This window comes from Gymnogyps californianus, chromosome 22 (assembly GCF_018139145.2).
Source record: "Gymnogyps californianus isolate 813 chromosome 22, ASM1813914v2, whole genome shotgun sequence".
Lineage (NCBI taxonomy): Eukaryota > Metazoa > Chordata > Aves > Accipitriformes > Cathartidae > Gymnogyps > Gymnogyps californianus.
In genome coordinates this window covers 4,704,932-4,765,879 of record NC_059492.1, presented here as the reverse complement: position 1 = coordinate 4,765,879, position 60,948 = coordinate 4,704,932, and the positions used below count along the sequence as shown (strand labels likewise).

General features: G+C 44.2%; 3 protein-coding genes across 7 annotated transcripts; all 3 read left to right on the top strand.

Moving 5' to 3' along the window:
- The first annotated feature begins 203 nt into the window (after positions 1-203).
- Positions 204-16,404, top strand: NIPAL3 (NIPA like domain containing 3). Of its 2 annotated transcripts, none has more exons than XM_050909685.1 (13): positions 204-250; positions 2,084-2,492; positions 4,320-4,388; positions 4,487-4,658; positions 4,771-4,830; positions 5,534-5,679; positions 6,472-6,568; positions 7,837-7,972; positions 8,665-8,753; positions 10,252-10,315; positions 11,292-11,386; positions 12,061-12,256; positions 16,355-16,404. In XM_050909685.1, exons 2-13 carry the CDS (start codon positions 2,394-2,396, stop codon positions 16,356-16,358), a joined length of 1,227 nt encoding a protein of 408 aa, XP_050765642.1. In that variant the 5' UTR covers positions 204-250; positions 2,084-2,393; the 3' UTR covers positions 16,359-16,404. The 2 variants fall into 2 exon arrangements, with proteins under 2 accessions (XP_050765642.1, XP_050765641.1); XM_050909684.1 differs by having other exon boundaries at positions 15,132-16,397.
- Positions 16,405-24,684: 8,280 nt separating this feature from the next.
- RCAN3 (RCAN family member 3) lies at positions 24,685-32,824 on the top strand. 4 transcript variants are annotated; one of them, XM_050909688.1, is made up of 4 exons: positions 24,685-24,879; positions 28,890-29,063; positions 29,684-29,825; positions 30,626-32,824. In XM_050909688.1, the coding sequence occupies exons 1-4, from the start codon at positions 24,685-24,687 to the stop codon at positions 30,832-30,834; spliced, it is 720 nt and encodes a 239-aa protein (XP_050765645.1). In that variant the 3' UTR covers positions 30,835-32,824. The 4 variants fall into 4 exon arrangements, with proteins under 4 accessions (XP_050765645.1, XP_050765644.1, XP_050765643.1 ...); XM_050909687.1 differs by having other exon boundaries at positions 29,660-29,825; XM_050909686.1 differs by having other exon boundaries at positions 29,654-29,825.
- A 10,040-nt stretch (positions 32,825-42,864) lies between these two features.
- Positions 42,865-58,264, top strand: NCMAP (non-compact myelin associated protein). Its single transcript, XM_050910000.1, has 4 exons — positions 42,865-42,912; positions 56,089-56,183; positions 56,309-56,393; positions 57,488-58,264. Exons 2-4 carry the CDS (start codon positions 56,099-56,101, stop codon positions 57,630-57,632), a joined length of 315 nt encoding a protein of 104 aa, XP_050765957.1. The 5' UTR covers positions 42,865-42,912; positions 56,089-56,098; the 3' UTR covers positions 57,633-58,264.
- The last annotated feature ends 2,684 nt before the right edge of the window (positions 58,265-60,948 follow it).

Genomic DNA, 60,948 nt, shown 5'->3' with positions numbered 1-60,948 from the left:
CACGCTGGGAATGGCGGGCACTTGACCGGGTGAGGCAGCGCAGTGCGCGCCGGTGTAGCTCCCGCCCCCCGGGTGAGGTGGTGCGGTGCGGCCGGGCGCGGCCTGTACCTGCCGGTACCTGCCCGTGCGTCTCGGGACGTTCCGGCCCTCGGCGGTACCGGCGGCTGAGGGAACGCGTACACCTGGTTGCCGAGACAACAGCCTACCCAGCTCTCCTCCAATCACTGCGCCTGTTACTTTGGGCACTCCGGTAGGCACCCAATCACAGGCAAACTCTCAGGGCCACCGTGCGCGCGGTTGGGCATGCGCGGCTGGTTAAGGTGGCTCGGAGCAGCCTCGTTGCGCATGCGCCTTAAGGTGGCTCTGGCGGCTGGGGGGCGCCAGCCGGAGCCGGAGCCGCCACCACCCCCAGGGCGGGCAGCAGCGGCGCACACGGGGCAGGCGGCGGGGGAGGCCACGCCGTGCCGGGGCGGGCAGGGAGGGATGGACCCCGGCGGGTGAAGGGGAGGTGCTGCGCTTGTCCCTGGAGCCCTGGGCCGGGGAGCGCCCCCTCAGGACCGGGGCTCCAGAGGGGCCTGCGGGGCCTGGCCCGCAGCAGGGCACCGTCGCAGCCATAGCCCCCTCCGCCCTCCCGGAAACGAGCGGCGGAACCCGGCTCCTTCCTCCCGCCCGCCTCCTCAGAGCCCTGCGCCTCAGGCGAGCTCGGCCCATAGGCTGGGCCAGGCCCGACCCCCCGCCCGGCAGCCAGTCCCCGCCGGCAGCCGGGGCCCGGCCCCAGACTGACAGGGCTGGCGGCAAATCGGAGGGGCCGGGCAGGGACGGAACGCGCCGCTCGGACGGGAACCGAAGTTGGGGGCCGAAGGCCCGGGCCATGGGGGCAGAGCGGCGGGGGCGGAGGGCGCGGGCCGCTCCCTGAGGGAGTAGGTGAGTGCGCGGGGCCTCCGCCGGCGGAGGCCGCCTCTGTCCCCTCGGTGCTGCGGGTTTTCCGGAGGGTTTTGGTCGGGAAGAAACAGCCGCTGGGGTCCGGCTGCGGGTCTCGGCTGGGCAGGGTGGCCTGACCGGGGAAGGGTGTCCTGGGGGGCACCCCCTGCCCTCAGCCAGGCTCTGCCCTGCCCGGGCAGGGTTTCCTCACGATGGGAGGTGGCTTTGCCCCCCACCTCCCCTCACAACGGGGTGTTTTTGCCCTTTCATGGCTAGGCTGTCATGCTACCCCTGTCCCCCCACACACTGGAGGCACTGGGACAACCCATGACTTAAAGTAATCCCTCGTAGGCCAAGGTTGGCCAAGAGAGCTTGCAGTTCGTGGCCTGAGCATGGGGTGGGTCCTGCTACCTCAGGATGTGACTGCAGGCCAGTTGTCGAGGGTCTGAGTCTAAGGGGTGCTCAGCCTGCACCATTTCAGGTAGTCTTTGAGTGGATTGAGAAGGATGTGTCCCTTGTGAGGATCACACCCCTGCAATGTCTATACACCAGCGTCCCTCTCTATACAAAGCGGGGGATGATGCCGATGCTCCTTGAGGTCTTTGGTGAAAGGAGCCATCACAGCGTGCAGGGACCTCAGACAGGCTTGCTGCGTGTGGTGCTTTCCAGACTCCAATGACTGTGGCTCTAAGGAATTTAGCCTCCAAACTCTGCTCACAGCAATTACACTGAAATGACCTCTGTTTGCCTGAAGAGCAGCACTGTCATCCCCAGCACGTGGGGATGGCGTGACTAATGTAATGCTGAACAAACAACAGAGGTACGCAGGCAGTAGAGAAATGAAAAGCAGGGCTTGGAGGACTTCAGAGACTTTTTGATAAGAGCTTTCCAAATGGCAAGGCCTGATGTTAAATGCCAGCTGAATATGTCACCCTTGGGGCTAAGCCAGTTTGCAGGCTCTTGTAAAGCAAGGTCTGTGTGAGTTGCTGTTTGAGACTTTGTAAGAAGGCATTTAAAATCGACTCTCTCTGCTGATATGTGCAGCTGTTAGTTTGATTCCAGGGAGTTTTCTGTGGCCTATCCTTCAGCAGGATTTCATTGTGGGTTTTGGACCATTGAGTTCATTTGACCTTTTTTTTTCTTTTTTTTTTTTTCTCCTGAGTATCACCTTGGAGGAATATAACCTTGCTGCCCCACTGACTGGCTGGAAATATTGGCTCATCTACACTTCTGCCTACGGTGCCTACCCTATCTCAGTGTAGCCTGGCAGGGGAAGAAAAGCAGCAGACAGGCTACAGAGAATTTTTTCGTGCTTCATTGAACTAATTGTTGCTTGTCCAAGAAAACAGGATGGATGAGAAGAAGTGGTACCAAGTTACAGATAAGGCGGTTCCAGCAGGGTCCAGGTCTCTTCTTTAAAGAGAAGTTCCAGCATCAAAGAGGCTGAAAAGCAAACACTTCAATCAACCAAAATGGAAGGAGGCAACAGTCCAAATCTGCAACTTCAGCAACTCCCGTTGGCCACAGCAGCGGTTTCCGTGCAGCCACACACTGACTCCTTTTCTTACAAGGTCAGGTTTCTACCCCAGTCTATCCCTAGAAGACCCTAACTATTCAAGTAAGCTGATAATGCCACTGTATTTTGGTTATTTTTTTGCAGAAAGTGCACTGGCTTTGTATTTAGCCATGCCTGGAGGCCCCAGTGTATTATATGCTGTGTATATAAGCAGTGAGAGAAAGAAAGAGAAATTCTGTGTCTTGAAGAGCTAGACAAAGTGAAGAAGGGACTGGCAGTTAAAAGATGTGGATGTCTAAAGGTGGTTAGGTACAATAAATTCTGCTAGGTGCCTTTTCAGACTAACCCATACATCAGTAATTGAGATCAGATGTTCTGGTCTGCTGTATATTCAAGTGCTTGAATTTCAGGTGGGTCAGCCCACAGTCATGCAGAGAGCCTGCAGCTGAGATGGGATGTGTTGCTGTAGTTCCTCCTTGTTCTCCAACTGGGAACGGAGCTGTTCCCAAATCAATTTCCTCTGAATCCCTGATTCTGAAGGTGCTCAGAAAATCGCAGCAAGAAGGGCTTTTTTTCACTGGAAAAAGTACTTTGCTGAGAACACGGTCTTAGGTGCGTTGTAAAAGTTGACCAGACTGATGTTGGCTTGCAGGCTTTCCTGTCCAGAAGCCAATCCCAAACCTGCGCTGCACTTAGGGGCTTTTCAGCTGAGGCACCGTCTCCTCCATGTCTTCTAAACTGAAGTCCAGTTGCTGAACCAGTAAACTGTGCTGAGCTTCTCTGGCTACATCTGTGATCACACAGTGACGTTTTTCTGCCAACTTTACTGTCTGTTGTGGGAAGATCTCTCAGGTGTTTTTGAATGAAGCTGCTTGGGTGAATCTTATTTTCGTACATCCTGATAAAGAGATTTTTGTTCCACTGATAAGACCTTGAAATCTTAAAGTCCTTGTCTTACTGTGTATGAGAAAATCAAGAATAGTATATTTACTGTTAAGGGAGGAATACGAATGTGAGCTCGTTTTTCCCAAATCAATCAAAGTAAGTACTAGACTGTATCTTGGAGACCAGCACTGAAATAAAAAGTGCTAATGACATCTAATGAGATTTAGACAGTTGTTGGAAGAACACAAATGCTAAATGGCCTGGCTTAGCCTCAGGCTCTTCTGTTCACTCCTAATGTACGTTTCCTTTGTGACTCAGCCTGCTTTACATCCTTTTTTATTTCAAATTCTGTCTTTAGACCGTGAGAATTATTGCTGAGCTGGGAGTGCTAATGTAGAAGGGGTTGGGAGCTTGCTAGGAGCTGCTACCAGTTGCCTATTACTTTGGAATAACTAGTTCGTATAAAAAGCAGCATAAAATCTGTGATAATTGGGCTGCCTCGTCAAATGGGTTAAATTACCTACTGAACCAGCAGATGTTATAAGCGGAGAAGAGCAGAATGTGACCCGCAGAATGCAGAGGTTCCTGGTCCATACTCTGCTGGATTCCAGGGCAACAAACATCCTCATAAAAAGGGTTTTTCAATGGGAAGAATGAATGAATGGGTCGTTGTGTTTAGCTTTATCTTCTTCTCCTCTGAGAAACTGCAAAGAATGCAAATATATGCACACTAGTTTAAGTCTCTTGTAGAAAGTGTCTGTTAAGGAAGGGTTATCTTTCACCTGAGTTTCACAGATTTGGAACATAGCCACAGGGAACTTACCTGAATTGCCCTAGATCTGTAGGAAGGGAGGAAGATAAACAGAGATTTTATTGACAGGTGATCTAGGAACTGTTTTAAAAGTCTGCTCTCATTCCAGATTGTGCAAAAAGCTCCAACTTCCTTCGGGGTCCAGTGGCTAAATTTAATATCTGTGTGTTTACTTTGTTTTTACAGGAGAACTTGATTGGTGCATTACTAGCTATTTTTGGGCATCTTGTTATCAGTATTGCACTCAACCTCCAGGTGAGTATCATGAAGCAAATATTCATCCTGCCTCAAGCATCCTGCATTAAAAAACATCAAGCATGCCAAAGCTTCTTTGCCTTTATTTTCTTTTCTAGAAATACAGCCACATCCGGCTGGCAGGTTCCAAAGACACCCGAGCCTACTTCAAAACCAAGACATGGTGGTGTGGACTGTTTCTGCTGGTGCTGGGAGAACTGGGAGTGTTTTCCTCTTACGCCTTTGCTCCTCTTTCACTGATTGTGCCACTCAGTGCAGTGTCTGTTATAGGTAAGGGGGAAAGAGACAACGGCCATACAAGTCTGAGTGTGTTCCAGTGTGAGATTGCTGATCGCTGGACTGATACATAACTCACTGTTTCTCTCTCCTTTTTTTTTTATAGCTAGTGCAATCATAGGAATGATATTTATTAAAGAAAAATGGAAGCCCAAGGATTTTTTGAGTAAGTTCCACAGTTCCTTTTCATTTTTCCTCTCTGTTTACAAGCCATTCAACACATAGTGTGGCCTCTCAAGAATCATAATTAGAGGGATGGCAAGCTCTGCATTAGCTATAGTACCTCTTCGAAGAAATGCATCATCTCATCCACTGTTTGTTAAAAATGGATTTTTTTTTTTTTTCTTCCTGATTTGTTCCAAATCATCTGAATCTCACAGGTTTTAGAAAGACATGGAAATGGTGGTTGTTTGCAGGATTTGAGAATCATGGTTCTCTGGGCTGAAGCTGCAGCCTAGGGCCTTGACTCTGCAATAGCATAGGCACAACTGAATCAGCTGAATTTCATCCATGTGCAAGTGTTTGCAGAACTGGGGTGTTCATTCTTCCATTTCCTAGAAAATGGGCTGTGGGCAGTGCCAGGCAGGATAAGCCCCGGATATAGATCTCGTAGCTCCTATTTGTTTAGCAGATGCTACCTGCTATGAGCTTTTTTTCTCAACTCACAGCACACACATTGCCTAGGGTTTTTTTGGTTCTAATATTTTGAAAGTGGGGCATAAAGGGCAGAGGAATGAGTCATCCAGAGGAATATGCATGATGTCATTAATGGTCACTGTGCATGTGCGCTATCAATTCAGTGCATCCACACTAACCCACTAACTTTGTCCTCTCTTTTTTTTTTTTTTTTCGTCCTTTGGTTGCCAAAGGGCGCTATGTTTTGTCCTTTGTAGGCTGTGGTTTGGCAATTGTTGGAACTTATCTGCTGATAACATTTGGACCTAATAGTCATGAGAAGATGACAGGAGAAAATATCACTAGGCATTTAGTGAGCTGGCCATTTCTGTTGTATATGGTAAGATGGCCCATAAAATGTGGGACAGTCTTCTGCTATATGCCTGATTAGGAGTTTCATTTCAAGCATTATTTTTCCTTACGGTTACTAGCAATATTCCTTGTACTTGCTAATGAACCTATGCCAGCTTTTCCCGGTGTCAGTTCCACATTGCCTGTGGACACCTGCATGCATAATCTGGAACCCTCCCATTCTTTCTCTGAATTATTCTGTTAGGACTTAAATACCTTTAACTGAAAAGTCTTAAAATAGCTTGCTCTCTCCCTGACCTGTCAGCTTCAGCCTGTGGCGGTAGTACTGATGGCAGCTGAGAGCAACTGTTCCAGAGGTGTCCAAATACTGTGCTTGCATCTGGGCTTTTTCTAGACTGACTTTCTCTGGAGCCATCAATCTCTCATTGAAAATCTTATGAAATCTATCAGTTTTTTAATGGAGATAAGTTTGGCCATTAAGAAAGATGTGTGCTCCAGGGATCACTTAAAGAACCTCATTACAGAAAGTAGGCTGAGGTCTCTGATGTGAATATTCAATCAGGATTATTTGATCTGCTGCTTTACCATGAATATAACGTCAAAAGTGTCCCATGTTTCCTGTTCTGCAAGAAGCTATTGAATATGTCATCTAATTAGAATCTAAGATCATGCTAGATTTGATCTGTAATTGTGTGGGATCCTCATTTTCCTTTGATTTGCCTTATTGTGTAATTCTAATGTTTGACTGGCTCAGAATCCCATTTACTGCCAAACCCATATATTCTGCATTTTTTAATATTCTCGTTTCTGTCTTTTGTAGCTTGTGGAGATCGTCATATTCTGCCTGCTACTATATTTTTACAAGGAGAAAAATGCAAACTACATTGTAGTTATTCTTCTGCTGGTAGCTTTGCTGGGTAAGTTGATACGGGCTTGTAAGATCTTCTGACTCTGGCTTATAGCAGTAAACTACAGTAAACTGAAGCATCTATGGCATATAGGGAATTATACTGACCTAATTAATGGCATAAAATACACCAATCTACTCCAGCTAATATCTTGCAGTGATGTTTAGGGTCTTTGCAAATGACCTTTGAACAACTAAGACTTATTTCCCATGAGGACGAATAATCTGCCAAATACAGAAAGTACAAGTTATTTATTAGTGTTCTTAATTTTAATCTGTGCATGCGAAGCATGGTACGATATCTTATCTATTCAGTGGATAAGGAAGGCTGATTCAGTGGATGAAAGAGAGGATTTGACTTACAAGAATCTTCTTGGCTCTGGGAAGATTTGCTGTGTGGCTAAAGAAATGATAAATGCTCTGCCATGCCAGTATGTCCCTATTTAAATTGGGAGAGCCTCTGGGCATGGGGTCAAATGATGCCTTTGATATCCTCATAGCCTACAGTGGGATCCTACAGTGACTTTGGAAAGGCCAGGATTTCACTTGTACCTTTCTCCACATTAATCTGTTTTTTAAGAAACTGTGATCAATTAAACTTTAAAAAGGGCGAATAATAGCAAGGCAGTGACGCAGTCTGACATGCTGTTGAATCTATGTCACAGTCCTCAATTTTTGCTTTTTATGCAGCTTCAATTACTGCAGTGTCTTGTCTTTTTTTTCTTTTATTTTCTTTTTTTTGAACTGTTTGGGACTGGATTTCGGTAACTGATGCCTCAGAGGCTGCGCGAATTACAGACAAAGCAACTATACTATCCTAATTCTGAATGGCCCTGACTTGTGCTTTCAAGAAACGGAAAGGAAGTAGGCTCTTTCTGATTCTTGATTTAACTTCCTTAGCTTTATTAACCAAGCCAATATGGCATCAGAAATGAAAATTTGTGTCCTTCCGTCATGTGATTGCACAACACTGTTTAAACACTTAAAAAAAAAACCAGTAAATGCTCCCAGTCCTGTAGACAAGGGAACCGTGATACAGGAAGGTTAAGTGATTTATTGAAGGTCACTGTGGTGAAGTTGTTGGGATTAAAACTGGCAGAGTTGGCGATAAAACAGACAGTTTGCATCCCTTGTTTGGCCTGGCAAAAGGAGGGTTCAAGTTCTTGTAGATTTTGGTTTTGTTTGCAGCTGCCTGTCATGTATAGAGTGAATGTGCAGCATTCCTGTCCCGTTGAACATGTATCAGTGCTTCAGCTGAGTCTTGGTAAACGTTCACAGGTTCCATGACTGTTGTGACTGTGAAGGCTGTGGCAGGCATGATTGTTGTCTCGATACAAGGAAACTTACAGCTCGACTACCCTATATTTTATATCATGTTGGTGTGCATGATTGCTACAACGATTTTTCAAGCAACGTAAGACACTTATTCTCTTTTTGTCTATAATTGCGCTGGTTTCAGTGGATCAGTAATTAGTGGGCTCTTTGTTATCCATTCCAAGAATGCTGATTAAATTTTAGGAGAAGAATTACCCATTCTCTTCTGTGACCTGTCCTCAAATCCATGTCACAGGAGCCTGGGACAGTGGTGTTCTTTGCTTTTCCATGTAGTGACACTGCCAAGTAGTTTTAATCCCAAATTTATACATCATTCAAGTATTTGCAAAACAATGTTAGGAATGAAATGGTGGCAAATCGAATACAGTATCTGTGCACTGGCTAAAATCAAAGTGCAGAATCAGTGTTGTTGATAATGTGTCTGGTTGTTTTTTTTTTTCCTCTGTACTTGTAATAACATAAAAAGCTGGTAGCAGCAGGGATAAAAAGCTATTCAAAATGTGAGTAACATTCTGGTGGCCCTAAGGTCAGTGGCAGTAATTTCACTGCCTTTAGTCAGTACAGCCATAAGGCTTACTCTTCTATCATTTATATAAATTCCAAGGGATGCTGCTGCAGGCTTAGTGAGAAAGAGAATAGTTTCTTAACTTTATGCATCACTTTTGAAAGGTGTTTCCAAAAAGGAGGAGACCTATACTAGTCCATGATAACTGCTATACAATCTGAGTATCCTTCCCAAATCAAGCCCTGTTGTCTGTCATTGTATTGCAGATTTTTAGCTCAAGCCTCACAGCTGTATGACTCATCTCAGATTGCCAGCATCGGCTATATCCTGTCCACAACAGTAGCAATCACAGCAGGTAACAGTGCACAAAACAGTGTGTTGGCCCTTTCTAAAAGAAGGGCAAAAGATTTTGGAAAATAATCCTCACTTACAGATGAGGAAGGTGAATACTCAGCAAGACGATGACTTGTATTTTCTTGTCATCTCTCTTCTGCAGCTGGCTTTGTTTCTTGTTTCTTTCCAAAAATGTGAATTATCCCATTAGACTGTGTTAAAATTTTCTGTTAAGTTCTGTCATTTTGTTTAAAGTGCACGGTAACTTACGTTTGAGACTGTATTACTCATACCATGCTAGCATGTAGAAGAGGGTGATGTACGCTCTTAGATGTGCAACTTGACTACACAGCTAAAATTTCTCCTTGTGTGATTTTACCTAGATTTTGTTAAAATCTATGTGATACAGTGTATAAACGTATTTGCTTCCTCTGTACAAAGGTGTTACAATTCTCTTCCTGATAGTCTTGTTTGCATTGTATCTAGAATGCAGCTGCTCACAGCTTTATAGGCACGTTTCCTTCTGAACAGTTTACTCCAATTTCAGCCCTTGCCCACACAGGAAAAGCTTTTTCTGCGCGAACAAAGATGAGCATTTTAAACCCCTTAGGCTTCAAACCTGATGCGCAGCCTTTTTAAGGTTTTGTTCTCCTCGCTTAGACATATGAGCAAAACTGGGGAAAACAAACAAACAAACCAAAACCTCAACACTGGAGAAAGTGCATCTGCTTGACAGTGATGGATACTATCTGTGTAAATAGTAATGCTCTTCTAGGTATGTAAGGGCAATAGCTTCACCCGTAAATTACACATTGCCTTCTAATGCCCTTCTTCAATGTCATGAGAGAGTATGGCCTAGTCTTTGGCTCATGTTTATTTCCGGTCATGTTCCAAGCCATATGCTGCTCTCAGATTCATCAGCTTATTTACTTCAATTAGAAATGTAAAGAGTAGGAGCCAGAATGCGTGTCCTGTTGACATCCAGGGCACAAAGGACACTTGTCATCTTACAGGTTTGAGCTATATATACTTGTTTGGGGTCAAGAGTTTGTATCCTGTTGTAGTTAGAGAGATCCGATTTGGTTTGTCATTCAGACTTCAGAAATACAGTCTTTTGTTTATGTGGTGACCACTGCTGTATGGTGAGAATTTGGCTCAGGCTTTATTAGCACAGGGACATGCAATAGTTCCAGCAACGTTTCCTTTGCTACCCCCTACCCCAATATGGAAAGATTTGTATTAGTTGCTGTGCTGCTGTGCAGATTTACTTGCATCTATATTAGTTACACCAGTATAACTATTTTGGTAGTGAAATTCTAAAAGATTTGTCAATAAATTGTGTTAAAGTAGAAATCAGGCCACCTTTTTCTATTTTAAGATCATAAAAGAACCAAAGGTGCTGACTATAAAAATAGGAATCTTACATGATTCGGTTTCTGGAGGGACTAGCGCTGGAGATGTAGCACTAATTGCTCAGGTAAGCTGGGAAGAAAGATGTCATGAATTATTTCCTTTTAAAGGAGCGACTTTTTACTTGGACTTCACCGGTGAAGATGTTCTCCATATATGTATGTTTGCGCTTGGGTAAGTGTTTAAAGTTTCCTTGACAGAAAACTGGACAGTATTTCTTCATACGACTAAAATTTTTAAAATATCTATCTATATAGGAGGTACATACTGTCTTGGAGAGGAGGACAAACTGAAAGCACTTTCTCTGTTAGACAATGGCCCATAGAGCTCAGTATCTTGTCTGAGTGATGATGGATGCTCTAGAGGAATTGTATAACACTAGGTTATGCACAATTGTACAAATTAAACATTAAGTCCCTTACTGACTGTACTGGATGGAGATCAGCTTGGAGGTTGAAGCACGTGGGCTGTTTTTCAAGCTTAGGGAATCTATTTCAGGTTTTGCACCGAGCCTTCACTGAACTGTGACTGGACTTCTGGAGTCCTGTTTCTTAGGGCATGGGCACTCCCACAATGCAGATATGATCAGCAAAACATTGGCTGTGTAACTCAGTATTTAGTCTTAGTACAGTGTCTTAATGTGATTAGCTCTCCATAATCGGGGGACATTCTGAAATGTCTTTCAGATTAGTACAGAAAAAAACAATTGGGAGATTAATGTCATGAACTGCGCCTTTCTCTGTCAACATACTGTAAAAATCAAGATTGACAGTTGTTAGCATGTTTACCTATGGGAAACCTTTCAAAGGTCAGGCTGCTAAATCCTGGAATTTCATCAAAGAAAACTGAATTTTGATATGCTTCCTTTCCCCTTTAGTTAGCCAAGGTTAATTAATTAATTAACTAACGTGGAAACTTTTCCCTGCGTTTTGATAAAGAAAAGGTGAAGTTGTTCTGATTGCTAGGTGGATTTCCATACTGTTGAAGAGGGTTATTCAGCTGAGACAGTTCCCTGTAATTCTGACTTCACAGTTCTTTTGCTTCCAGTTCTGAATTCTTTATGGTGCTACATGATAGGCACTCAGAAGAAGCAATATTACCCCCTCTTCCTTTTCACAGTTATCTCAGTAGATCTTGTCTTCTCTCTCAGGTGCCTCATAGCATTTCTAGGTGTCTTCCTGATCACAAGAAATAGGAAGAAATCTGTACCATTCGAACCGTACATATCGATGGATGCTATGCCAGGTAACAGTAAAAATACAGTGGTTTATCAGTCTTTCTCTTTTAAGTATTGGGCTTCACAGTGCAAGCTCAAGCTTTAGGCTCTGTTAAGTATCCGGATATATCAGGCGGCTGTGTTGTTTTCTAGTTTTTCCTTCTCGTTTGTTTGCGCCTTGTGAGGGGTACGTGCATGTTTTGCATGGAGCAGAGAAGAGGTGATGTGCCACTTATGCTGGGTCCTCTGACGCCAGGGGGGATGTCATATTTTGCCAGAACAGCCTTGTCCAGTTGGCTGCTATCTGGGAAGATGAACTAGTTTTGAGCATGTGCTTGGGACTGGGCTTAGTCTTCATCCAGCAGGAAGAACTGATTATTGGGGAAGGCTGAGATATGTTGCAAGAGGTAGAGGCCAGGGGGAGCAGAAATTTCTTCTGAGAAGTACAGCTAAACACTCTTTCTGGTGAGCTGTATAAAAGATATGCAGCACTTGATAAATAACTGACTGCCATCCCTCATTCACTTGAAGCTTATTTCTCCATTAGTTGCTTTAGTGCTAAGCAGAAAAACATTATGTCTTTCATTTAACGCTCAAGGAACTGATGAGCCGCATATCACGAACACTGAGACTGATTTAACAGAGTGCAGGAAGAATGCACTTCTGTTCCTAAGCATTTAATCTCTGTCTTTGCTCTTTTCAGGCATGCAGAACATGCACGATAAAGGGATTGCAGTTCAGCCTGACCTCAAAGCTTCTTTTTCCTACGGTGCCCTAGAGAACAATGACAACATGCCGGAAATCTATACTCCAGCTACATTGCCGATTGTGCAGGAACAACACGGTTCCAAAGGAGTTTCTGCTCCACCCTACCGGGTGCTGGAGCACAGCAAAAAGGAGTGAGTGACCTTTAAGGAACTGATTTGAGTCGTCAGAAGTATGACCTTTATTTATTTACCTATTAAAATATAAGCAAGTGTAAAGCCAACCTTGATATAGTTTAAAGCTCGTCTCAAACTTAACTTTCAAGGCTGATTATTAAAATAAACAACTCTCTACAGTTGTGAAGTTGAAAGCATTTGTCTTAGCAAGAAGTAAATCACAGTTCTCCATTGAAGGCTGCTGTCTGGAAGTGTGAAATGTTGAGTGCAGTATCGTGGCAGTATGAAACCGATGAGATAGCAGATGCTGTGAAAACGCAGAGCTGTGGGAAGAGAAGTGACTGTGCAATTTTTAGTCCTGCTGGGAGTGAGTTTATCTCCAAATAGAAGTTTTCAGGAGTTGCTCACCGAGAGAGGAGGGCAGGATTTAATCTTTCATGTATAGAGACTGTGATGGATTTCCAGAAAAGTTGTAAATCCTCATGTCTCTAGCGTGACCACCAAACTACCTTAACATGGCAATAAAATGTAACTGTTTTCAAGCACGAATACTGAAACTTACTGTGTCTTTAGAGCAGCGTAATTGGTTAGAGTAAGCAAGCTACTTTATTCCTTCAAAACGTGAATCCTGGGGACTTCCTGTACAAGTGATTCTGTGACTAGTGTTGAACATAGGCACTGAGAATGTGAATTGTTTATAGCACCCCTGGATTATATGGCAGCTCAGAACAAAGATTATTTGCCAGTTTTCTGGTTTCATAGCAGGAGCTTCAAGTTGGATTAAAAGGTGCAGAGGGAACACTGTAAAGTATGAGAACAAGAAGAAATGAGAATAGTAACGTGACTGGTATCTGGTGGGAATTTTTTGTAGTTCTTGATGAGGTCCTAATTCTCTGTCACTTTTATTTTCTTTCTGGTTGAGGCAGGATTTCCAACTTTGTTTAGTGGTCTTAAAGGTATTGACATTCCTTAGTTAAAAAGCTCAGTCTAGGTGTTATAGGCTGGGGTCCCACCCCCTTTTTTTTTCTTTAAAAAAAAGGAAAAAAGATACTAGTCTAAAATTGTGAATGACCTAAGAAGAAAAAAGAAGTGTGCGCAGTCCAGCACTCAGTGAAGACTGTAAGAATAATGGAGCATTGTGTACTCATGATAGTTATCTTCCCAGCTTCCAAGAGATGGCTAGAAGCTGATACGAAGGGAGAATAGACACAAGGTGGGGGGAAACTTGTCAAGTGAAAAGGACAAAGCACAACATTTACTGGCATATGCAAGTTATACTGGCGCTGATATCATCATCTTCTCTAAAAGCCGTTGTTTTGCTGGGAAACAGAATTTTAAGTCTACTCGGTGTGTCTTGGACTGCATGCATAGTGGAGTGTCTCCAGAACCTTAGAAGACTTTATTTGAAATGAATAGTGCTTGTGTTCCGTGCATTTTTAAGTGGTTACTCTGATACCAAGGGGTTTGGGAGGATCTTGGACTTGCAACAGTGGCTTTCTGCATTTTTTTATTTTTGTTTAAATTAACTCATGGCCAGTTTCTGTTCCCACTACAAAAAATTCCCAAGAACTCCACTGACTTGTATATAGTTATTCCAGATTCTTGCTACTGTATATGACAACAGAACTGTTCTTTTGCATGTTTGCCTTGCCAGCTATGAATACTAATTCAATCTGGAAATACTTGAGATTGCTTTGGCATTTTTGTGCAGCTTCAAAAAATTGTAGCCTTCCCTCCCTGCAAAGAGTAGATGCCTAGTGGCTGTACGTGTACCTGTATGTGAAGTTTCTTCACCAGCTTGGCATGTCTGACAATTCAGGTCTTATCAGTGGCATCCCGTACACTACAGCTTATGAAACCTCAAGAAATAACAGCTTTTCTTTTACCCTCAATACTTTTTGTGTTTAAGTAAGATAACAATGTTAATGGGCTAATAGTGCCAGAACATTAATCTTGTTGGAGTTGCAGTGACACTGATTTACTACCTTTGGCTTTGTATCCTTGGTAATCAATTGTTTGTGAATTTATGTGCAGCTTTTGTTCATTAACAATACAAAACAAAGTAGTATGGGGAGGCTAAATGGGAAGGGTACAAGAATGCTGGCTTTTCTTATCTCTTCCCTTTTAATCAATGAGGCAGTAGCTGTTTTGACCTATTAGTTCTGAAAGCACAGAAACACACGGGTTTAAAACAAGCTGTGCTAAACCATGCATAGCTACAAACTCTACTTTTTACATGGCAATATTCTCTGTGTTTAATTACAGATGTTGCTGTGGTATAAAATAATTAATCAGAAGGGCCTAAATGTTTTGCTGTTGACTTCTATTATTAGGATGGCCCTATGTGTAACAGAATGTAGTTTTCCCAGTTTTTAGTTTCTCAGTAGTATTTAAAAACTGCAGTTGACTGGTGTGCAGACTTTGTAGCCAGCAAATGGCTGGTTAGGTTTTTCTCCTAATCAGGGGACCTGACATCACGAGAGACAGACACAGAGTGCTTTGTGAGGGGGAGAGTGCTGCTCTGATGTGGAGCCCCTGCTTGTACTTCTCTTTTGTGGGCTGCTCTCTGGCCTGATTCAGTGATTTTTTTGCAGTAAACTGCCCAGATTCTCCACAGCCCTGCGGCCTGAGCACTGACTGACTCCTGGCCTGACCTTCCTCTCTGCCAGAGAGCCCTCAGTTATCAGTACGTGGCTGTCTTCTGCTCTGAGTGAAATTTCCTCCAGCCATAACCTGAGCTTTTGTATTATTGTAGTGTTTTGGCCCTTTTCTTTCAAAGACTCTATAAAGGCAAGAGTCTTGCTCCAAAGCTTTCTATAACCATGTTTTATTTACACAGTCTGTGTGTGTTTAAATAATTCTACTTAATAATGACAGTTCCCTTTACCTGCAGCGAGACTTGCTTTTGGAAACTTCCTGACAAAGGACTCCAAGGGAGGCGATGTCTGTTTCTACAGCACATAAATCACAATATTTTTGATTACTCCATTGTGCCACATCAGTAGAGCCTGAGGTGTTCCTTGGGCTATAGGCCTCAACTCAATGCACTGATGTTGTAAGCGTTGCATTTTTGCCAGTCTGTGTTAGGCACTGTAAGTGCGGCAGTAGGACTGCCAGACTGCACCTCGCTCCTGCTTGCTGCCTATGTTCAATACTTGAATTTTAAAATGTTGGGGTTTTTTGTATTTTATGCACTTCCCCCTTTCTTGCTCTTTCTTCCAAGCTTCCAAAAGATTTTATTTTCTGCTCTTCAGCACAGTCTTACAGCTGCCGTCTCTGTTGCTGAGAAGGCTTGAACAGGGCCCCTAGAATCCAAACATCTGTTTAAACTTGACTGTAGAACTTCTGCGCTCTTTCTAACAGTGGGAGGGTATAGCTCAGGATTGAAATAAACTCCTTACCTCCCTTCTAGTTCAGAGCTTACAAGCTGAAAACAGGAAGCTATTTGTACCCTCAAGTCTGTACTTTTTACAAAATATTTGCTGGTCTGAGGTGACAATGGCCATGCCCGGGATTGCAGCAAACATTTACAGCTGAACAGCACGTGAAGATTTAAAGGAGGGGAGCCCCATGCCACATTCTAGCCCTTCTTGCAGCATGAAAAATAATCTGTTGCTGTACAGCACACTTTAACCTGTGTACATCAAAACTTGTTTATCCAGGGCTGATCCCGAGAGCGGCAGGGCACTACAAACAGCAGAGTATGCTTAGATTTCCAAATGTGCAGCATTTTTCAGAATCAAGAGCTGAAAAAAGTGTGCACAAAAATCAACTGACTGCTGTCTCCCTTACTAAACTGGTAGAATAGCTCCTTGACTCTCTATGTCCTAGCTTCTTCATCAAATGTGAACTGACATCTACTGCCTCCACACTGTGTGGCTTTTCAATGCACCAGAGCACTTGACACGTTCTCAGTGTGTATCTTACGTGTAACTTAATGCTGTGGAATACAGCTCCTATGTTGGCTGAATGTACAAAATGATCTGCCTACAATGTTCTCTTGTTCACATTAAAATGTGTAAATAAATCAAGCTTTACAGTATTGGACTATAAGGATAACTGCTTAATTTTTCATAAGCAATGTTGCATGTCTATTTAATTCTGTTTGTCTTTTAGGTGAGACCTTTGGAAATGAAACTTAATAAAAGATTGTGGTAAAACCTATAGAATTCTGGCCTGCTCCATACTCTTGGTATAGCTTTAATCGGCCATAAATGTCTTGAGAGAAGTTAAGACAGAATTTAGTTTACTACCGTAAGTACTATGTGCATTCAAAGAACTGTCGTTTTTAACAAGATACGTGTAAATGAAATGCAGATTGCTACATGTTTGGGGCTGCAGCATTACTAACGCTCGCCATTTTACACGAGTCTCCAAGTATTTGGTGTCAGCTTTAGGAATCATGGAATTTACTTTAAAATCTTAGTTTTGCAGGGCTTTAAAAAAAAATCTTAGCATTCATTATTTTAGAGAAGAGCTTGAAAATGTGATCCAAGTATAGCCTAAAGGAGTGTGGGGGGACACAAGATGAGCCAAATCACAAAACCAAAAGCATTATATTATTGGTGGCCTGACTCATGATTTTTGCAAGCCTGCCAACTCAATACTGAAATTGAGACAACAGCATGCTTCTCTGAGACAGCGAAGACCTCTAATACTAGTTGGGAACGCTACGCTGTAGGAGATGCCATCCTTCAGATACAGGATATCATGTCTTTGATTGTGGGAGTAGACAGCTTAAGGGCATTTCCTAACAATGCCATTAAGAGATACAGACGGTCATAAATTTAGAATACTGGCAATGTAGCTTAATCGAATGCTTGCCAACCTAATTAACACTCACCGTATGGGTTTTAGTCCAGGGGGATAAGCAGAAGATAACCCTCAGGATACTCTTAATTAAATGTATCTCTTGGGGTCCCAAACCACAAATGGAGAAAAAAACCCAAGAGCAGCCTTATTCACTTTGGTGTTAAAGCTGCACTTCATACAAGTCCCTGGACATGAGTATTAGAACACTGGCTAGCACTTTGTTGAATGCTTGCAGAAGCAGCATACCTAAGCCCCAGAGTTTCTGATAAATGTGGTAATACTTTGCTAACATACATCATTTAAGGGCTAGTGTGTTATATGAGACAACTGTGTTAAGCGCTAATATAAAGAGGTGGCAATCAAGCCAGATATCAGGAGCATTACAAAAACGCATGCTACAAAAGCGGTGTTATTACAGAAGACAGAGTATGTAAAATGCCCTTGAAATGGACACAAATGTTCGGAGTTTGTGGTATTAAAGCAGAATACATTGCTGGCCAGGGAGGAAGAACAGGGTATTGAATTAATAAAGCATGTGATTGCAGCAAGGAAAGGCTAAGGTAATTGAGACTAACCAATTACCACCTAAATTTGCACTGCATCTAAATTGCAGAATCCCTTATCTGGACAGGTAAGACTGATCTTACCTTTCTGAAAGTGAATTCTGCTATGCCCTGTTTTCGTACGAGGGAAAGGTCTGCACTGTGGACAAACAAATTACAAGCCCGGTAAAGAAGACCAGCTTAGCATTACTTTCCAGCTTTTTTGTGTACCTAAACTTTAGAAGAAAGCATTTCAACCACAGAAATTGCAGTATTTATGTCAAAAATCCTGTCTGCTGGCTTTCCAAGTGAGGACAAAGCTGCTGAACTAAATATTTGTGTCAGTTAAATTCAATAGTTCTGTGGAAAACCGAATACAAGCAAAAAAAGGATGTTGGTTTGTGCTTTCTTTAGATGTAAGTGTACACAAGCATTCATTTATCACACAGTTCAGATGACCACTGTCTCAAATCATCTCATCGCTGGATTAAGCCATGATTTACTCCGAGAAGACAAGGGACACAAACTGTCACCGTTCCCATCTGGCAACTGCCTTGAGCGTGTCCGCCAGCCGAGGCCAACTGCAAAGTAAAACCGATTAACTTCGGCCGCCATCTAGGAGCGTACGTGTGCCTTTCGCAGCAGAAATCTGCCAAGCACAAAGCACCCCGAGAGTCAGTCCCACGTCCTCTTCTCTGGCTTTAGCCTTCAAGGTCACCCAAGCATCCTGCCAGGACACCCCGAGGCACTCCTCTGTCAGGTCTCAAACAGCGTTTCAAGGCTGTTAATTAAAAACATGGAAGAGGCCTCCATCCTCGGCGCTGCCAGCAACTGAGCCACCGACCGCTTCTCCAGAGGCAGTTCCTAGAGCAATTTGCAGCTTTTGAATCAATTCTCATCTCTCTGAGCTCAGTCATTCCCACAGGGAACCCTGGAAAGCCTTTCCTCCAGGCCAAACAGACGGTGGAAACCCGTCGCCTCCTCGAGGATCGATACGTGTGAAACACCGTTTGTTTCCGCAAAGCGCTTCCTGCCCTTTGCTGTGGAGACCCCCCGGACGCCATGGGGGGCGGAATATCCCTGAAACCCACCGCGGAGCGGGGACGGGGCGGACGGCGGGGACGGGGCCCCCACGCAGCCCCTCACGGCGAGGCGGTTGAGGAGATGGCCGCCCGCCCCAACCGCCGCTACCCCTCCGTGAGGGGACGGGACTAGCGCATGCGCAGCAGTCGCCCCCCTCCATCCGGGTCACCGACCCCCCCCCCCCCGCCCTTGCCCGCAGCTCCCTGAGGCGATGCGGAGGCGTGGGGGCGCGCACGCAGCCGCGTTCCCGCCGCTCCCCTCCCGCAGCCGCTCACTCCGCACGGCGACCGGCGGGGAGCGCGCGCTCCCGCGGCCGCCCCGTGCGCGGCGCCCCTTCTCCGCCGCTACCGAGGGGATCCCCACCGAGGAAGACGGTGAGAGCCCCCCCCGCCCCAGCGCCCCGCTGCCGGCCATCTGTTGCTCCCCCACCCCGTCCCTTCAGCCGTCCCTTCGCTGGGAGTCCCGTCCTGAGGTGAGGCGGCGCGGCCCGGCCCGGCGGCGGCTGAGCAGCGCCGAGCACCGCCCGCCGCCTTCTCCCGGGCGGGTCGGTGAGGGCGCGGCGAGGCCTTGGCCGAGCCCGCCCGTCCCGCGGTGCCGCTGCTGCCTGCGCCCTCCGCGGCTGCCGGGCGGAGCGGCGGCGAAGTTGTTTTCTCCTTTACCAGTTGCTCGTTAGGGCAGATACAGAGGGTTTGGGGTTTTTGTGGTGGTGGGTTTTTCTTTTTTTTTTTTTAAAGAATAATGCCAGAGAGGTCTTCTGCCTCCACCCTCGTGTTTATCCCATGCCGTATTAACTCTGAACTTGGGTGTTGATCCCCCAGCCCGTTAACTTGGCCAGGGCTGCTCCCCTGGGTACACCAGTCCTCTGCGGGTTTGCAGGATTGAGCCCGAGTTTATAAACTCCTCGGAGCGAATTTGACTGTTTATGTAGAAATTGCCTTGCCGGTTTTAGTCCTTGTGAGTATTCACGGTTTTCGGGAAGGATGTGAGAATGTAAATGAGGTGCTTGTACTTCAGCAGTGCCTGAAGAGCGGCTCCAGAAGATGCAAAGGTAAAAACACCAGTCCTGTCTTTACCGATGCTCTGATGAAGAACCAAAGCTCTCAATGGCAGAAGCTGCATTTCCGGAGTTTGTTTAAATTTTGGAAGATCTTAAGCTTTGTATGAAGTTGAAGAGTTTGTTTTTAAGTGTTTCAGAGGTACCTGTCACCTGGTATTTAAATGATAAGCAGGTATTAATTCTCAGAAGAACAAAGGACTTAGTAAAAGGTCTTATCCGAGTGGCTTTAGTTCTTGGGATCCTTTTAGTCCTGCTGTGTAAGGCCATTTAATCTAAAATCTAAGAGGGAGCGAGTGATCAAATAGCTTGCTAACGAGTATTGTCAGTTGTCTGCACAATGAATTTGCTTATAATTTTGAATCATTTAGTGCAGTAAGAATTAGCTAATTGTAATAAATAACTAGCGTTTGTATATTTTCATTTATATCAGACTATCTTATAAATAAGTAGTACTTATCATTCCGAGGAGGTAAGTGAAGTAATCCCCTTTTTGCATAGGGGAAACTGAAGCAGAGCACTTTGGCTGTTGCACTGATAATCGCATCGGTGTACCTGCCAAGCTTGGAGTATTTCTTCTGATTTTGTTGCTTTCTGATAATTGCACAATAAAATAGTTCTACCTAGTCTGTTAAAATATCACTTCTCACAGTACCGTTTCCAACACTATTTCTTAATTAATGTTTGTACATCAGTCTTACCTGTCTCATCCTTATTTCAGGGAAGCTATTGGATATTCTTGCATTGCTCAGTAACCATGGTGTTTTGATACTGATTTGGGAGAAGTCAGGAAAAACAAGTAATCTCTGAAAAAACTGGAATTAACCATGTAGGTTTATGATTAAAAAAACTAGAACTGTGATGCATTCTTATTTTTCAAAAAAACCAAAACATAATTGAAGTAGCTTTTATAGTTCAGTGTTCTCTACAGAAGCTTTTCAGATTTTGTTTTTATACTGGCAAGAAATACAGTACTGTAAATTGTACAGAACTGTTGATCTTGTTGCTGAAATGTTTCCTTGACTTTGACTAAGATTGCTTTTATTAAATCCCTTTCCCTGCAGACTGTTTGCAGGAATTCAAGGGAATAACTGCATTGTCTTCTGCAGCTTAATAGTGTACGAGTTTCTACTCTTGTTCTCTAAAGGAGCAAGATGATTTCTGGTAATTCAATTTTTGTTACTAGTTGAGAAAAAAAAATGTGATCTTCTTTGTGGCGGTGGGGATGTTTAAACTGCCCCAGCTCTCCTGTATCGTTCACACACATCATTTGAGACCCGCTGCCTTTTTACAGAGCAGAAAATATCTTCCAGTACAACGTTTTGTTGCTGTATTTAAATATGATGAATTCATATGTAATGAAGCCAGTGAGGCTGTTTGCTGTGTGCAAAGCTGGATATAGTGTGCCTAGACAGGTTTGTGTGTTTTCCATCAGGATTCTTAAACTTCTTTACAAATCTGAAGAGCATCTCTTCTGTGCAGTAATGCATGCCTGTGCAGAATTTGATGTGTTTCATAATACCACAAATTGCTGTTGAGCAAAAAGCAGTTATTTTCCTCATATCAAGGGTATTTACGTTTAAAACGTTTACAGGGAAGATCTTTCATGGTGAACAGAAGACAGGCCTATAGTGCAGGATCACCAGGGCTGTCATCTCAGCTCTGTCTCTGAGCAATCCTGCCTTGGTAGTTTGTTTTAATCTGTGTGCATTTTGAAGGTGGGAATACACAGGTAGACAATGGTAGTTGTTGATTGCCTGTTTCACATAGAACTGGACGAAATGAATCGGTACACAGAAGACTAAAGATGTAGGGACTGCAAGTTTAATTTCTTTAATGTTAAGATGCTAACTAGACAGTTTTGCTTACGTCTGTTGACCAGTTCATGCATGGTGAAAATCATAGTGACCTTGCAGCCATCGCTTTATCTCTGTCTACTTCATAGGTTACTTGAATCGTTTAATGTTATGTAAATTCAGTTGTAAAAGAAGCTAGATCTTGTGGCTTTTTTGTTGGCTTTTTTTCCTTTCCTTTTTCTTCCCATCCTCTCTTACAGCGTGTGTGGTATTCTGTGATATCTGAGCTCCTGGCATTTGTTTGCAAACATTTCCGTTGTTTGCTATTGATCCCTCTCCAATTCCTACCTTGATTTGGCAAAGACCTTTCCTTAATTGTATTGTTTACCTGGCTATCATTCTTGCCTTTCACTGCTCAGTCTTTTGTATATTGTCACCTTTTCATTTATGAAATTGCCCTATTCTGTTACACCAAACAGACATGGAAATAACATAGATGTCTTTTTTTCAAAATACAAAATAACAGTTCCTCATGCTGGAACTTCGAACTTAATTTTAATTCTCTGAATTACTTTAACCAAATTTGGCAAAAGAAGGAAAAACTGGGATATTTTTTTTTCCCCCACAATGCATTCTTTATGTCTTTAAGCTGGTGTTTTAGAAAGTGTCTTATATTGCTCTTTTTAACAGTATCAGTTTTATTTTATTTTCAAGCAGATATTTGCATGCTTGTCTCATTGGTGTGTAAAAGATTGTTTTTATTCAAGGAGCCCATACAAAGTCTTATTGTACAGAATATTAGCCAGAATTACAGAGTTCAGGCGTCTTCTTTGTATAAATAAAAACCAAGATCTGCCTTCATTTTGTCCATCTCTTTGCTCATTTTTTTTTCCCCAAAGTGCTGTTCCTCTGTGCTAACATACCAAACGGAGGGACATCTCTGTGGTCACTGCAGTGTTTGGTGTTAGTAATCTGCAGATTGCAGCTCCTTAAATGACATAATAGACGATAACAACTTTAAAGAAGGAGTAATGGATTCAGTTGATAATCTATGGATTAAATTCTCTCTCGTTTTAATTGTGATGTCTGATTCCACAGTACTAACAGAATGAAGAGAGGAGTACTACTGCAGGCACAGTGTAAGTCACAGTAATTGTGCACTCTGTTAATCTTATTTTCTTGATGCTTTTGCCTGCCTCCAGTCTGCTGCTTTGACTTCATTTTGTAGTGTATGAGGCTCAGACAGCCTGAACTTTTTAAAGCTCTTCATAGCGTGGCCAACTTGACCAAATTTTATGTTGGTCTGTTTGTTACCTTACTTCTTGTCTTATTCACCGTTAATTTAAGTCTTTGAATTTACAAGCCAGCGTTTCCAAACTCTCCTTTTTGTGCTGGTTTTGCTCTCTTGCCTTGTTTGCAAGTCTCCTCGTTCTTTGATTTGTCAGAAAAACAGGTTTTTGGAGCAGTCGTGTGGGTTAGGTATTTCTTATTGTGATCTGTACTCCTCTCTGACGGGGTGCTTGGGGAGGTAGGACCAAAACCAAGATAAGGCTAGCATGTTGCTCTCAATTCTGTCTGCACGTAGCTTGGCTTCATTGTAGGTGTCTGTGTCCTGTTGCATGTTGGATTGATTAGCCCAGAACTCTCTTGGAGTCTGTGCTGCCAAGCCAGATGGTGGCTTTTGTTTTTACTGTGCTGGCGTATTTTCTTTTCCTTTTCTCTTTCCTTTTTGCATGAATCAGCAAGCACAAAAAATTAGGTTTCCACCAGCTACATGTTTTCTTGCATTTGCATCCTTCTTTCTGTGATACTGAGGAGCATTTCCTGTGAAAATTTTGGAACTTGCTGGGCTGGGAAAATTTAGCCAGGTCTATGAAGGACTTTGTAATGGTTTGACTAAAGGTGTGACAGTGAACTGGTGCAGTTATGTGTGCACGTGCACACATTGCTTCAGACAGCTTTTATGTGTCCACACCAAGGTTACATTGGTTTAACTCATTTAACTTCACGCCTTCTGTGTGTGTGTGTGTCTCTAAGCAGTTTTTAAATACTTAAAATAGGTATTAAATCTTTTTTCTCATTTTCACATGCTATTTCTCCTTAAGTACAGAGTGTTGAGAGTGTTTGGGTGTTGTTAATTAGAAAACTTGTCTTAAACCTTTTCCCATGAGTGAGCATGGATTTATTATGTATTTTTTAATGCATAGTGGTTTCAGTTGATGGCATTTCTCAGTGACTGCTTCCAAAGAATAAGCTAGTTAAGCAAATATTCAAATGAGATCATTGCCAATGAAACAGAATATGTTTACTTACCTTTTTTTTAGTGTTATGTCACAAATTAACACCCCCTCCAAATCTAGATATAGTAGTGACATGTTTTCTATTATACAGTAGTGTGATAACCTCCTCGCAATTTTTGCAGCAATAGGTGGCAAAAGGTATGCTCCATTAAAATCTTTTTTGTTGTGTAAAAAATAGTTTATCTAAAGTCTTTTATTTAGTCTCTTGCTTGTTTGCAAATTTTTTTTCCTTCCTTGATATGTTTACTTAAGGCTATAGATATTCTGTTGCCTATGGGAAAGGCATTCTCCAGTGCTTAGGAGAAGGAAATCTCCTTACATAGGAGATCTTAGGTTTTGTTCCCATATCTGCTGCTGGCTTGGAGAGACTTTGGACAGATGATTTAAGTTTGCTGTATACATGTGTTCCCATTGATGAAATAAAGATATTTCTTCAAATATCAGAAGACTACTCTGATTACTTAGGAAGTGCTTTTAAGTTATTAAATAAGAAATTGCTATTAACTGAAAAGTGTGTCATGGACCAAAGCTTCTAGAACAGTATTGTAGTTCTTGATTTATGTCAGAGTAAAGGGAGGAGAAATTTCATTTACTTGACTGACTGACTCCATCTTCCTTTTCATAGATTGAACAGCAGAGTCTTTACCCCATTTACAGAAATGGGATGCAGCGTTTCTGTTTTGTGGATGAGAGAACAAGTTTCATGTTGATTTCTGTTCTTTTTTGTAAAATTATTTGCCTAAAGAACAGTCAAAGCACGAAGATGTGGTATCTTCACATTCTGTTTTGGTTTTGTTTTTTGGAATGGCAGACCCCTGCTAGAAACTGGAACATAAAGAAGAGTTGCTTTGGGTGAACAATGCTCAGAGATACTATGAAGTCCTGGAGTGACAGCCAGTCAGACCTCTACAGCAGTGACCAAGAAGAGGAAGAACAGATGATTTTTGGAGAAAATGAAGATGATTTGGAAGAGATGATGGATTTAAGTGACTTGCCTACCTCACTCTTTGCTTGCAGTGTTCATGAAGCTGTGTTTGAGGTACAGGAAGAAAAGGTAAGGTAGAGGGGCATACTTGGAGTACAGTATTTAAGTGTAGATACAGCTATTGCACATTTTTGTCTGGATTTTCAGTGTATTACTGCATATAATAATTGGGGGGGGGGGAAACAACCCAGAGTATTTACCTGGTAAGCTCAGATCAGAATGAGTACAGTTACCAAAGAGCAGATAATACTACACTTTTCTGGCATTTGAAATTGTTAATAGATATACAGTGCTTCTCCCATGAAAAGCTCTTCTGATTTATTTTTTTTCTCTTTATCCAAGGTACCACAACCAAAGGCAAATTTACATAAAATTTAAATGATTTATTTCAAGGCAAGGATTCTGTTAAAAGAGCATTATAAATTTGCAGGATGTGTGTTCTGACTTGAACTCCCTGAAAGTGGCTTACAAAGACCTTACAATAAACTAAATCTTCTCTGGTTGCTAGCATTTGTATTCACTCAAGTCTGTACTTTCCCTTTGCTTCCAAGAGCATCAGGAATAATTATGTACGCTACGTGAGTGAGGGAGAAGAGGAGGGGCTGATATGAAAGCTTTGGTCTGTGGCTTCTTCAGTTTCAGTTTCCAAAAGTACTTACAAAGCCTACAGTTTTGCTGAAAAGTTTTCAACATCTGAGGGAAAGGTGTGGTGTCAGATAGGAAATGCTGCTCTGTGCCTCAGAGTTGCTAAATTGTGTACTTACATTTAAATCAATCTTTCAAATATTTGCTGTGAGCTGAATTCCTAAGCCAATGCTCCTAACAAGTGGACATAGTACGTTCAAAATAAAGGGAACAGTGATCAGTTGAGAATGTGCACATGGTGTCACATAAACAGTTTGTAAAGCAGCTTCCAGATCTCCTTTTGGGTAGGGAGGATGATATTACATAATGAGAGCTGTTGTTCTTATAGTTTGTTGTAATTGTATTCCTGTGGGTACGAAAGGTGCCAGAAAACGCTGTTGAGTCTTTAGTGGCTTATTTTCAGATGCAATGCTTTATTTTTTCTTTCCCATGTTTTATAGAAAGAATGAGATACAGTTCTGCTTTATTTTTTCTTTCCCATGTTTTATAGAAAGAATGAGATACAGTTCTTTAGCCATTATTTATATGCCTGGTGTTAAATGCTTCTCTTCAAAGAGCATGAGTTGTTCCTAGCCTGTGTACGTCAGTAGAAGAGTTAATTTCTAGCCTTGTATATTAATGCTGTTTTTACTGGGAAACAAAACGGGCAATGCATAAGAGCATGTAAATCACATGTCATCTAATTAAAAAAAAATGCAAGATGACATCTCCCTTTCTAGATAAATTTTTAACTCACTGATGACTAATTTAAATTGTTACTGTTTCTACTAGATCAGCTTCTAGTTCAAAAGACTTCTGTAAGCGGGGAGCACTCCGTTTGTTTTGGTGGTTACTGCCTTTGGAAGAAGGTAGTAAAGCATCAGTTAATCAATGGAACATTAAATAATGCACTGGACTAATTTAACTCTGATGCTACAGAAACAGCAGTGCCCCATAATTCATTGTGTGTCCGGTATAGAAAGTGTGCACTGGAAATGTTGCCTTGCTAAATTGTTTTGCACATGTCTACATGTGATTTGTCATTTTAATGCACATTTGCTTTTTTCCACGAAAGTATTCCCACAATATGTCCGTGCATACGAGGTGTATTGAGGGAGATGTGCTAGCTTTTTCTCTAATGGTACTGGGCTTATTAGTTGCCACATTAAACCACTTTTAAATTTAACCACAAATTTAAAATTTAAGATTTTTCATTTCAAATATAGTCTGTAAAGTGTACTGATTGTACTGTCAGCAAGCTCATCTAAGCTGATTGTCATAGCCAAGACCTTAGTTTAGAATAGGTCAGAATTATACATGATATCTATAAATTGAACGCTTACTATGCAGACTTCTTCCTAGCGCTCGGAAGAAGAAAGGTGCTTTGATATATTATATGGCTTTTATCTGTTTTATGAAATTCAGCTTAGTCAGCCCCTGGACACACGTTTCAATGGTTTGATTTACTTCTGCCTACATCTTCTTTTAAAGGCTGAATGCACAGCAAACAGCTCATGAAACAAATGAAAATTGTGCTGTCTGTGCACAAACAGAAAGCAATTTGAAAATTTGGGGGGGGGGGGGTGGGTGGGGTGTGTATTTTTTTTTGGTGGCACTTACGGTTTTGCTACCCGACGTTCTTTTAGTTCATTTGGTAACACCAGCAAAGCTAGCAGCACTTGCAAGCAGACTATCAAAATCAATCTTTGTCTTCCCTGATTTTGTAGTAGTCACAACTGTAAAAAATAGATTGCCTGGTTCTGTATGTAGGCACAGATATTTTATGCTCCGCGTTTTCATTTGTGAAACTTCACATAAGTAAGTGATGATTAATATTCTGGTGAGGAGAAAAGGCTAAGAAGACACTATTGATTTGAAATCTGTATATTTAATTCTTATGAAGCATTTTGCTCAGGTTCTGTTTCTGCCCTGATTCTTTCATCCATTTTTTTTTGACATTTTCTAGCTATATTTCTGTTTTTACTGTTGATTTGTTAAAGCAACACTTAAACATTTAACAGTTCATGTGGAATTGACTGTTAAGTTGTTGAATTTAATGCTGTCCATTTCCACTTTTGTTTAAGTGTTGTGGGTTAAATACACGGTATGTTTACAGAAAAACTGTAAGATGTCTAAGTTGGCATACATCTTTTAATAATTTTGTCTTTTACATAGCATCTAAAAGTGTTTTTTCAAGTTTAGTTCAAACAGCAAAAAGTGAAAAATTCAGATAGAGTAAAAGTACATATTGTTTCTTTCTCAAATATTCACCTTTTTGAGGGTAATGTTATGATTGGAACACTGTCTTCACATTTTCAATTACAGGATTGATCCACTAGATTGCAGTTTTGTGTTTGTCAAGTACAAAATTTGGCCAGTGTGCAGAAGGAACAGGTTTTCTGATTTAATAAAGACCTTGATGTTGTACGGATTGGAGAGAATTGCGCAAGAAAATAATATTTTTGTTAAAACGAACGTGGGCATCATCTGAAGAATTTCCTCAGTCCTATTTAAAATTAAAGCCCCTCATCCTGTAATTATTTTTAGAGGAATGAAGGCATCAACAGGATTTTTGTCTATTGGAATCAAGTAAATTAACTATTGTCATTGGAAAGAGTTCTTAATGAAAAAATACTCCTTTTCCGCTTATTTGCTTATGTAGATCTCTCTGAATAACTGAGTATTATCAGAACATAGTAAATAAAATTGAAAAAAGATTGCTTGCATACTTCTCATTATTGATTTTAATCTGACTTTTTACAGTGAATGAAAATTTACACTAGGAAATTTCCTAGTGTGTTTACGCTAGGGAAAAAAAAGAAATATCTGCAAATGAGGTCTATTGTAGATCAGAGAACTAGTAAATTAAAACAGATTGCATTTCATAACAATGCAGTTGTTATTTATTAAAGAACTTGAGGATAAGATTCCATATTCAATAAAACATGATTTTTTTCAATTTTCTATTTTTGTGAACAAGTGTCGTTTACTAAGAATAGATTTTTGTCTCTTCCGAAGTAGTCTTATTCATTCATCCTGAGAATTTTGACATTTCCCTTAAGAACTCAGTTCCTTAGTTTATCTAATATAAAAATTAACTGATTTGCATAGTATTTTTGGAGCTGCTTGGGTGGAAGTCGTGCAAGTACCACTATTTTTGTTGACATCTGCACTTTTGAGTCACTGTCGCTAGGTGGCAGTCTGCGTATTAAGAGTTTTGTAGGCTTGTTCACATCAATGCGCTCTTGGAATTCAGATTTAAATACTGAGACAAAGCAGTGCTACACTGAATACAGATTTGCAAGTCGGGGTAACTGAGGGAAATGTGGAATGTGCAGGTTTAGGCGATTAAGGAAATGAATGGGATTTGGGAGAGGGGAGTGAAAGGAAAACGTGTTTTCATTGAATGAAAATGTTCATTTTGTGTTTGGAGAATCTTTGTACTTCATCTCTAGGAAAGATTTGAAGCACTTTTCACAGTCTACGATAATCAAGTTACATTCCAGTTGTTTAAAAGCTTTAGAAGAGTAAGGATAAACTTCAGCAATCCAGAGGCAGCAGCAAGGGCACGGATAGAACTGCATGAAACTGACTTCAATGGAAAAAAGCTGAAGCTGTACTTTGCACAGGTATTATGGAACACTAAGATGCTGTACATGTGTCCCTGTTTCTTCTTTATTCCACATTTGCCCATGAGTTTCATTTGTGATAAATATCTGAAGTTACCTTCAACCTCATTCCCTTACACTGAGATGCGTTACCTTCACTACTTGAGAAATTCATGCTTTAGGGGACGGTTTTGCTTTTCAGCTTGAGCTTACAGAGTTGTAATTGGTATGGAACAGTTGCTGTGTAGTGACACAAACCACCTTCCCCCATATGTAAACAGAAATGTGCTGAAAGAAAATAAGTGGGTCCAAAGATCTCTCTATAATAGGTGCTTCACAGACATATCCTTCTTGTTGGATTAGCAGCTTGCATGTGTCATACACAGCTACATTGCCAACACTGACGTAGCCCAGTTTCTTAACTGCAGCATTTCGCCGAGGTGTCATTCCAAGAGAACTGACAAAAGCTGTACTACTTTTATTTTTAAAGCTAGACTGAATTAAGCCTTGCTAATACAGAGAATGGGCATGCATTACTGGGGAAGTAGACTAAATAAAAAGAGAATTAATATTTCTCATCTTATTCTGTATCTCCTGGCTTTTGTCTTCAGGTACAGGTATCCAGTGAAATAGGTGATAAGTCCTACCTCCTTCCTCCACAACCTGTTAAACAATTCCTGATATCACCACCTGCATCTCCACCAGTTGGATGGAAACAGAGTGAAGATGCAACTCCCCTGATAAACTATGACTTGCTTTGTGCTGTCTCCAAGTTGGGACCAGGTAGGAATATTTACCTGCTTTTGTTGTGTGACTTAACTTCAAAAGTAGTTATCGAGGGAATTTATCTACTTACCTTTCTGTGAGAAGAAACCGAGTCTCTCTTATGTGATGTTTCTTACTTGAATAAAATGATCCATCACTTCTTTTAATTAATCTGTTAAATGATTGAAAGTATAGCACAGAACTGGATTGTATGGTACTAGCTCCATCACATCCATTTATTGAGTTTTGTTATAGTCTCAGTATTAAGTAACAAACAAGAAGAGGAGAAGTTCGGTCTCCAGCAGATGGACAGCTCCAGTTATTAAGGATGCTGATACGTACTTTTTGTGTTTAAGTGTGAAACTTCTTTATAAGCCTTCCTAGGAAACATGCTGTTTGCTTTCTGTGAAAAGCAGGGAATCAGGAGGCTTAATGTTTTCAAATGCTTTTGTAGCTTTTCATTTACAAATGTCATATAAATGTACAGCATAAATCATGTCACTTAAAAATCTGTATGCTGCTTGTATTCTGATGTCTTTGGTGTTTCACGATAGTTTTGTACATCCCTCCATCCCTTCCTTTAAATATCAATTAAAAGATTGATTTTATTCAAAGTACAGTGTAACAGATACAGGGACTATTTTAAAACATTTAACAGGCCTGGTGAAGTGTGGAAGTTGAGCAAATTAAAGATGAGATGGGAATAAATGAATATTTGGTTGTGTTACGGCAGATATTAAGGAGTTTTTGAGATAAAGTGGCTTAATGCTTTTCCTTGGGGATGTTCTTAGCATGATTTGTGGTTTGCTGTTCTTCAGGGGAAAAGTACGAGCTTCATGCAGGAACAGAATCAACTCCTAGTGTAGTTGTCCATGTCTGTGAAAGTGAGACAGAAGAGGAAGATGAAATAAAAAATCCCAAACAGAAGATCATGCAGACAAGGCGTCCAGAACCACCTGCAACAATACGGAATGAATCGAAAGCATTTGATTGTACACTGGAGGTAGGGGGTACTATGCACTGTTAAATTGTGTGATGCTCAAGAGAGTATCAAAAATCAGACACTTAATGAGTACATGTGTTGATGTCTGTACTGCTGCTATATGTTATGTATAGCGACAACAGATTTTACTTGTAGTTGTCTCTCATGTTCAAGATTTTGGATGCCAATGCTCTGAAAAGCACTTTAATTTTAGGGACTAGTCCCCAAAGTGTAGCAAATCCACCTGACTTGAAATAGTGAAAAATAGGAAGTCTGGTTGTGATTTGGTTTTGTTTCTGGTTTTGGTTTTTTTTTTTTTTTAAGATGTTACCATTTTCTTTATATCGTACAGTGTGATGTACCAAGTGCTGAAATAATATCTTACTTAGTGTCATGATTGGATTCAAGGAAGTTCATTGTGTAGCAATTAAAAGCTGATCTGTACTGGTACAACAGCTTCCAGTTAATATAGTGTTAAATGCAAGTGAAACGTTCTCTTTATGCTCAAATTCCTTCCCAGCTAGTAATCTTCTGAGGTGAAGATTAATCTTTGCTTTTCTCAGAAATGCCAAGTATGTGTTTTTAATTTGACATGAGGCACAAATACATGTATGGAACTAAATTGAAGTAGTTTTGCTAACTACACGGAGAAGAATACAGGAGGAAGAACCACAGACCACTGAGAAGACAGACTCGGAGTCTGTTGCCAACACTACTGCTGCTACTATCTGTGATGGCACACTGATAGGTACAATGGTTTGCACTGACACCTAATTAGGAGTGAATTACAATACGTAGAGTGAAATACAGATTCAGCTATTGAATGTGTTGTCTCTGATCCTCTCTGCAAATACGGTAATATTTGTTCCTCTACAGTCCTAGAGATGGCCTACATTTATAAATAAATTCAGTGACTGTTATGTTATGACTAAGTTATGTTAGGAGATAAAAAAATCTAGGGTTAATTTTTAACTTGTCCTCCTAAACTTCTCCAGTCTGTTTCGTATTTTTTTAAGACAATCAGTTGCCTGGCTTAGCCAGTTTTTATGCAGTTTCAGCCCTTGTTTGCTGTTTTTCATTAAGACTTTTTCTGTGTGGCATCCTGTCTGTCTGATAGAGCATCTGCTACTTTTGAGACCAGGATGCATCTTTTAAAATACAGATCTTTAATTTTGTGATCTTGTGTTAAGTGTTTTAGTAGGAGGAAAATATGTCTTGATATAATGACACATACTCCTATGCTTTTATGCTATTTTATAACCAACCTTTTTTAGTCTAGACAGATTCTTCTTTTTTCTATGTAAAAGAATAAAATTATTTGTGAACAAACCAGGCTGCTGATGTTCATATATATAAATCATTCAGAAATTGGCCTTTTTCAAATTCATTTTAGTGTGTTTCAATTCTACATGACATGCTTATTGAATTTTCAAAAGTGTTTTCACTTGATTGATGGCGGAGAGAAAAAGTAACGGTCGTGAATTTGCATGGGCATGGTAGTTTTCAACTCCGTATTGTGCCAGCTCGTGATCCCTTCCTGCCACCAGCTTCAAGTTGCAAAATGGGATCCTGCGGGCAGGTCCTTGTTCCAGAGGCAGGAATAGTATATATTAAAAAGGTAGGAAAATGGTTTTTGTTCGTCTTGCCTCCACAGGCATGATATTTATGTATCTCTTCAGGTATTAAAATCACTCAAAGTCCGACTTCTCTGTCTCACTGTTCCATGTTATTAAAAAAAAAAACAAAAACCCAACAAAAAACTTGTATTGTCCATCAGGCTTGTGTATTTTTAAAGTTTCAGAAGTCCGTTTTGGATTTCCTGTGGTGTTTATATTTTGTTAATTGTTTAATTTCTACCGCATTGTAGAAGTTGCTGTGAGTAGGAATAAGTGGAAAACCTTCAGAAACAGTTTTATAAGGCAAATCAAGCAAGTAATGTTGTCAGTGTATCTTGTGTAAAATGTATAACAACTTGCATTCCAACATCTTTCATTGTGTAAAGACACTTAAAATAAAAACAATGCAGTGCCATTCACATGTGGTTTTTTAACTGTATTCCATATTGGCCCAAGCTTGATCTATAAGTTTTCTAAGGGTATTGTATGCTTGTGCAATTGAGTGAACAGTCGAGATAGTTTATGGTTTTCCATAAGCAAATTAGCGGAAAAATAGTGCTGAAGAAGTTGGGGATTTCAACAGAAAAATCCTGGGAATTGCTGGGCTGCAGGAGGGGCTGAGAGGGGTTTTCTGGTGGGTTTGGGTGCCTGTCACAGCAGAGTTCCATTTGGATGTTTACCTCACACGAATTTGGGATGGGAGTTTGGCACCTGCTTAGACTGTTGGGGGAGAGGATGCCCGGTTTGGGTTGCAGTATTGAGCTCTGTAAAGTTTTTGTTGTAATAAAGATAAATAATTACCTGTTTTCAAAAATCTCCAAAGACCCATTTCCACAGGAGGGAAGTGGTCAGACTTTATATAAAATGTGCATGCATTGATTAACGAAATTATAAAACATGGGCTTGTTGCACTGCGTGTGCTTTTGCCACCAGGTCCTCCTCTCTCTCGCAGTTCAGGCAAATTTCGGCAGTGTTTTTTGTGTTAGCCAGTAGAGGGAGGCTGGGTGCCCTTCTCCTAACGCACACTGGCGCAATATAATTGAATTATATTAAAAATGCTACAAAATCCCCTTCCTTTACTGTATGTGACGCCGTGCCTTCTTTCTGTGACAGTGCCTAGGGGCCCCGTTGTGCAAATGTAATGGGGGGCTTCGTCTCTCGCAACGTCTGCCTCAGAGTTGGTGTGGAAGGCAGGGGTTCCCGGGAGCTGTAGGGAATGAGGTGGCTGTTACTTGCAAGTACTGAGATGGGTGGGCAAGGAGGAGGCAAAGCAGAGGCTGTACAGAAAGGAAACTTGACTTCAGCCATCGATCAATACCAGAAGTGATTCTACGCCACTTTTACTCTGTCCATAATCTCCAGGGTGACAGAGCCTTCCTTGTAAAATGAATGAAATTCGAGTTTGCTTTATTTACTCCACGTGATGATTCAGTAATGACCATCAGAACCTGTTTCTCTTAATCACTGACCTGCTATTAACCGAAGTGCTATTTTTAGAAGTAAGCTTGCACAGAGGCACCGACTCAGCCCTTTCTGAGCTTGCGCTTTGTATAAATAAATGTCCCAAATTCCTCTAAAGCATTCTTCTTGAGAAGCAGCTGAAAAAATGTGTGGTCTTTTCTTTGGGCAGTCTGTCTGTGTATTCTGGAGAAAAAGTTGCTGGGGATACGTTGTTTTTATTTTATAATAGCTAAGAATGGGCCCTGTTTTTGCAGTCCTGTGATTGCTGTGTTTCATTCTGTTTCTGCCTTGTTCCTGAACTGCTTCCCCCTGGAAAGACCTCATGCATAAAATGTCTCATGCTTAATTTATTCCCTGAAAGGTTATATTTCCATTTTTGTCTGGTTTTGGATTACTGATCTTTTTTAGCCCAGAACAGAAGATTGTCTTAGGAATCCTACGCTTACCAGGTTTTGTTTACTTGCTCCACTTAATGTGTCAGACTTGCTAGGAGGGGTTCATGGTCCAGTGTGGTTTTAATGTGGAAAGAGCCCACAGCCAAGCCTCCTTCCCTTGGAGAAAAATGCAGAAGTATTTCCTTTACCAAACCAAACAGGAGGCGCACACCTGGCTGGATCTGGGAGTCTTTGTTCCTGCGTGGGCTTGCACGGCACCTGCAACACGTCGTTCCGGGACCGCTCCGTTCTGCACGCGTGAAGGTCAGCCTGCGGTGCGGAGAGCCGTCGCCGGAGCTGGATGGCGAAGCTGAAGTCAGCGGGAGGGAACTGCGGTCCTTGACACCTCAGAGGAATGTGTGCCCAAGCCGCTGTTTACCTTTGTTCTGACCAAGATAAAATACTTTTTTCTCCCGTAGCTATTGACCGAGCTGAAATCTGAGTGAGTGTGACTACAGGGCTGTCTCCTAACATCAATCGTACAGCTTGGGGAAGGCTTGCATAATGCCTGTTTGAATGTCTCCATACCCGTCACCTAAAGATCAGGGCTAGAGACGACGTGTCGGTATCATGGTACCCGCCTTAATGGAGAGACGGGTGGTATCTTGTGCTTTGCCTGGTTATGTGTTTTATCTTTAAGTTGTTTTTGTGCTAAGTCACACTAGAAAACACGTGGTATTTTAAATGTTAACTAATGTGTTAAAATCCTCTTCTGAACAAGGTCTCTTGCATTTTAACATGTTGGCGTGTTCAGGCTTGTAGAAGGGAATGTTTGATTTCCTTGGTGAAGCAAACGTATTCCAGCTATCGTATCAGCAGAAACCCAGATGTCAGCAGCACTAGGGTGAGGCAGTGGGAAAGATACTTATGGCAGTCTGTTGTTTTGCTGTGTTCCATAAAATATACAAATAACAAATTCTGTATCCTTTCTGACTCCATAGCCAGTGACCGCGTCCCTGTTTGAATAACGTGGCACAGCAAGCAGGGATTAGGGAGGGCAGCCAGGCTTAGATGTGCTCTTTGCTGGGGCAGGTTGCTTCATCTCTGCAGTTCAGTTCCATCCCTTGCAGGTTTGTAATTTTGTTTGTGACTGTGGGTACGTGTACAGTACCGAGGTCCTCATTTCCTGATACAATTCTAGACTCAATGACTTTCTAGTCAGTCGTGATATCTGTTGTAATGTGTCTGTTCTCTCTTTTTTTTTCCTTACTAAGACAGTTCCAGTGTATTCGCTCTGCTCTCTACCCTTCTGATTGCAGGCAAACTGCAAATTTAATCAGTGGTGCTGTGAACTGACCTTACGATCCAGGAGGAGAACAAAACCTGCTTGGAAGTGTAAGCTGGATGTATAAATTCAGTGAGACTTAACACATGATAAGGTTATGTCACTTCCTTATGTTTTTTGTAAGGCTCCGAAGTGGGCCTGTAGTTTCTAACTGAGAGTTATGTTACGTCCTTTGGCATTAGGATTGTTCTGGAGCGTCCCAGTATCTGGTTTGGTCCTCCACTAACGCTGCTAACGGGCTAAGATCAGGATTGGTGGCTGGTGACCTGTAAACTGAATAACTGATGTTGAAAGCAGAGGTTTATACACAACAATGTATAAACCTAGCGTATGGCTATAGTTAATAGTATAAGGGCTATACATTTAGGACCTGGTGAGGGACTTCTTCCCGAGCAAGCGCTTGGGAAAGTCACACCCACCCTGTCTTTTGCCACATAGGCTTTTAGAGAACACATTTGCTTTTATTGAGCTTTTACTCGGCTTGCAGATGTTCACACCCCTTCTCAAGCACTGTAGCAGAGATGGCACTCAATAGATTCAGGTGGGGGTTTTATAGCTGAAAGGGTAGTTAGCACATTGTGGTGCCTGGAAACAATTACAAAAAACTGGGCTTTTTCTAGTTTGTTTTGCTGTTTGCCATTTCATTCCGGTGGGACCGTCTATATTTATTTTCTCATGTAGATGATCTTTCATACCGAAACTCCGAGGGAGTTTTACCTGAAAGGAGAGGATGTAGTTGTCTTTCCTTAGATACCTGCCACAAAGGGAACGGACTTGTTTAGAACAAAGCAGTGAGAATCAGGAGGTTTGAATTCTGCTTCAAACTCTGCCTTGGATTTCTGCAAGGAAGGAACATAATCTGTCTTCTGTTGCAGCTGATGGTCTTGCAGGCTTGGTACGTTTTTTCAGCAATATTTGAAGGGACGGGAGGGGAGGGAATCGCGCTGCCTCCTATGTTTTGCCCTCACCAGAGGGAGACTGCTCTGCGTTAATGAGGATACTGGCCCTGGACGGAGCTGGAGTTTCTCCAGACCTCCTCCTGCTTTAGGGAGATTCTTCTCTAGCCCACGTGGGTGGAAAGAGCTGTTATTTTTTTTATGCATTTGCATTTGTCCTGCTGTCGCTGTGAATTTTGTGGTGTCTGCCACGCACAGCACAGCGTCAGCTGCAGATACATTGCGGTTCTTTCTGGTGCCCTGAATCATTCACTGACTCATTTCATCCCTTCTGTGTTTGACTCCCAATGGCACCTCAATGCAATTGTTGTATTGTCATGACGACTCTGATGTCAGAGGTGTCCGACAGCTCAGCTGAGCAGAAGTTATGCTAAATACTCCCCCTGGTTTTTATTTCCATGAAGAACTACTTTGACCTCCAGAACAGTAAGATTGAGAAGCTTTTGTGCTGCAAAATGTTACGCTGGTTCTGTAAGCACAGAAGCTGAGCTGCGCTCGGTCTCTGAACCCTCTCCTTTTCTGTCTAAAGCGTGAATCCTTCTTTCCATCTATGGAAGTATCAGTAACAGATGAAACAGAGCAAAGAAAATGAGAAATTAGAGGCCCGAAGCCCAATGCTGGTAAACAATCCTGAATTCTCCCACGAATGCTATTGTCTTGAGCTTTGACTGAGCCAATATAAAATATTGTATGCAGTGAAAGCAACACTTTTGAAACAGCTGAATCTTCAAAATGTGCTACCATGACCCAGAGTCAGGGATCAGGCTAGCAGTGCTTAATACCAGAGTCACGCTTATACAAGCATTAGCTGGTCTTCCAGTGAGTATCCGTTGACATCCAGGCTCTGGAACTTTGGTAGGAAGAAATTCCTGCATGCGCAACATCTTCCAGCTTCATAATTTCACCAGGCTGCTGAAGATGGCTTCGTTTTCTTCTCGGTGGTGGCAATACAGGCCATGAAGCCCTCTTCAAGGAATGCAGAAATGGCCAACAGGCTGCCCTGGGAATAACTGACTCTGGAGACGAGCGGAGCTAAGTGTGCGTGGGTAGCTGCAAAAGTTCAGTCCCTTCCCAAAACTCACCTTGAATTGAATCTCAGCTTTACCAAGGCAGCCAACAGCTCCCTGAGGAGCAAGATTAGGCAAGAGCCCATGCTTCTGGGTAAACCCGGCCTCTAAGGCCTGGCAGCTCTGTACGGGCGTGCCATGCTGTACGTGTTTGTATAAGCTCATAAATGCTCTGAAAGGTTTATTGCAAAGATAGGCAAGAAAGCGTTTGCGCCGAGTCTCGCCTTGCCCGGTGGGCTCTGCGCAAGGCTGGGGATCTGCCAGGCAGCGCAGGCTCCGTTGCTTAGGGTTGTTTGGGATCCCGTTGTGCCTTACACCAGATCCGGACGTAGGAGATTTGCTCTGGTTTCATCCTGGAAGAAGGAACAGGATCTGGAGAACAGCTTGCCGTGTACCTCGCTACTCTGGTTTTCAGAACAATTCACAAAGACAACAGGAAAGGAATTTGATGAAAATACAGAACTTTTTCCTCTTTCCACATTAATGTGGGCTGCCTGACAGCCACAGTGGCTGGTGTCTGCTTTCTTGTACTATTTAAACTGAGTTAGGACTATTATTATTTATTATTATTAACGTACATCATGCAACTATTTGTACCGCTTCCAAGTTATGAGTGCACGCTGTTGAAAGAAGCCCCTTCTACTCTAGAGAGAGAGACAACCCAGGGAAAGTATGCGGCTGGAATACCACTCCTGTTCCCAGAAGAGAGCCTCATGTTCGTTCTTGTTTATGCGGGATGAGGCAGTAATTGTAAAGAAACCAATCTTTTTAAACCAATGAATTTATTCCCTTGAAAAGATGAATGGTGAGTAATCCTTACTGGGATTTCAATCTGTGGTTTTAAGGAGCTGTGATATCTGCACGGGGTTTTAGTGTGACTGAGGCAAAAGGATTTAGCTGGAAGTGACTGATGTGGGTCTTTGTAGCTATCCAAAAAAAAAATTGCTAAATAATTGGATCTTGAAACTCTCAATTCTTAAACTCTAGTGAGAAAGCCTCTGTGGCTTTGTTCTGGGGGGTTCAGCTTGGTGTTCGGTGTACAAACCAGTCCATTGTGAACACCAAACTGAAGCAAGACCTGTGTTAGGAAAACACAAACGTTTCTTCAGGAGATAAGTATCTGTTTACTGCGATGTTACGTGCTATTTTGTTTGTACTTCACAATCTTCACTGGGCTTGAGCACCAACTTATAAAATGGAACGTGTGGCTGTTGCTTTCTCTTCGGTGCCAGCACTGAGGTGCAAAGGGTGGTTTATGGCATACGAAGGCAAGTTTATGAGGTTTATGAAGGCAAGTTTAGGTTTATGAAGGCAAGTTTAGGTTTATATATGACATCTTTATACAGGGGCTCACCAAAGTGCTTTACGTGGCGAAACTTGTGTACTGGATCAGTACTTGTATTTCTCCTCCAGAGCTAGATCAGGTGGGCTGTGAGCTGTGGAGGTGTTTGCTGCTCTTACTCTGCCTCCTCCCGCCAGCTTGAATAAGCGAATCAGGGAAAACACACACATGTACGGGTGTGATGTTCTGCTCTGACTCCCAGCTCAAAGCACCAAGTAACCAAAGCCGTTGTGAAGCCAGAACTGCAGAGAGCCAAAAGCCTGCCTGGTTTTGGTCCGTCACTTTCTGGTAGTATGTGTGAACCCAATGTTCACAGCATCCCTGTCATAAAATGGCTTCAGTTTCAATCTGTTATTTCACAGAGTGCAAAAATACACGGTGAATCGAGTGGAATTAATGGTCTCTCCCGCTTTCAGTATGTCTTATTTGGTACTGAGAGAGAATGTGTAATGCCAAGCGCTGCATTCAGATACTAACGCTCCTCGTCTGGGCAGAAAGCACAGCCCCAAGCCCAGGCAAGATAAGGGGATTTTGTACGTTTGCAGAGAGATGCAGCGTCAGGTGTCGTGTTTCTTTGCACAACTGAGTTGCTGTACGTAAGGGAGGGAAACTAGAAATGCTTTCATAACTGGGTCTTGATGGGAAGAGAGTGTCCTGGCAGAAGAGCTGCCTGGCTCCAGCTGGGTATGAGCCGTCTCCCATCTCGTGCTCCCTGCTGGGGTGGTCGCTTTGGAGCGCTGCATCACGACGACTTTGCTCCCGTGGGATCTGTCAAGGGCACTCCTCCACCACCGCCTTGGGAGCGACCCAGAAGGAAGCATTTCTCACGCAGGAAGAAGCTGAGAGCTGCAAGGTAAGGGAGCGCCTCACGTTTAATCCCAACTTCTCTGCAGGCTGCGTGTGCAGCCTGGGATGGGGCGGTCTCTTGAGGTCGCCGTCTTTTGTGAGTCTCGGTTGTTGGTGCTTTCTCTAAAGCAGCAGCAGCTTCTGGAGAAACGTGATTGTGTAAGGATCTTACCTTTTTTTTTTGTCTGTTTTTTTTTTTCCTTTCCTTCATGGCTGCAAAGGAAAAACTGTGATTTAAACACTAGAAAGAATATCCCTGTGAATTGTTGATACTTACTGTAAATTTTGTGATTTTTAAAGGAGCTCTGAATTTTTGGAGCTAGCTCCTGATTTCTCTTTCTTCCGTTTGCTTATCTAACCCCAGCTGTGGGCTGAAGAAGTTTTGGTCCTCCCTTTGAAGGCTTAATTTAAAGGTGGACAAGGAAGGTACCTGCTCACCAGCTTCTGTCAGGAGTAGGTTCTCCAGCTTTGAAAATATTTCAAGTGTGAGAGAAAATCTTTTGCCCTCTAGATCTTTCCTTTCATCTTTCCCTCTGGCAGACCCAGCAATAACAAGCCGGTGCCCTCTTTCCGAGCCCTGCCTCTGTGATAATGAAGTGATTCATTAATGAGCTTGTTTGCTTTAGCAATGCCTGATCAGTGAAATCCTTAGAAATGTGCCGTGCTGGGGTTCCGCAGAGGCTGCGATACCCGGGCTCCGCGGCTGCAGACGCTCGTGCGTTTGGACCAGTCGGCACAAGTTTTGTCCTCCGGGCTACTGGAAGCAAAAGGCAGCCGTGTTTGGAGGGTGAGAAAGGTGAGGTTCAGGCCTGCGCTGGAGGAAGCTCGGTCCCACGGAGCCGCGGGAGATGCGGATGCGGAGGGATGATGCTGAGAGCAGCCGTCGGAGCGTGCCCTCGGGGAGGCTGCGGGAGAGCGATGCACCGTTCCCCGCTGGGTTCGACGAGAAGCTGCCTGCTGTCATTGCCCGACTTCTTGCATGAAGGTGACTGTGGGACCTGCAGCAGTCCTTACTTCTCTCGCCTCAGCTGGCACAAACCAAGCAGTTGAAACTCATCTTGCCAGGAGCCCCAGCTTTCCTAGAGCTGTCCCCAAAGAGAAGCTGTAAACACAGTAGAAAATCTTGGGTCTGTGCTCACGTCACTGGTTGTCTCTTATCGGTTTCAAACTCAAGGAAAACTCCAGGTCAAGGATGCCAGCCCAGACCCCCACCCTGGGCTTCGTTGCCCACATGACAGAGACAGGCAGGAGCAGAAGAGTTTCGCTGGAGTGGCATGTTACAAACCCAGCAGCATGCGGAAATCCCTTCTTCTGATGAATGCATTAGGAAACGTGCAGATCAGCCCATCTCGTTACACAAGCCAGTGGTAGCTGATTAACTGTTACTTGTAAAAGTCTTGAAGTCAGGAAGTCGTTATCCCACCACAAAATCTATGCCAGCGCAGACAAGGTCTGAGGATTCACAGGTTTAAATCACCAAAAAGCAGGAATTTGTAGATTAATTTACAGTCAAACCTTCACTCTAGTGAAGTCAGTCATCGATGGAAGCTGGGTAACCATGAGTGATGTACTCTGGTCTTCCCAAGAAATCCGCTGTAAATGTTTATGGACCGTTACGAAGCCCCTGTTGCTGCCTTCCCGTACGGAAGCAGGATTTTCCAACGGGCAGGTTTCATCCATATGTTTCAGGTTGCTTTATAATGGAGATGAGTGGTGTTAGTTCTGGTTGCAGATGGGGAAGCCGACATGCAGGAGGGGGGGGAAACGTCTTCTGCACGGCAGCTCAACAATCGTAAACCACGAATTGAGCCCAGACGGAGGGCTGCAGACTTGTTAATGTGGTTTCCTGGTTTCTGGCGGGAGCAGCATCAGGCCGCAGGCAGGGGCAGATCCCTTTTGTAAGTATGATTTCCACATGAAAAATGCAGACAGGGACTGTGGTCACACGCTTCTTCCCCACACATTAGTTGGAAATGCAGAATAAAGCCAACTAAGTAGAAGTTGAAGGCGAAGATTCCTTTCCAGTTTGATGCTTTCAATTCTGCTAATGAGTAGACAAAACCACTTGTTCTGTCTTTGGGATGGACGTGTTTGGGATTCTTCTCCAAAAGTGCCTGGAAGACCTTTGGGCATTGAAGCGCCCCAGAAGTCAGGCTGCCTCTCAAAGCTTCGCAGATCTCCCCGGGGAGCCCAGCAGGGCCTGATGGGGTGCCGTCCGCCTCCATGAAACCCCTCAGCAATGAGGAACTGAACCCCAGCAGTACCAAGAACAGGACTGTCTCAAGAAGGATTGCATTCGGGTTTTTCAGGAGGCATCGGCCGCTCTTGTACCTCCGCACCTCGGCGGTGTGGGCCGGCGGCAGGTTAGGGGGGATTTCAGGCTTCGCATGGCAGCGCTGGGGCTTCGTTTCTTAAACTGCTCAACTTCGGCCCACGGCTGCCCGGGCCGTTTCTGTGTCAGACCCCGCTCCCCCTTCTTTCCTTCCCTCCTGCCCCCTCCGTGCCTGCGGGGCGCAAACCGGGGCTCTGCCCGTGCCCCCTCCCTCCCCGTCGGGGGAGACCCGCAGCCCCGTACCTGCGCCGGGCCGGGGAGGCGGCACCGGGGGCCGGGCTGGGGCGGCCCCGGGGGAGCTACCTGCGGCGGCGGGGCTGCGCCGGGCTCCCCGCCGGTACCGGCACCGCCCGACACCCATCACTTCCCCCCCCGGGCTCCCCGCCGGTACCGGCATCGCCCGGGCTCCCCGCCGGTACCGGCACCGCCCGACACCCCCCCCCCCCCCCCCCCCCCCCCCCCCCCCCCCCCCCCCCGGGCTCCCCGCCGGTACCGGCACCGCCCGACACCCCCCCCCCCACCACCACCACCCCCCCCGGGCTCCCGGCGGCTCCCCGCAGCCACCGGGCAGCAGCAGGGCAGGGCTCCCCCGGCCTGGCTGGGGAAGGAGCGCGGAGCAGCCTCGGGGGAGGGAGCGGGACGGCGGCGGCGGCCCCGGCCCCGGCGGGGAGAGCGGCGGCGGGGAGGGAACGGCACGGCACGGCACGGCACGGCACGGCTGTCCGCCTCCTCTGCGGGAAAGCCCGGCCCGAGGATGAGCTCCTGAAGGCTGCAGCATCCTCCCGTGAGTAGCCTCGGCAGCTGGGCGGGTAAAAGCTTGCAGAGGGTTGGATATACATATACCTTTTAAATTGGTGTACATTTAACTTTTCTGCTCTAAGGCTCCAAGTTACTTTCTGCTGGCAGTGACATGGCTGTAAATAGTCGTTTCAGTGGAGTTACTCCGGGTTTACGTGCAAGTGATTGTATATACCACAGTAAATGCTTCTACGTGCAGCAAAGTTCTTTATCAGTAACTCTGAACCAGAAAGAAATACAGAGCAGATGTCCTGGTACGGCTTCCTGCTAATCTGGTGCTTTAGCAGTTGTTTCATTAATTGGAAACCTTTAAGGTACGGGGACGGGAACTGATCTGGCAAGTTGTTTCCTCCCCAGAGAGAAGTTTGCACGTCTGTTGAAAGATTGTTCTCTCGCTAGCAGCGTCCTTTCATCGCTGTGGATATGCTGAATCTCTTGTCCTGACTTATTCAACCCCAGTGCTATAAATAAGGTTTTGTTGGTGGTTTTTTTTGTTTTGGTTGGCTTTTTTTTTTTTTTTTAAATCTGCTGAGCGGCGTGCTAGAAAGGGCTGGCAGACTAATATTTAACATGAAAAGAACTGGAAAGCTTGGAGCATTGTGTTACAGTTCGCTGAGTGTCTCCAGCACAGAACAAAACTATACCGCTTTCATTATTTGGGAACACGCTGAAGTTGCTGACAGGTTTGAACTGCGATTTCTGGTTTTTCATGGTAATTAATGTACTTAATGCCCAGGAAGTCCTTGCTAAAGGAAGCATGGTATTTTGTAAACAACTTTTACTAATGTGATACTTCGTGCTGGATGGAGTGTTTGGGCAGGAGGGTTTGATTTAGTGATTAGGAACCAGAAAACAAAGGCAGTGCAGTAATCGGTGACTTCGTGGCCCCGTAAAGAATTACTGTCTTGCTGTGTGGCCAGGTAACCGGGCTGTGGCTGCCAGGTTTAGACACTGAGGCTTGCCAAGAGCTTTGAATGGTTCTGATGGAGGACAGGGTGTAAGCGTAAAATATCGCGCTGCCTACGTCTTTGTCTACACAGTGTTCTTGGAAGAGGGGGACGTGCCTCATCGATTCAGCAAGTTTGCATATGCACTACTGGAAGAAATCTTGCGGCTGCTTTCATCCTGCTGTTTGCAAAGTGAAAGGAGTGGCATTTCTATATTGCATGCAGAATTCTCTCTCTATTTTTTTAATACAGAAAAAAACGGAAGGATACGAAACTTGCAAAGGTTCTTACAACAGTACTGAGATTTGCATTTTTCTGGTAGATGAACAGCTTCAATTGCAGAAGATCCAGTCCAGTAGCTGGGGAGCACATTGTACCACGCGCTGAGCTGCAGGCAGAGGACAACAGTCCTAAAACTCCCACCCACAACTGGCAGTAGACTTGGCTCCCTTGTTGGCAGTAATTCATGACGGTCTCCTGTCCAGCCCTGCTCCTATCTGTCCGCCGCTACTGAAAGCGTGATTTTTATTAGTTACACTAAATTCTTCTTCTTACTTACGGCAATAAACAGTGAATCAGTCAGGATTTAGTGCACAAAGGAGCTGGAGAAGCCCATGAGTGATACGCCGAGTGCCTGTAGTGGTCTTGGAGCAGCAGCTACTGTGCTCATGGGGTAAATCCGTCAGTGCTGAACACCCTGCGGGGTGCTGGCGTCTGCCCAAAGCAGCCCCTGCTCCCCGGGGTGAGCCCCTGCTCCCCGGGGTGACACCTCACGTGCTGGGTTCTCGTGCCCTTGGTGCCAGGCTGGGATCAGCGGTGCTGAAGAGCGGCTGTGTTGGGAGGGGGTTTGGTCGGGGCCGGCGAGTGAGCTGTGACCTGGCCTATTGTTGGGCACGTGAGAGAGGAGAAAAACGTGGTGGGGATGACTGCGCTGCTTTCATTGAGAGTCACAGAAATCAGGAAATGCAGCCAAAACCTACAGCGTTCGTTAGGCCTCTTGCAGGGAGAGATGATATGAGGCATGAATGGAGATCACAGAGGAGGAAAGCAAGAAAAAAAGCTGCTGGGATGTCTGAGTCATCCAGTTTCCCACTGACATACAGAGCTTAATGTTTTCACAACCACCTCCGTGGAGCAACAAAGTTATAACCTAATTCCAGGGGCCCTGGAGTCACGGTGCTTCCTCGCCGTCAGCTGCTCAGGGCCGGCTACCAGTCGGGGCTCCCCCTGCCCAGCTACCAGGCTGATGGTGCAGTTGCTTCCAGTGCCAGGCTGGGTGAGCGGGCAGAGGAAAGGGGCTCTGCCTTTATCACATCCTCCCATTTGGATGGAGACAGCCCCCTGGACCAAACACCCACCTAGATTCATCCCACGTAACATCAGCACTTAACCACTCAGCTGTGGGCTTGGAAAGAAGGTGGGTTTTGGTGGGATTCGGCAGGGCTCAGGCTGAGGAGGGTAAATGAGCCCATGGATCATCACAGCAGCCTGGGGGACCTGGGCTGCCCATCATCGGCCGTACCGATCCAAAGCGCCGCAGCCTCGCGTGCTGCGTGGCCGTTTCGTGCTTCTGCTCGGAGCAGAGTAGACACCCAAATAATTACTTGGAAAGACAAAGTTTCCTATTTACTTATTAGTCTGTAATGGAAGCCTCAAAACTCTTGACCTAGCAAATGTATTTGTCTTTAGGAAAGAAAAACGAACACCCGTCTGCCAGCAAACAGGAGCTGTGTTGATTCACGCGCTACAGTTTGTGCTGATAAATGCGGAGAGCCGTTCTCCGACATGAAAGGCAGCTCAGGGTGCGAACTCATTCCAGCCTGCTGTGGGTCACAGCGCGAGCCGCGGGCGTTTGCTCTGTCCCATGGGAATCTCGGTGTAAGGTAAATCCAGAAATAGCTGTTGCCATCTCTCTGGCTCTGCTGGACATAGCGAGGGGTGCCTGAAGGCACATCTGGGGTTGCCTTCCTCCTTGGATTTGTTCCTGGCATCTACACGCCATTGGGTAAGTGACTTGCCCACAGGCAACGAAGGGTTCAGAGAACAGAAGTGACTGGCCAGGGAGGCGTGCGATGGTATCGGAACTGGGAGAAGTGGTTTTCTAGTCTGGGAAGCCAGTCCTGGTTTGGGCAAATCATTCGCAAACGATACTGGACTCCAGCCATGGTTTGGCTTGGCTGGGAAGGAAGGTGGAGGATAGGCTATAGATTTCCATGCATTTGGCTTGTGTGTCTCCTTTTTTTGATTGTTATTGTCCTTATGAGTCTTAATTTGCTCCAGGTAACTCCTTTTTCCTTCTGTTGTCGCAAGCGGCTGACAGTATTTTAGCAGTTCTTTGTTTCATAAGGCAAGTTTCCCCGATGCCTAGGCAAAGCACAAGACTTTTTTGCTGGGTTTCCCCTCTTCTCTTGGGGCTGTGCTCTTCACGAGAGGTGACTGATACCCGAGCGTGTACAGTAGGGTTATACAAACACATTTCAGTGTCTCTAAAAAGCTCATTCTTGTTCTTCAGTGTCAGAACCACCACGGAAAGCTGCTTTGCTGCACGCATGTGACTCGGCCAGCCCTTTACAGGGAAGGGATGCAAACTGGCCAGACAAGATAGAAAAACTCCCTGAACTCTGGGAAACTTTGGAATTGGATCTGATTCTACATCTGCGTGCCACAGCAGGAGCCCAGATCTGCCCAGTGCTACTGATGTTAACTAATTTCATGCTGTTCTCCAGCTGGATACGATGCTGTGACATTGTTGTTGTGGTTTCTGTCGGTCCTGTTCCAGTAACACAAAACGGGCCATCGAGTTCCTCTTCTCGGAATTGCCTGTGAGAACTGGGCTGCGCGACATCTGTCCTGCACGACATCTGTCCTGCAGTGCTCTGCAGTGGCAAGGAAAAGACAGCCAGGCAATGCGGCTGGGGGAGCCGAGTCCCCCGGAGAGGGGAACTGCTTCCCACTGCAGGCTGGGCCGGGTCAGGGCTGGCGGTGGGATGCTGAGCTCTGAGCCCCCCTTAGGGAGAAAACTCTTGAACCACTCTGTGAGAATGCGTGAACACATTTCTTCCTACCTACTAGCCTTCTCTCCAGGCTTAGTTCATGCCTCCATCAGAGGAAAGTATTTCAGCATGTTGATTAAATGCCCGTCTGTCCTGTTCTCAATCTCCGGCTACGAGGAGGCTGTGTTAGACTCGATCTACTCAGCAAACAACAAGCACATCGCCATCCCCTGCCCTGTTTTAAAAAGCGTGTTGAAATCTGCCTCTGCTGCCTAGTCTCTTGTAGAAGAGAGCGGTGGAGTCTTTCTGTCCCGCAGGCGGGCGCTGGCTGCGCTGCCTGGCTCGGCATCCGCAGGGCACCAGCTCACGGGAGCAGCGGCTGCACCGTTCGGCTTGTTCCCAGGATTTCCAAGCCCGTCTTTGCTCCACTCCGTCTCCTCTCGCCTGCTGTTTCCTCTTCGTCTCTGGGTTCTCCAGATTCCTGGCCGATGCATGAGTGCTCCTGTTCTGCCTGGTCACACTGCGAACAAGTGCCAAGCCTGGCTACAGACACCGAGGGGTGACAAGGGTCCCGATGTCTGGACCGTGTCCTCGGCTCGGCGGAGACTTCTGCTTGTAGGAGAGCGTAGCTGCAATATCTTTTTTTTTTTTTTGACACGTGTTTCAATAAGCAAAGAGAAACGTTTTGTCTCCCAGAGCAGTTCAGCTGGCCGGAGCGGTGGTGTTTCAAAGGTCCAAGATCACACTGCGATGTGGGTTTATCCAGCTCTGAACTAGCAGGGCAACGCTCCTCTCTTTTCTGTTGCTGGTTCCTCTTTTTTCTTTCCCGAGCGATCTTTGCCTTGTCTTTTCTGAGGAGCTCTGGAGCTATCGGGAGCATGCAGAAAGCACACCTTGCACAGCTGAGCAGGAACGCAGGTTCAGACCAGTTCAGTCTGAGTTAGATCCCAGAAATCAGGGGGTTGATCTGGAAGTGGTGGGACATTTTCTTTCCCTAGGTGATTGGAGTGACATACTCCATTTAAAGTTACATTTATTGAAAACTTTGGCCCTAAATGAAACCAATCCCTTCTGTGCCGTGATTCCTTTTCCATACCCCAGTCCCTTGGTATTTGTTTCAGTTTTTTCTTTCTTCCTTTCTAATTGGGAACTATTTGGGATCTTCCATTTAATACTGGACTTTCAGACAGATCCCTGTTTCTGACCTTTAAATAAAAGGGTTAATGCTGTAATTCCCATGCTCAGAGTTTCTGTCCTAATCCCCTCTCTCCTGCTTTGGAGCAGTTATGGGTTGTGCCTGAGTAAAGCAGATGCCCTGATGGAAAATCCAGGTGAGAGAGGATTTCTACAACAGTGTAATCTCCTGAACTGCTCCAGCCTTTCAGTAAACAGCAGATCCGGCAAGGTACAGAGCCTGGTAATCGTTTCTGCAAAAACGTTGCTGAATCTGCAACGGTTTTTTTTAAACTCTCTTCTCTAGGAATCTGAAAAGCTGTAGGGAGTTTTCCGAAGATATTGCTGAAGAGCTGAAATGAGTCCTGCAGTAAGAGGGCCTTTTCTAGAGCATGACGTGCACAAAGCCGGGCTGACTTTCCGCTGCAAGAACAGAAGCACACGGTCCTCAAGGGCAAGCTGCTTTTTTGTGGTTTATTTGTCCAGATCCACCAAATTTGCTGCCAACACGCACTTTGCTCGGACTTCTTTGAACAGCGGAGACAAATTGTTGGGTGGTGTGATTGGAGGGATGCGGGACACGATGCCGCTGACCGCAGCCAGGCTCTAACCGAGGGCGCAGCTCAGATGATTAATTTTCTTGCTTTCCATTTGAGCGCACACGTTGATGGTTTCGAAAATTTGTCACCTTGAGTCTCACTCACCCTCCCCACGAGTCACTCCCGCCTCGGGATTCGTACAGGTGCCGGGAGGCGTTTTTCTTCTTTCTGAATCGCTTTTTTTTCCTGGGTAATATTTAACTGCTAATTACACACCCTTCCCGCCCGCGCCCCCCACCTGAGTGCTCCCAGGAACACGCACGGTGTGTGGGACCTTATCAGCGTGCAGTGAGTACAGCCACCTTATTGCAAGCAAAGAATCCGGACTGCGTCGTGTTCGGGGAGCCCATGAGGGCTTGGGGCTCCTGTGATGCCCGGCACCTGCTCCAACACTCATCGCTTTTGAAGTGCATGAGTGCGGGTGGATTTTCTTCGCCCGTTGCTGTGGTGAGTCTTGTAATCCACCAGACTGGATTTTTTTCATTCCCAAATCAGAGGTTAATTATGCTGCCAGGCACTGGTGGGAGGTGCTGCTCAGAAATAGGATTCTGCTGCTATCTCCGTGCACAGAAGGGGCTTCCAGCTCCTGCTGAGTCCAGATGAGCTGGGAATCAGCCGCAGGCTTTGTTCTGTACTACGAATTGGCTGTCCCTCATGTCCCTCGTGTTGATTTTCCTGGCTGAATTGCGCGCACGTGAGCTGCCTCTAGCACATAAGCAGCATTTCTGGGATGCAGTGGTGTATCTATACCAATTTGCTGTAAAATGTAATACAGAAGTTCATCCGATCCCTTCCAGAAAGCGCGGGGCTTACTGCACGGGGGATGTATCCCAGATTTCCAGATGTGCAGCCATACTGACAGAGCTACTGAATCTGTGCAGCGATGACTGAAATGGAGGATTCCCAGATACCAAGGGATAAAAACCCCTCAATATCTGCTCGGACAAAGCCTTCTGGTGGAAGAGCACATCTGAGGAAAAAAAATCATGTGTGGTCTTCTTGACACGGTGCAGAGAACTGTGAGCTAGCTCCGGCCCCGAAGGAGGTCCGAATCACTCGTGTGTCATGCTGCACTGTTAGAAAAGGCTTTCCTCATCGCAGGGGGAAAACAAGAGAGATTACTGACGCTGCCTGAGCCTTGGAGACCGCCTCATGAACCTGGAAATCGGTGTGCTCAGTCTGTGCATTATTATGCTTGAGACATGGAAAGGAAGGAATCCTTTCTCCAAAAACAAGACCAAGCAGTGTATTGCACCTTTCCCTCTCTGTTATGATAAGGTGGATCCCGTGAGACTCCTTATTTGCCAGCTCTTGATTACACCACTTGTAGCTGGTTAATTTAGCATCTCGTGCGTGTAGAGTCATAAGTTAAAAATGTAGAATAAGAGCCTTCTAATAATAATTTAAAAAAGCTGCCAACAAAAGAAAACCTCTAGCATTCCTTTCAGGAATAAGCTGCAAAATTGCTCCCAGCTCTCTCTTGATATCTGACATATCATCTGTGCGTTGCATGTAAATGGCAGTTTCGTTTTAAAATGTTATTCCATTTCCTCTTAAATGAATCACTTCAGATCTGAATAACGAAGTAACTCCGTCTTCTGCAAATGCAACCACTGGACCAAATGATTTGTTGTAAATGTCTTTTAAAGAGCCTTACTATATAATCACAGCACGTTAAACAGATCATTTTCTTTTGGATGATGTATTAGTTTAAAATGTCAGTTTTGTTTAGCGTTTCTGGATGGAGGGGGTTTTATGCATCCCGACTTCCACGGGTCTGCCTGGAAACTTAGACAAGTAGTAAAGCGTGCCTGGGTCCAGGACGGGAAATCCCAGACAACCGGCCAGAGCTAGTCGGAAGCTCTAGATGACACACGCAGTATTTGTCAGTGAAAGAGGGGGAGTTAGGGCATTTAAAAAATAAACAATTCAACAACAGGCATCTGAGCTCAACCTGACAGGCCACACGGCACAGTTCTGTAACCCGACTGGAGGTTACCTTTGAGCAGCCCAAGCTTTGAGCTGCAGGAACTTCAACGGTGTGGTGGTGGCATGGTGGGGTTTTTCCTTTTGAAGTTCAAATCTTGGTTCTGACATAGATTTCACAAGTGTCTGAGCAAGTCTTCTAATCCGAGTGTGCCTTAGCTCCTGGCCTGTAACCAGTGGGAAAATACCCCCAGCTTGTTTTGCTTCCATATCCTGGCTTGTGTGCGCAGGCAGTCCTACCCTGAAGGATCCTGAGTGTTTTTATGATGTGAATGCACTTTGCTGAACCGTGAGTACGAGTCCATGAATAAGTGCATTCGCACAGAGGGAGAGGAGAAATGTGTGTGGCCCAGCATTTTAAGGCAAAAAATTAGAATTGGGAAATCTGCAGTTCACAGTCCGGTTTAGACATTGCTCCTGGGCAAGTCAACGACAAAGTCTGTTTGGTTTGTATTTCCAGGCACGGCTTTTGAAACGAGGGCATTCCTTTCTGGGGACCTGTCTTCACTTCCTCAGTTCTTGTCATCTGCGTGAGCCGAGGGTTTTTAGCCCCTCTCAAGATATAAGCCACGCAGGCAGAATTACTGGGGTTTTTTCTCGGTGCTGCTACTGCACGGTAGAGTTGCCTGCAGTTTGTGTAACTTTCTCTGTCTTGGCAAGGAAATGAAATGGTTTTAATATGTTTTAACAACAGCTAAACCTGGAGAGCTCATGCCAGAACCTGAGACAAATGCTTATATAAAGGTGCTGGTCTGACATCGGGACACGTACTAATACACAGGCTCCATACAGAGCAGGGTTGTTTGCCTGAGGCCACGTTTATGCCTTAGCTCCTGCTAGCCAGCTTGAACTCGGGTTTTTTTTCCCCTCCTTCCTCCCTCTTTAGAGCCTCACAAGGTAAATTCGGGCACATTCAGGTCTCACTGAAGCACAGTGTGTTTTTATTACTTCCTGAAATTACAGATTGCCTCAAACCCCCGGCGATGATCCCGGTTCTCGTGGCTCGTGATGCCGGAAGGTGAGCAGGGGAGCACGCGGCTGCACTGCCGCAAGGCTGTTTGGATCGAAGATGGATGGTGTGCCAGGTTACGGGGAGCTGCAGCTGAGTTTGTGCCTCTGAAATATAAGCCTGTTTCCTTCCCGCGCTGTGCCGTGAATGCTCAATTGATTCCCTCGCTCTTGGAAAACAGCAGGGAACAATGAAGCACGCAGGTTCAAACCACTCGGTATTCACTGCGATTAGACAGGGTAAACCTTGCTGCAGAGACAGGGAAGGTCAGGCTGCTCGGGTGGAGGCAGGAGCCGAGCCGAAGCACCCATCTGCTTCCTCTGGGGATTGCTCGCAAGCCAGGTCCTTGCTCTTGAGCTCAGTTACTTTTAGGAAGGGAGCAAAACTCTGGACTTACTTAGAAGGCTTAACTTCTCCCTTGGATGGGAGTGAGTTTGTTGCTTAGGTTGATGTGCGAGCTGAGCTGAGCCCAGATGGTTTGAGCTGAGCCTCAAACAGGCGTGCCTTAGCACAAAGCTCGTTCGGAGCGGCGGGAGGGTGGATGTGGATGGTAGCTGACTCCTCAGCCTCGTCTTTCGCAGGATGAAGGACGGTGATGGGTCTGTGGTGTGGAATTCTTGCAAGAGAACAAATCTGAGATTCAATCGACTGTCAGGACATCTACCGCTCACGTGGTAGAAAGTCCTTCCCCCCTTATTTAATAGGATCTGACTGCCTCTTGGGCTTCTTCGATGACATCTTGGCATTTGTTTATTGGAATTAATGCTTTATACCTCTGAGAGTTTGCCTCTCCTCACACAGCTCCAGCACCCTGGTAGTGTTCATCTAAGTTCAGCTCTCCGTGGCCTTTTGATCGCGTAAGATGGTTCTCACATGGCACTGCTCATTTACATCTGCAAGAGGACCTGAGGGAAGAGAATGGCCCAAATTCCAGTCTATTTCTAAATATTCTAGAGAATATTTCCTTTCCTAGCAGCTGTCATGGCCAGTATACTGAGAAAGAAAACCAGAAATCAAGCAAACCAGTGCTGGGTTTTGTTGTCCCATTCCTTGGTGGTTTTTGTGATTTAAGACCCTGCCCTGTTAACGTTTTTGCGAAGGGAATAAAGTCGCAGAGCTGGCAGCCAGTGCTTTTCCTTAGACCTGGATAAGTAAGGAGGGAAAAATCACCTGTTTTTCAGCCTGTGTTCGGCCACCATATAAGATGAAACTACTATCTGTTCAGCAGTGCAGTTGAAAGGATGTATTAATTCTCTAATTGAGCTTCTGGGTCAAAACTAGTATATATTACTGCTGGACAAACAATAGCTGATTTTGTGTCTCGTTTAAAGCCTGCAACACAGCTTGATGCAAAGCCCACCTTTTTCGAGGTGGCAAAGCGCTGCATTTGTGTGTCTTCCTAATCAGCACTTGCCTTCCCCTGGCAGGGATTTGGCTCTCGAAGTCCAGCTCTCCTGGAAAAAACTCAGACCAACCCCTCTGTTCCCTGTCACCCCTCTCCTGTAATTGCCTGGTGCTGCAGGAGCCGCTTGACAGATGAGCTCTGATCCCCATCTCGTCGTAAATGAGCACGGCCATTCAGCTTGAAATTCGGCAGGGCAGGGGGAGGCAGGAAGGCTGTATAAATGGGGGCATTGCTACCGCTTGCCAAAACAACCTATACGCTGTATCTGCAAGGGTGTTTTAAATGGAAGCGTGCCCAAAGCTTAACTTTATGGAAACATTTCCAGCTCCGTAATGCGGGGATGCAAAAATAACCAGCAGCGTGTGCCCCCCCTCCCCAGGCTCGAGAACCTCGGGTGAGTTGGTGGCTCTCAAAACCCCAGGCAGGTGTGTATGCACAGGGGGAAGTGCGTGCCGTGTGTCATAAAGAAAGAATGTCCTGTGATCGCTGTATCAAAGTCCGTTTCTTCGCCCCTGCTCTATAGCTTTTTATTGAGCACTCTTCATTTTCCAAATGTTTGTCTAAACAGAGTAGGATCCAGCCTGCAATACCCCGAAACCGGTAGGTTCCCATGGCTTTTGCTGGACTTTGCTGCGTCCTTGAGTCTCGCAGCACAGGCTTGGTCAGGCGTAACCCTGCTGATTCATAGGGGAGGAACGGAGCCGGGACTTGCTGTAGGTAAAGCGGAGGACTGGCACCTCCCACCCTGGCCTGAGACACAGACCTCGGACCTCTTTACTTGCTACATAATGCAGGGAAAAAAAAAAAAAAAAAAGATTTGATGCATTTTTCAAATTGCATCTTGGATTGTTACACCCTGTTGGATAAATTAATCCTTTTTGGAAACAGGCGGTTTCACTGACAACAATAAAAATTCTTTGGTTATAGGTGACTCATGCACAAATAGCTCACCGTTACCAAGGTGGTTTGAACCAGATGGAAGTTAATAAGTATGAATATTACATGGCTTAATATCAAAATATCCAGCCTTATTTATTTGGGATTTTTATTTCAGTAGCCAGAGGAGGAGAAAAACGCTTCTGTAAATCTGGAATTTGTGCTCTCCTAGTCAGGAGCAACAAGGTAAAAGCTGGATGTGGCTTTTTCTGAATTATGTCCGTAGTCAAAATACTTGCTCAGCTTTCCCCAGCCTGCAGCGTGACAGAGGCTCTTCAGCCTGGGCTTGGCAATGCTACAACCTTCATCAAGGTGCTTTCAAAGGGATGGGTGGGGAAACAGACGGGGCCGGCGCTGCTACCCGAGCTTAGGTGCCTCTCCCAAGTTCCTCCAAGGCGTGTGTAAATCCTTTCGTTGTGCTATACAATAAGGCTGGGCAAACTCTAAACACAAAATATTTCTTTCAGCGTGGAAAGATGTATGACTACAGTTGATGATCACGTTGCTGAATTAACTTGGCCTTGGCTAAACAAAGGAATCATTCAGTCAGAGGAGAATGACCCAGTTACAGACTCGAGACAGAGTTATTTTTGGTTTTTAAATTAAAAGAAAAAACCCTAACCTTTTTAACTTAAGGGGATCGAAGTGTTTGATGAATCGACCTTGCAGCTCTGATCCTTCATACCCAGGCAGACAGTGACCGTTTCCCTTCCTGCTGGTTACTGATCTCTCTCATTCCTCATCTATCTGTTAGTGGAGCCTCCCCAGTACACGCCGTGTGTTGACTCAGCTACTGGCCTCCCTGCCCCGAAACAACACCCTGCCTGTCAAGAGCAATCAGAGCTGTGTCCTCCTTGCCTCCCAAATCTGTACCCTGCCATTACACGGGTTTTATTTGATGGGTGCTACTTTGCACAAACCTTTAGGAAAGCTTCAAGAAGGGGGAAGGGAAGGGAGGCTGCCTTTCACATTTGCACTTCTCTATTACCGACTGATTTCTATCCACTCAATAATTTTCTGGCTATTCTCTATCTTGTGCTCTGTAAATCAAAGCTACGAAGAACATGCCACACATCCACAATATCCCGATGGAGTATAACAGAGAGCAGGGCAGAGTCCTGCCTGGTTGCACTGGGCAGCATCTGAAACGGGAAACTCAATTCCAGTATCAGGTGTTGAAGAATAATTTAATTTTCGATGGATACTTTGAGCGTATTAGCTCTCTGAAGCGGGGAGCTGAAATGGTTTCAGAGGTCTGTTTGAAGTGGTATTCACACCCTTCTCAGACTGAAGGAGTCTTTTAACGGCTAAGGTTACTAGTCACATTTAGAAAACATTTGGAAAACGCTTATAAAATCAGTATACAGGCTGCTCTTTCTAGATTGACAATTTTATCCTACCAAAATGCAGAAGCAGGCATATTTTCAGCTATCCACTTGCAGGCTTGCAGACCTGAGATGACACTGACACGAGTGAGGTGCCGGTTCAAACTCCGTCAACTTTCTGTCATAGTCACGTTGCAATATTTTTTTCTGTTGTGGGATAGCCGTTGTTTGCCGTGTAACTTTTGGAGCTTCAAGTTAGGGGATTAAACTGTTTTTCTGCTCCACGTCAGATGAATGAAGCTACTTCAAATTCTATTCTATAAAAGAGTTTTTAAACCTTTCTGTGCTGACTTTTTTCCCTTGCTTAAAGACCTATTACTGAATACTGGGTACGGAACTCTTCACGCTTATTTACTCAGTGATCTGAATCTCACAACCTGAGATGATAATCTAAAATCCTAAAACATTTAAAACAGAAATATTTGTCTAAAACTTGTATAACAGCAATAATGTATAGGTGATAACGCATTATTGTGTTTATATCTTATTTTATCCTATTAATACTGAGCAGCGTATATTGTAAGGCAAATTGCTCAAGACTCGATTGTAGCAAAATTGCCATTGACTTCAGCAGGGCCAGATTTTCACCACTAAGAAAATATTAAGAACCCCAGTTCGGTGAGCCTGCACTTAGGAGGTGCCGGGTCTTTAACGGGCAGTTGCCAATTATCGCTGTCAAATTTTGGTTAGTATTTTGTAAACTCAACTCTTCTTTTTTTTCTTCTGTAGCCGAATCAAGATGACGACAGCCGCACCACTGATCAATAATACTCAGTTCTCAGCAAATGTGACCACAAAGTCTCAAGAACCAAGTCTCTATCAAAGTAAGAAAAGTAGTGGGGTGGTGGCTTTTTTTAAGTGGACCTTGAACTTAGCAAACTTCAAACAGTACAATGACAACTTCATAAATAAGACTTTTTTTTTTTTTCCCTTTCTGCTTCCCTGCTAGGTTCTGGAGCAATAGTCGCTGCCATCGTAGTAGGAGTGATTATTATTTTTACAGTGGTTCTGCTCATATTGAAAACATATAACAGGTACGTGGCCAAGTTCTAGACTTCAGTAAGGTGAGACAAGATGAACCAAAGTCACTGTTAGGTGTGCTCTCATCTAACAGACCATTTCAGTGTTCGTTGCTGAAAATTCCCCGGAGAATCTAAACTATAATGTGCCTGATTGAAGTGTCCTGAATCTCACCGTCAGTGTTCTGTGACTGAATTGCCAGGAAGCAGAAAGAGGTTCTTGATGGAGGCTGCTTGATGGAAGCTCTTTTTAGGGATTCCTGTAGACATAGGCAAGGTCTGCTGCGTGCATCAAGGCTGCCAGACAGGAGCTTGATTTCTCACTTTTCAGGGCATTGGGTTAGACTCATATGCTCTTGTCGTGGTTTAACCCCAGCCGGCAGCTGAGCACCACGCAGCCGCTCGCTCACTGCCCCCCCACCCCTGGGATGGGGGAGAGAATCAGGGAAAAAAAAAAACCAACTCGTGAGTTGAGATAAAGACAGTTTAATAGGACAGAAAGGAATGAAAAACAATGATAATGATAATAATAATATGACAATAGCAATACTAAAAGAATTAAACTATACAAAGCAAGTGGTGCACAATGCAATTGCTCACCACTCGCTGACCGATGCCCAGTTAGTTCCTGAGCCGCGATCCCCCCTCCCAGCCAACTCCCCCAGTTTATATACTGGGCATGATGTCATATGGTATGGGATATCCCTTTGGCCAGTTTGGGTCAGCTGTCCCAGCTGTGTCCCCTCCCAGCTCCTTGTGCCCCTCCAGCCTTCTCGCTGGCTGGGCATGAGAAGCTGAAAAATCCTTGACTTAGTATAAACACTACTTAGCAACAACTAAAAACATCAGTGTGTTATCAACATTATTTTCCTACTAAATCCAAAACACAGCTACTAGGAAGAAAATTAACTCTGTCCTAGCCGAAACCAGGACAGCTCTAGAAGCACTGACTTGCCATTTAGTGTCTTTGGGATGAAATCCCGGCTTGGGTTGACTTCTCGGTAGCTGTTCGATGTAACTTGCTTCCGTGGGAACCTTCCCAATACTTACCGTGGGAGAGACCACAACACGCGCCAGCTCCGGTGACAATTTCGTTCTTCCCTTTACAGACGCATGAGAGCGAAGCGGGAGCTGGAACCCAAACCCACCACCAAACCAGCAATGCCACCTGCTTTAGGGCAGAACAGCAACAGCCTGTCTCAGCACCCTACAGTGACTTTCATACCTGTGGATATCCACATGCAGAACAGATAACCGGGAACGCTCGTCCTCCCTGCGAGAGAAGAGAACTGGAATTCTTATTTACGTGGACTTGGGACTCCTCAGCAAAGCGACGCTGCATTTGGAATAGCGACGAGCGGTTACTTTGTCTATAGATTGTAATTAATCCTGCTTTCTCTCTTTGGGAGGAAAAAGAAAAGGCCTGGACACTTTTCGTATCACTGAAATCGACCGGCGGAGGCATACAAATCATCAGAAACGCAGTGAGCCTTCTTACAGAGCTCTGGGGTATGGAGAGACCGAATAAACCAAGCCCATGCGTTGGAAGAAAAGATGCGCGCTCGTATTTTGTGGAGCTTTCGCTTACTCAGAGAGTTTGAGCTTTTTCTGGTCTGCAATGACTGATGATAAACTGGAAGAAAAATTTGGGCATGCAAGCTACAACTCAGGTTGAACCTGGGTTTGTTATGATTTATGTGGAACAGGTTTGTAGTCTATTTTATACATGATGGATAGTACAGGAAGTATCAAAATTGTATTTATCTTTACTCATCTTTCATGTTTCTAATGCCACATATGTATGGTTTGAGATAAAAGAGAAAAAGTTACTTTTTATTTTCAAGTATTTTAAAAATATTTCTATAAACTTGGTAACCTATCCATTTCCAAATGAACTCAACGTCTAAGAGTTTTCACTCTCACGCCAAGAACTGCTTTAGGTCCATTACTGGAGTTGCGTTAGAATGTTCTGTCTTACACAAAATCTGAGAAGTTCTTTAATAGAAAAAGCAAGCGTGGAAAGGCAGCATAAAGCAAGCTACTTTATGCTTCATACATGTACTTCATACAGCTACTACGTACAACTCACATCCTGAAATGCTTTGTTCTCTAATGCAGACTAGGCTTGGAGTATTTTTAGAATTTTTTTGTCCCTAGAAAGTAACCGAAAGTGATGTTGTTTTGCAAGTGTGATGATTGTGGGTGTACAGTAATGCAACAAAGACATTCCCAAGGATATTCACAGTCCACTGAGTGTGAACACACAGCAGCATTGTCAGACATTCAGGGGCTGATTGTCTCAAGTGTGCGTCTCAAAGCAGCCCCGAACCACTGGCTGACAGGACAGATAGGAAGGATTAGGAAGAAGTTGAGGAGTTGAACCCTGTTTTAAACAGAAGTACTTAAGGCTCTGAGAAACAGCTCCACTCTGACACACACATCTTAAAGTTTACAGAATCACTCACTTGAACGGCTGGACAGAGTGTGAAGCGAATACAGCGGTAACGTAGCAGTCTGGATCTACTGTATCGTGCGTGTCTCGCGTTGAGGCGCTGCCGGCGGTTAGCTCTAAGCTACTGGGGCCGTTAGAGGCCTCCAGCCTGTTTGTAGACCTTAGTAAAACCGTTAGTAGGGTATTTGTAACTCCTTTTTGGGGAGAGAAAGAAGTTACTGTTGTCTAACTGAACTGATCACAGAGAGCCTCCAGCTTTAAAGCTTTTTGTCCCGCAGCGGTTCACTTGCTGTTCTTCCCGATACTGTCACACGTCACCAATAGCTACGTTCTTAAATCACGCAGTGCCAAAACAAAGCTGACCATTCTCAGAGTAAAGTGGTGAAGGACTGGGGTGGTAAGCTGATAAATTTTTTCCAAGATACGAAGCCGTCTCTTGAACAGGTCATTTTTACTAACTGGTATTTTTGTGCAGAAACTAAATTCAGTTACTTTGCAACTTTTTTTTGTATGAAACTGGAGCACGGTTTGAATTCCAAACTAAATATTAAGACAGCTGTTTGTGAAGTTTCTAAATCTTATTGTAAATATTTTACTTGTCCTAGTTCTCTAACTCATTTTTTGTGGCAGGAATGATTGATATAATCATTCAGAAGGGATTGCAGGTGCCAATTTAATTTTTTTCTAAAAATGTAAAGGAGTTGGCCTCCTGTTCCTATCTCTGGACAGCTAAGGATGTTTTCTGAGCATGTTCCACTGTATCAAAATCAAGATCTTTAGAAAACATAAACCCCATCTTACTGTTATTTTTTAACATTACCAGCCAGACCTACTTCTAGCAAATTTTGTTTATTTTCCATTTACAGAACTTCAAAACAATGAAGTTTACTTTGCTTCACTGAAGCAGAATAAGCAGTACTACTATAAGCAATTCTAGATTGGTAGAATTACTATTATTGGCAGGAGAATTACTGCCTTGACCACACTAGCATTGCTCAATCTGAAAAATTCCAAGCGTGCTGTTTTACCAGTAAAATTTGCCTTATATTGGCACAGCCTGGGAGGCCCCCACAATCCATTCTGACTCCTGTCAGCAAAACCCAGAGCTTATGCTGACCAAGCAAAATCACCTTCTTAAGAAACAAAAATCACTGTATTTCCACTGCACTACCACTATAACGCTTGTGTAATTTGCTGTGGCTTTAACAGTTTTCCAGGAACCATCCCACGCTGTCCTTGTCCTGTAATAGTAGCTGCTTCAGCGCTGATTCGACCTGCCCTGCCTAGGCACCCGGCTTCCACTTTCAAACCCCCAGCTTTGGGAAGAGCTCCCCTTTAGCTGCCTTTGTGTGCAGACTTGCCATCAGGCAAACCTGCTGGTTAAAAAAAAAACAAACCCACAAGTGAAAGCTGATATTGCAAATTGGGCTATTAAGGAAATCCCAGACCATGTAAGCCTTTGGAGAGAACAGGCACTGTAAGTGTAACGCATTAATTGTGATTCACACAAACTCATTAGGGATTATCCATGAAGCTCTGCAAATTAATACAAAGTTGAGCCTTTAGCAGTACAGTGCCTCAGAGTGCCTTTTTGCTCAGCAATGTGATACAAGCAACCTTTCTAGTTCCTTACTCTATTCTTTGGTTAAGTTTCTCTCCTTACAAAACACCAGCGGGGCTGTATTCAGCAGTGACAATGAGAACATTTGGTCTGCAGGACATACAATGAAATATTGCTACAATTTTTTTCTAAGGGCATACTCAGTAGTTGGTCTGCAGTGGGTCTTGCAAGAATTAGTATTTTTTTCTTGCTCCTAAGAGTCTTCTAGAATTAACGGCTTCAGCAGGTTGGATCCTTCAGTCTCACAGCTGGCACTTTACTGATGCAAGTACACTAGTAAAATGTTTCAATGTTGTTTTTTTTTCACTTGTGGGTAAGTCCTGTTTCCCAAAACTTCTGCAAGGCAGCTTTCACCCCTTCTGGATCCGTCACCCACCTTATTTCAGCAGAGAGCACGTAGCTCCACCTAGTGTCCTCCTCCCACCTAACAGGTTGCAACTGGTATTTCCCAACCGACAAAACCATAAAGTAATTCCAAGTTTAGTTGCCAACTTTAC

What these genes read in the sequence shown, in the direction of transcription:
- NIPAL3 (XM_050909684.1), top strand. Translation starts at nt 2,394, where the DNA reads ATGGAAGGAGGCAACAGTCCAAATCTGCAACTTCAGCAACTCCCGTTG. An exon ending in ATATGTATGTTTGCGCTTGG is followed by an intron (nt 10,316 to 11,291) that starts GTAAGTGTTTAA and finishes CTTCTCTCTCAG; the next exon opens with GTGCCTCATAGCATTTCTAG. An exon ending in ATCGATGGATGCTATGCCAG is followed by an intron (nt 11,387 to 12,060) that starts GTAACAGTAAAA and finishes TGCTCTTTTCAG; the next exon opens with GCATGCAGAACATGCACGAT.
- RCAN3 (XM_050909686.1), top strand. Translation starts at nt 24,685, where the DNA reads ATGCTCAGAGATACTATGAAGTCCTGGAGTGACAGCCAGTCAGACCTC. An exon ending in TGAAGCTGTACTTTGCACAG is followed by an intron (nt 29,064 to 29,653) that starts GTATTATGGAAC and finishes TTTTGTCTTCAG; the next exon opens with GTACAGGTATCCAGTGAAAT. An exon ending in TGTCTCCAAGTTGGGACCAG is followed by an intron (nt 29,826 to 30,625) that starts GTAGGAATATTT and finishes GCTGTTCTTCAG; the next exon opens with GGGAAAAGTACGAGCTTCAT.
- NCMAP (XM_050910000.1), top strand. Translation starts at nt 56,099, where the DNA reads ATGACGACAGCCGCACCACTGATCAATAATACTCAGTTCTCAGCAAAT. An exon ending in AGAACCAAGTCTCTATCAAA is followed by an intron (nt 56,184 to 56,308) that starts GTAAGAAAAGTA and finishes CTTCCCTGCTAG; the next exon opens with GTTCTGGAGCAATAGTCGCT. An exon ending in ATATTGAAAACATATAACAG is followed by an intron (nt 56,394 to 57,487) that starts GTACGTGGCCAA and finishes TTCCCTTTACAG; the next exon opens with ACGCATGAGAGCGAAGCGGG.